The sequence below is a fragment of the Pinus tabuliformis genome, chromosome 9 (assembly GCF_031772625.1).
Source record: "Pinus tabuliformis cultivar Carrire ecotype Pingquan chromosome 9, CPIR1, whole genome shotgun sequence".
Lineage (NCBI taxonomy): Eukaryota > Viridiplantae > Streptophyta > Pinopsida > Pinales > Pinaceae > Pinus > Pinus tabuliformis.
The window spans coordinates 632,697,315-632,769,403 of record NC_142307.1 but is presented as its reverse complement, the minus strand read 5'-3'; the positions used below and the strand labels follow the sequence as shown (position 1 = coordinate 632,769,403).

General features: G+C 36.6%; 1 pseudogene; it reads right to left on the bottom strand.

Moving 5' to 3' along the window:
* Positions 1–47,656: 47,656 nt before the first annotated feature.
* Positions 47,657–50,945, bottom strand: LOC149150225 (transcription termination factor MTERF8, chloroplastic-like; annotated as a pseudogene).
* Between the last annotated feature and the right edge of the window lie 21,144 nt (positions 50,946–72,089).

The window sequence follows — 72,089 nt, the reverse complement described above, 5'->3', positions numbered from 1 at the left end:
CAGCTGACACAGAGCAAACATGGTGAGTAGTGTTGTTGATCGCATGCAAAGGGTCCAGCAGCATGCTTGGCATTGATCGCACGCATGCAATCCAACCCATTCAACACACTCACCAAGGCGAGGACAAGAAGCAAGTCCAACTGGGGTTGAACATGTACTTCAACAAGTTGATGCACATGACCACCAGCACACACTTGGAGGTCAACGCGAACACTATGCATTAGTGTGTTGTCGGTTCAACCATACCCAAGAAGACCATGTGCATGTTAGCAGATGAGTTGGATGAAGGGGTTGAACCAATGCACTGGTTGCAATGGAGGAAAGAGTTCGCTTTAGCAAGATGTCACCATGAGGTGCATGCACATCATCACGAATGACCAAGCTTGGCATCAACTCACCAGCTTCACCATCACAAGCATGTCAAAGAGTTGCTCTCACCACAGCGGACTGAGTGTCAGTGATGTCTTGCAAGGCTTGCTCAAGCCATGTTGTCTTACATGAGTACATGTGCATTGTAATGTTGATTCATGTTAAGTGTAAGTCAAGTGTCAACAGTTGGATATAACAGTCATAGAGTAGGTGAAGAGTCATGAGGGTAGTTGAACTGTCACAAAGGGGAATGTCAAGGTTCACCCCACCCTTTGCTATAAATAGTCCCTCATAACTCATTGTATAGGCTTTTGGTCAGCCAACCTTCTACTAAGACTATCTTGAAGAAGGATTGGACAGTATTGTAACGCGCCTTGGCTTCTCCACTGCATGGAGCTAGTACATCTCTTTGGAGGTGCAGGAAGATGTGGTTGTAATGTTCCATTGATGGGGCTAGCAGGTTTACATGGTGCATTGTATGATTGTGACTTACACTTCTTTATATAATAAAATCCAACACATTTTCATGCATATGTTGTTATTGTAGTTGGACTACTCCGGTTGCCTTAATGATATATGCTGTTTAACTTACGTATTTGTGTATGAACTGATTCACATGCAATTATATGAATCTTGTTGTTAATGTTGTCACCATCCGTGTCGATTGCTCTATTGGACACTAGACATACCTTTCTCTTAACCTTGTTACATAAACCGTCACACTCGTCTCCGACTGATCCGTGAGTGTTGTTCGTGTTATCTTACCTTGTATGTTGGGACTGCCGCATCTATGTCGACTGCTCTGCCGGAAGTTTTGCATGTCCTTTGTGTTGCGTGTTCCTATCCGAGCTGGGACTGATCCCTTTCAACCTGGAACTCACCTTCACCTTCCTCCCCCTTTGAAGTGTTGAAACCTATCATACTCATTCCTTGACACACTACATCAGTCACACCCTTGCTACTGACATAGGTATCTTACTTGCCTTTGTGTGACATCGCGGTCAAGGCTTACCAGGGAGATCCCCTTAACATGTTGACAGGTCCAACACTGTCAATAAAAGTGTAAGAAGTATGGAAACTAAAAAATAATAGAAAATTTAAGAAAATTACTTTTATATATAAAAGTAAGAATAATAGGGTTTTACTAAAACCTATTGTCATACGTTTTTACAATTCAATATCCACATTTATCTTTATAGTATCTAAGTCATATAGTATCTAAGTCATATTAAAGGTGTAGGTGTACATTATAATACAAAATTTTATTTTTCATTTTAGTATGATGTATGATTTATATTTTAATTCAAGATGTATGATTTATATTTTAATATAAATTTGATATTTATATATAGTTTTTTTTCCTATATAATTATTTTTAAATTAATAAAAATAAAGTAAATTTTAGTTTTTAAGATTTTTTTTCATCAGTATTTATTAATAACATAAATTTATTATTGTGATTCGGGGATTTTTTTGGTATTATATAGAAAAATGAGAAAAATAATTTAACGAACAAATTATATTGCAATTTATTTAACTTCTGTTTTAAATGTTTATCTGCTGAGTAAATTAATTGGGATAAAAGGGTGAAGCACACTTGAAATATGAGTATAGTATAATAAGGAAATGTAAGTTTTAAAGGAAGGTATTTTTTAAATTAATTTATGTAAAATGTACGTTATGGAAAGAAATTTATAAATAATATGATGATGAATAACTTTTGAAATATTAAATAAATTAAATAACGTATGCCTCCATAAATTATTAGCTAATTATAATGGTTAGGGAAGTTAGAAGTAGTATATGTTAAAATTGTGTAATTAAGTTAAGATGTTAAGATTTATTTAACTGATTAAAAATAAATAATATGTGTTACTCTAATGAAAATGATAATTTAATGTTAATATGTATTTAGATAATGACAAATTTAGTGTTGATATGAATGATTGAATAGTTGTAGTAGTTATAATTAATGGTGATTGAGTTGAATTTGATTAGAAGATGTTGCTTTTAGAAGAGGAGAAAAATGGTAATATACCAAACTAATCAACTTGACACAAATAATGTCAGTTGGACTTAGATTTATTTTAACACACTTATGCTTATTTTTTTATATTAACAAGCATGAATAAGTTGTTCTATATATTCCACACATATAAGGGTATACAAGAAGGATTGTAATATCCATACCACCATACTTATTAGTTGGACTAGTAAATTATGTAATGCTTTGAGTAACAAATTTAACATATATACATTAAAAAAAATTAAACAATGAAATTTATAACATTTATTGATAACAATTGAGAAAAATTCATGAAAAAATACATAATCTATAAGAGTAATAAGTGGTGAGAACTTATTGGATGAATAAATCTATCTACAATGTCGTGAATGTGGAACCATTGGTCTTCAATCTTTGATTTTGTTAATTGAAACCAACATGTGGGGGATGACCCTTCACTTAACCATGCACTCAATTGTGGCGTATATTTCTCTATAGCTAGCCAACCTCAAGCCCTTAATCATCTACCTATGAATGAAATGATGTCTAATCCTTTCTTCCCCATAATTATTTAAGATAAAAGATGTCTTACATCCTTCTCCTCATCTATTAAATAGAACTCCATTTTAGATTTTAAGCTTCTGTGGTTGTCTTTTAGAGATTTTTGATTCGGATCATCCATAGTAATGTGTGCCTCTTGTTGACATTTCAAATCCCAACGTGGATGCATCTTCAGGACATAAGTGATAGATTGAATGAGGAACTTACCACCCAGAACAAATAAATACCTAATGCATAAAATCAAAAAGCCACCTTATTTTCTAAAGCTAAACCTAAGCCTACATGAAACTGATTACTAGATAAAAATATTTAATTTATTATATAAAATGTATTTGTTTAATTATTAAGTAATATTTAATAATCGTTGCTTTAATTTTTATTACCAAATATCCAATGTTTTAAGTTTATTTCATTTCCTAAAGATTTTTAATTAAAGTGAAATTTACCACCTCAACCTAATTAATTTTATAAACTTTAAATTAGTTTATAAATCAATTAATTTATAAACTAATTTAAAGTTTATAAAATTAATTAGGTTGAGTGGTAAATTTCACTTTAATTAAAAATCTTTAGGAAATAAAATAAACTTAAAACATTGGATATTTGGTAATAAAAATTAAAGCAATGATTATTAAATATTACTTAATAATTAACCAAATACATTTGATATAATAAATTAAATATTTTTATCTAGTAATCAGTCTCACATAGGCTTAGGTTTAGTTTTAGAAAATGAGGCGACTTTTTGTTTTTATACATTAGGTATGTATTTGTTCTAGGTGGTAAGTGCCTCCTTCAATCTATCACTCTCGTCCTGAAGATGGATCCACGTTGGGATTCGAAATGTTGACAAGAGGCACACATTACTGTGGATGATCCGAATAAAAAATCTCTAGAACTCCATTGCCTAAAAATGAATGTAAAAACTTCATGCACATGCTCCACTTTTTATCATCCATTTTTATTTTTATCTTAACATTTTCTTAATTTAACTTTAATTAATTTTTCCCATAAATTATCTTTAGATATTTATTGTTTTTTATCTATTATGATCCTTTAATGTATACAATATTATTATAATATTTAATAATAATATGGGGCATTACATACTCTCATCTTTCAAGGAAATTCCTCCCAAATTTGACTTTGATTTATACTACTTATGGCTTCCTTTTGTTTCCTCCATGTATTTTCCACATCACTCTTTGTTGAACTAGTATAAGGCCACCAATTGCAATAGGAATAGAAAACTCCTAGGAAATGCAAGTATCAACTATTTATTTTCTAATTTTGGAACTAAGATGAAAGAATCTCAGTCTATTAGGGATCTAAGGCACCAAAACTCTCTTAGTGTATTAAGGCTTTGAGGCACCGAACCTCACCCCAGTGTTGACCACACACTTATATTGGGGGGGGAGGGGGGAGGGATGAATCAATATGATACAATTTTTACTTATTTAAACATTCATGAACCATAAAGATATATTTCATTAGTATAAGGAACACAATATTTACATGAAAAACCATTTCAAGATAAAACCAAAAAACTTATATATATGATTCCTTGGAGGCACCAACCTAATTATTACAAATTATTGTAGGCACCAACCTATTGAAGACACCAATACCCTTAGTGGAAAATGCTTGTAGGCACCAACCTACTAGAGACAATTCTCTCTCTATTATCTTCTCTACAAAGAACAATTGTTTCTGTATGGTATGATCTATAACCAATTCTTCAATGGTCAATTGTTTCTCTATGATTTAGTCTATTTTGTAGTTCTATCAAATCAACCCTCTTTGTCTTGTTCTATCCCATATATTCTATCAGAGCTTTCCTCCACTCAACCTTTCAAAAAATACACTTATGTGACCATGAACTATAATGCTTACGAGAATAATGGAACATTAGAATTTCATCAAAAAATATACCTTCATAACACTTTGGTATATTGGCACTTTCTTCCACCCAATCTTTTCAAAATTTGGCACTCATACAACTTAGCACCTTATAAGACACCCTCTAGATGATTTTGAGTATCTTTTGGGTCCTCATAACATGGTGGGATGTTGTAAATGTTCCTTCACTATTTAACTAGTGTAAGAGATTCATCCCATGGAAAACTTCACATTATCATGCACTTGGGAGTCAAAAACTATGAGGTTTCACTTTATATCGAGATAGAAAAGAAAACCTTAAAAATCATTAACAAAGGAAATTGTTGCACAACCAATAACATTTGATCCAACTGATGGAAAAACTTTCCATCAATTTCAGACAAATTATCTGTCTACTGGGCATCGTTAACTGATGTATATTGGTATATCAAGATATCAATAAATCTAGAAAAGCACCACAATAAGGATTTCCGATATGTTCATTGATTTGATATGGTAGTAGGTCAACTGATAAAAACATTCATGTCTACTAGGTCTGTCAACTGATGGGTACTGACATATTGGGGTATCAAAAGAACTAAAAATACTCAATAATGAAAAGTTCTAATATGGATAGGCCAATGCGATGGTATGTTAACTGACAACAATATTCATGTCTATCAAGTCCATTGACTGATGAATATGAGCATATTAGGGTTCTTGAAGAAATAGAAATTCTCGATACTCAAAAGTTATAGTATGGTAGTTCTCTAGTGTGACAGTTTGTTAGTTGACAACAATATTAATGTATTTAGGGTCCATTAACTAATGGATACTGACATATTAATATACTTGAATAACTAGAAATGCTTTATAATGAAAAGTTCTATTATGGCCAAGCTTTAGTGGATGGACTTTAATCGATGAATTTTTTTTGTAAGCGATCACCCATTAACTAATGGAGTGGATCAAATACTTTGAAATTTGTAAGGTTTTCACATTATAGAGGTTTTTGACATGAACTACTCTAGTATAACAAACTTGTCATTTTCTTCCTTTTCGGTATACAAAATCCTTGTTGAGGCTTTGACTAGTTTCCTTCACTTGATATTGTAATCCTAAAACCAGTTCTTGCACCTTGAACTTCATCTTCGCCCTTTATCTTCATCCTCCACTCCTCATGTCATTAAAATGCTTCTCTTGTCCTTTATTTATAGAAGTTTAGTGCTAAAATTCACTGGGTCGACTTCCCTAAACTTGTTATTTTGATTTTACATATCTCCTTATATTGATGGAGAGGGACAATAAGGATGGATAACAATGTATCTCCCCTTAAATTTGACATCAATGACAACAATATTTGCAAAAATATCCCCCTTTTTCATTGATGACAACATTTAGATGAATTTTGCAATAATGTTGTGGAAATCACACTATTTGAAATTTTCTTTATGCGTACAACTTCTCCTTTGTCTGTGTTGATTTTCTAAGTGCAATATAAACTAGCACAATACTTCTGAAATATTGATAATTACTTTTTATGTTGATCTTATTTTAAATTATTCCAATGTATCATTCAACAATTATACTTTAGAAATTCAACCATACAAGAATAGTAGAATAATAGAGATCACAATGCATAAAGAGAAGACAAGATTTACGTTGGGAAAGCCCACCAAGGGGGGAAACCCAACAACCTTTTCAATAGAGAAATTATTTTGTTCAACAAGAGACACACATCTAGAACTACAGTCAAACTTGGTCAACCCCTCTAAGTCAAGCCTCCCAATCTTATCTATAATTTTTCTCTGCTTGATCTGACTCAAAATTCATCCCTCCTGAAGTTGTCAGTTACCCTAGAATTTCGGCCCTTGCAACTGCCTAGAATTTCGCCCCCCTAAAATATAAATCCCTAGAAAAACCACAAACCAGAAGAAGAAGATACTATCCACATGTACGAAGTTTAGAGAGAGATAGAGAGAGAGAGAGAGAGAGATAATTCATCTTCTTTTCTATCCTTCTTATCCTTCTTGATATTCACTGAGATGCCCAGAAATTGTCTTCTTTAGGAAGTTTGAATTGGTGGTGGAAGAATGAGGTCAAGCTACCTTTATATATTGATATCTTGGGTTGAATGGGTGTGTCCTTTACCCTGCGCTAACATGATTTGGAGGGAGGCCAACTTGAAAACTTTGTAGCCAAAATTTTTGAATTAAATTCGAAAATTCAAATTTTCTTCTTTTAAAATTCACAATGGGACTTTGACTCAAAATGTATTTTTATTTTGACTCTAGCATTTAAAATATGCTTTACAATAATCAATAAAAATATATCAAGTGGCCAAATATACATTATGAAGACTAACCATAGTTACAAATTCAACACTCCCTATTAACTAGGGAGGTATTCATAATGACTGTCATAGATGTTCTCAAGTTGGAAAATTTCTCTAAGAAAAGATTATATCAAATCATCATTAGCATCATCATCTACCATGAGCATCCACTAGTGGCATATCCGGGGCAGTACCAAACCCATGGAATATCATCAAAATGTCAAGACTCACTAGGCCTCCCAGACCATTCTCCCTATCGGGAGAATGTCCATCCATGCTGGTATCAAAATAAAATCTCCCTCTCAATGAGAGGGGTAATCTCCAAAAGCTTCAACTTATCTCTAAAGTACATGAACTTCTCCCTGGGAAACAACTTCATCGGAACATCAATTGTTTGTTCATTGATGGAGATGTACTTAAGCATTATCGCTCTCCTATGTACCATGTCACAGATATAGTGGTACTTGATCTCAATATGTGTCAACCTGTCATGAAACATGGGATTCTCTAAAAAGTTCACTTGACTTTGATTATCACAACATATGACAGTCAGTTACAACTCTTGGTCGAACAATCCTGCAAAAAAATTTCAAAGCCACACAACTTATGTACACACTTCATTTGTTGTAATATGTTATTCTTTTGCACTGTTGAGTGTGACAGATCTTTCCTTTCTACTCATCCACGATATCATAGTGGAGCCCAAGCTGAAGCATACCCCTGAAGTTCTCTTCCTACCATCAACGCTACCTTCCTAGTCAGCATCTGTATATCCTTGAAGGTGTACATCCTTGTTTACATCATATCTCAAACCATAGTTTACAGTACCATGTAGATATCTTAAAATGTGCTTTACTGCAATCCAATGCTCATGTCTTGGTTCCACTAGAACTAGCTCAACGTGTTAACAAAAAAGCAAGTGCCTGACATATCATTAACCAAATACATCGATAAGCCAATCAATTGTTGGTACATTGATGGATCTATCAAACTGGACTATGAGCCTCTTAACTTCTTTAAGTTAGTCACCATGGGAGTAGCTATGGATTTATAGACCATCATGCCAAATTTATGAAGGATATCAATAAAATATTTTCCTTGAACAAGGAATATTTCGTCAGGTTTATGTCATACTTCCAGTCCCAAGTAATAATGCATCAAACCCAAATCCTTCATATCAAATTCAGAAGCCAACTGCTTCTTACACTAAATGATAAGAGGCTCGAAACCTGTCAGAAACAAATCATCAACATATAGTAGTAGGATCATAGGTGCATTATTCACCACCTTAAAATGAAGGTTTGGATCAACATCACTCTTGCTAAATCCCAATATCAACAAATAGTTGTCAATACGAGCATACCCCACGCAACAAAAGAAGGTGGATAAGTTCGTGGAAGAATACAGGGACATCTTATCCTCTCCCACAAGGGTACCTTTGCACTATCAAGTCAAACATTCGATCAATCTAACTCTCGAAGCACCTCTACACAATGGGCCAATATACCACAACTCCATTATCAAAAATGAAGAAATCAAGCAGTAGATCCAAGAGTTGTTGCAAAAAGAGCACATCTGACCAAGTTCCTTGCATTGTGGGAGCCCGATTGTACTTGCACAGAAGAAGGATGGAACCTGGAGGTTAGGCATTGATCATCTGGCACTAAACAATATCACGGTTAGGAACAGGTACCCAATCTCGTGGATTGATGACCTTATTGACTAGATCAAGGGGGGAAAGTATTTCAAAAAGATCAATTTGAAGTCTAACTATCACTAGGTTCCAATAGAAACCACAGATGTGTGGAAGACCATCTTCAAATCCAAGAAGGGCTTCTTCGAGTGGTTGATCATGCCTTTCGGGTTGACAAATTCTCCTACAACTTTTATGAGGTTGATGGATGACATCTTACAACCCTTCACCAACTCGTTCGTGGTTGTATATCTGGACGACATCCTCATCTTCAACAGGAGTTGGGAAGAGCACCTGCAACACATTTGACAGGTCCTTCAAACCCCACGACAACACAAAATATGTGCCAACTTGGAGAAATGCACCTTTGGCATGAGACAGGTCTAATATCTAGGCTGCATCATTATTGAGCATGGCGTGCATGTGGTTGCAGCTAAGATCCAAGTCATGCAAGTTTGGCTAGCCCTGACCACTCTAATAGAGCTTTGTATATTTTTGGGCCTCGCCAATTTTTATCAAAGGTTTGTGTTTAAATTCTTTCATATCACTTGGCCTTTGAGTGAGGCTACTAAAGGTGAAGAGAAAAAAAAATTTCCTAGTTTGAGTCCCAACAAAAGGTTTTTGTTGAGATGAAGCACCACATTTTCTTTGCACCTCTACTCTCATTGTTAGACCTGAAAAAACCATTTAAAATTGAGACATGTGCCTTCAACTATGCTATTGGTGCAGTTCTCACCCAGCAAAAGCATCCGATAGCCTATCACAGTGAGACACTTTCTAATACAATTGAGAAATATCCCACCTGTGATAAAGAGATGCATTCTATCGTGCAAGCATGCTAGCAATGGAAACTACACACTTTTGGGAAGGAGATGGTCATCCACATAAATCACCAACCCCTTCAGTTTATACAGATACAAGGGAAGTTGCAGAACGATAGACATCATAAGTGGTTTATATATCAGCAATAATTCCACTTGAACATAAAATACAAGAAGGGTAACACCAATCATGTTGTAAATTTCCTTAGTTGCCCCCCCCAGATGCAGCACTAACTACCTTTCTCGACTCTTGTGGCCATGAGACCTCTAGATGGGCGCAAATGTACATATATGATCCAGAGTTCACCACCACATACCAAATGCTATTGGATGGGAAGCAAGTTCTAGATTTCCACCTCTAGGATGCATTATTATGCTACTGGGGTCGCCTTTGTGTTCCTTCAAGCAAGCATTCCAAGTTGATTTTGTTGGGTGTGTGTTATATTCTTTCCACGACTAGCCTCACGAGAAAAGCCAGGGGGTTAAAGGGGGGATGGCTAACCCCCCCTGTTGGGGGGTTTGAGGGGGGCAATAGCACCCCTCTACGGGGTCCAGGTCAGCACCTCGGGAAAAAACATTTTTGGACCCTATATTACACGGGCGAACCTACCTGTGGTTTTGTGCATGGGCTTTGCACATGGTTTTTGGCACGATGATTTTCTGCCCATGGTATCTTGTAGATCCGGCCAAGGGAATTATGATTATGTTTTAATCCAGCGTTTATGGATTGGGGTTTATGGATGCTTTGAAATGTATATATATGTATTGTAACATTGAAAGGAATATAATGAAAAAACAATCTTGCAATCCTGATTTTGGAATCCAGGGGAAAACGTCTGTGTATATTTGTTTTATGTTTTATGCTCTTGCCATTATTTATTTTCTATTTTTTAAGAACTCGTTTGCAGGTTTCTTTACAGGGTTAAAACCTACATTTGGTATCAGAGTTGTTTCAGCTTCAAGGGGACGCCTTTATTGTTGAGGGGTTTTGTTCGGGCATGTGGTAGACCTTGTTTAGTGGGAGATCCACTGGATAAATTCTTGCAATGAAAGAAGATGGCGAGTAGTGGAAAGATAGAGATCGAGAAATTTAATGGTCAGAGTTTTGAGTTGTGGAAACTCAAGATGGAGGATTCGTTGGTTGATAAAGATCAGTGGATTGCGATAGATCCGGGTACTATACCAACGACAACGTCAGAAGAAGACTAGATGAAGTTGGATCAGAAAGAAAAGAGCACAATATGGTTGTGTATATCATATTCATTATTGTTGAATGCATTAGACAAAGCTACGGCGAAGGCTTTGTGGGAAAAGTTAGGGACTTTGTACTAATCTAAGTATCTGGTGAACAAATTTTTCCTACAAAAAATTTTTATAACCTGAGGATGAAGGATGGAGACTTGGTGACCAAGCATCTGAATGCCTTTAATACCGTGGTAAGTCAGTTGTTATATGTTAATATTAAAATTTTATATGAATATAAGTGCATCAATTTGTTGTGTTCTCTACCATATTTGTGGGATAGTCTGGTTGTTGCAATAGGTAGCAATATAACTACCTTGAATTTTGATAAAATAGTCTCATCCTTGCCATCGGAGGAGATGAGAAGGAAAAATATGGAGGGACATAATGGAGATGCCTTGTTTGTACGAAGACGTTCCCATAACAGAAATAAAAATAAGTCCTCGAGTGGGAGATCTAAATCTCAGGGAAAACTTGTAAATGTGTGCTGAAAATGTGGAAAAGAACGACACTTTAAAAAGGATTGTAGATTTAAAATTCTTGAGAAAGGAAAGGGATCTCATGATGCTCCTTCTGCAGAGGTAAAAAAAAATTCAGATGAAGGTGGGGATGTTTACTTGGCTTTTTCTTCAAGTACACATGTAGATCGTGAGGCATGGTTGATTGACTCAGGTGCATCCTTTCACTTCACTCCCCACAGGGAGTGGTTTTGCGAATATGAGAAATATGATGGTGGTGATGTCTTCTTAGGGGATGACATGAAGCCTAGAATCGTTTGTCGCGGAAAATACAAGTTGAAGTTGCAAGGTGGAAGGATTAGAACACTTCTAGGTGTTTTGCATATTCCTGCATTTGATAGAAATCTGATTTGTGTAAGAAAGATGAATGATGCAGGTGGAAAAACATTTTTCAAGAAAGATACCTACAAGATGGTTTGGGGAGAACTAGTATTGATGCAGGGAGTTCGGATTGGAACTCTGTAAAAGCTTTTGGGTAGCACTGTTATTGATGGGTGCAACAGTTCTGTGGTTCCTGAAAGTGGAGCAGAAAACCTTGTGGTCTCTAGAGAAAAGACCATGTTATGGCATCAAAAGCTTGGACATATTGGAGAGAAGGGCCTTTGAATACTTCATGGTAATGGTATGGTAGAAGGTGTGTCTAATTTCGCTCTGTATTTCAATTTCTATGAACATTGTGTATATGGGAAGCAAAATCGGGTGAGTTTCCCCTCTGATGCTAAGAGGGTGAAAGCGATATTAGAGCTTGTGCACAGTGATGTGCTTGGACCTGTGTCGGTTCCATCACTAGGTACGTCTATGTACTATGTATCATTTATAGATGACTTCTCAAGGAATACATGGATATATTTCCTCGGGAAGAAATCTGAAGTGTTTGATAAGTTAAAGAATTTAAGGCTCTGGTGGAAAACCAGACAGAGAAGAAGATAAAGGTGTTGATGACAGATAATGGTGGAGAGTTATGCAAGAAGGAATTTGAAGAGTTCTATAAGAAGTGTGGTATAGTATGGCAGAAGACTACTCCATACACACCTCAGCAAAACAAAGTTGCAAAAAGAATGAATAGGTCGTTGATGGAAAAGGCAAGAATCTTGCTCAGTGATGCCAGGTTAGGAAAGGAATTCTAGGCAGAGGCGATGGAGACTACATGTTACCTGGTTAATAGATCACCTTCATTAACATTGGAGGATAAGTCTCCACATGAGGTATGGACTGGTAAGAAACCCTCTCTTTCACATCTGAGGGTATTTGGCTGTGATACATATGTAAATGTTCTAAAGGAGAAAAGAACCAAGTTAGATAGTAAATATTAAAGGTGCATCTTTATTGGGTACAAGGATGGATTAAAAGATTATAAACTTTGGAACCAAAAAACAAGGAAGGTTGTGTATAGCCAAGATGTGGTGTTTAGAGAGGTTAAAGATGTTATTAAACATGAATTCCTACCAAAGGAACCTAAGAAGATAGAGTTTGAGTTAAAGGAGGAAGAATCAGACTCTACAACAGAACAAGAATCAGAAGATGAAAAACCACAAACTCCAGCTGTGAGAAGATCAGTTCGAGAAAGAAGGCATCTAGAAAGGTATAGTCCAGTTGCTTTCTATTCAAATTTTTCTTTATCTATTACTAATGATGATCCCATAATTGTCAGGGAGGTAGTAGATTCAAAGGATGGAAAACTCTGGAAAGAGGCCATGGTTGATGAAATGACATCTTTGGACAAAAATGAGGCTTGGGATCTAGTGGAGTTGTCAGATAGAAGGAAACCCATTGGAAGAAAATGGACGTTTAAGAAGAAGATGAATGTAGAAGGCAAGGTGGAGAAATATAAAGATCGGTTGGTAGAAAAAGGTTATTCCCAGGTGTCGGGAATTGATTTTGGTGATATTTTTTCTCCTGTTGCCAAGGTATCTTCTATTAGATTAATTTTATTTGTTGTTGCTACTTTTGATTTTGAGGTAGAACAGATGAATGTGAAGACATCATTTCTTCATGGGGATATGGAAGAAGAGATATAAATGAAGCAACCAGAAGGTTTTGCGATAAAGGGAAAGAAAGAACTTGTAAGCAAGTTAAAAAAGTCTTTCTATGGGTTAAAATAGTCACTAAGGATGTGGTATCAGAAATTTGATACATATATACGAGGAATTGGATTCTCCAGAAGTAAAGTGAATCATTGTGTGTATTTTAAATTAATTGGTGACTGTGTTATCTATCTAGTCTTGTATGTGGATGATATGTTGCTGATTGGAAATGACAAAGAAATTATCTGGGATTTGAAGACCCGATTGTCCTCCAAATTCGATATGAAGGATCTCGGTGCTGCAAACAATATTTTGGTCATGGAAATTAAATGAGATCGGGAAAATATGAAGTTCTAATTAAACTAGAGGAAGCATGTTTAGACAATACTGCAGAGGCTTAATATGCAGGATAGTAAACCGGTGAAGATTCTTATTCCCGTAGGTGTAAAGTTATTTTTTGAACAATGTTCCAAGACACAAGAAGAGGAAGATGACATGTCCTGTGTTCCATACGTAAGTGAAATCGATAGAATGATGTGTGCAATGGTCTATACTAGACCAAAAATTGCACATGTAGTGGGAGTATTGAGCAGGTCTATGTCAAAACCAGGGAAGGAGCATTGGACAACAGTGAAGTGGGTTTTTGGGTCTTTGTCGGGCACTAGTGATTATGGTCTGTCCTACCAAGGAAGACCAGGATTAGATAGGTTTTTGGACATTCGTGGCTTTGTTGATGCATATTGGGATGGAGATCTGGATTAGAGAAGATCTACAAGTGGGTATGTGTTTAACCTATTTGGAGGTGCAGTCAGTTGGATGAGCAAGAGATAGTCTGTAATGGCACTTTCAACTACAAAGGCAGAATACATGGTAGCCACTCATGCAAGTAAGGAAGTAGTTTGGTTGTAGAGATTGTGTTCAACTATGGGGTTAGTACAACGAGCTATAAGGATAGACTGTGACAACCAAATTGCAATTTTCTTGGCAAAGAACCCTGCTTATCATTCAAAGACAAAGCACATTGATGTTCAGTATCACTTTGTGAGGGATATGGTTGAGGACAAAAAGGTGTTGCTGGTAAAGGTTGACACTTTGAAGAATATTGCAGATGCATTGAAAAATTTTGTGAGCACTAAGAAGTTTTCTTGGTGTAGATAAATAATGGGCATTGTAGGGCTGGACCAATGAATAAACCCTCCTGTGACCCCTGTGTGGAAAAGAAAACAACAAGTGGGAGAATTTTGGGTGTGTGTTATAATCTTTCCATGACTAGTCCCACGCACAAAGCCACACGGGGGTTTTCTTCCCATGGTATATTGTAGATCCGGTCAAGGGAACTATGATTATGTTCTAATCCAGGGTTAATGGATTGGGGTTTATGGATGCTTCAACATGTATATATATGTATTGTAACATTGAAAGGAATATAATGAAAAATTAATATGGTAGTCCTGGTTTTGGGATCCAGGTGAAAATCTATTTGTATATATGTTTTATGTTTTATGCTCTCGCCATTGTTTATTTTCTGTTTTTTAAGAATTCGTTTGTAGGTAATTTTTGTACAAGTTTAAAACCTACAGATTTGGGAAGCACACTACAGTCAGGTCGCAAGACACTTTGGTGTGGAGAAAACTATGGTCGTACCACAAAAGTATTTTTATTGGCCAAAACTTCGACAAGACATTGGAAAATATATAATATCTTTCACTGCCTATGCCATCGCCAAGCCAGCCATCAAGAAGCAAGGTTTATGCAATCCTATGCCTACTATATAGCCCTGGGAATCCATCTCCATGAACTATATGTCGGGCCTCCCTTATATCAAGCATGGTAATCACTGTGTATTTGTGGTCATGGACAAATTTTCCAATATGACTATATTGGTGACTTGCAAGCAGAGTATCACAACATATGACACTACTAAACTCTTATTTGAATGAGTGTGGGTGCATTTTGGGATCCCGCAGACCATTATATTAAATTGGGATAGCATGTTCTTGAGCACATTTTCGTTGAGCCTATAGACATTGTTGAACACCAAGCTCACCAAATTGACTATGTTACATCCCCATACTGATTTCCAGACAAAGATCATCAATAGGATGATAGTGAACATACTATGCATGTAAAAATCCAAGCATCCACTAACTTGGGATAAGATCCTTCTATACATGCAACACAGTTATAACAGAGCTCTCCATAGATCAAATAGTTGCAGTCCCTTTCAAGTGGGTCTAGGATTTCAACCATTGTGTCTAATTAATGTTTCCATGCCTCATGTGACTATGCAGACCAAATCCGCACATGTACATTCCAAGGTTGATAAAGTGACTAGGTTTATTGAATGCATCCAGCACATCTTCCAGCAAGTTCATGGCATCTTGGATAAGTCCAATGCCAAGTACAAGCAATGACATGATCAACATCGAGTGCCACATAAGTTTCAGGTGGGTGACAAAGATTGGTTGTATTTGCAGAAATAATGCCTTGCCAGATACATTAGAGAAATTTTGAGGTCTAAAATGGTCCTCCTAAGGAATACTATCAAATAATATTGGAAATAATAAAATAATCTTAGATTACATCATCAAATTTTAGAGGGAAAAATGAAAAACCTACTTTTTCAATTCGTATTTTCAACTTATCTCCATACGATTTTACTCAAATTTTGATCAGGGTCACTCATTGGATGCAGAATTTAATTCCTCATCCAAGGAGTACCCATGTTGCATAATTTCGATGGACCTTGCTACACGAAAATGAGAAATACATGAAAAATAATATTGCAATCACACTTTTCATGTATTTCTCATTTTTCGTGTAGAAAGCTCCATCAAAATTATGCAACATCGGTATTCTTCAGATGATGAATTGAATTATGCATCCAATGAGTTCTCTCGATTGAATTTGAGTAAAATTGTGGGGAGATAAGTTGAAAATATGAAAGTATTTTTTTAATTTTTTTATTTTTTAATATTTTTACTTTTTTACTCCAAAAATGGTGAATCATCCCCCATGGTTGACATCATCATCTTGAATCCTATTGGCTCTTATAAAGTTGGTTTTGGTTGTACATTTTTCTTTTGAGGCCCATTTTAGACCTCAAAATTTCTTTAATGTCATAAGAAGATCTAACCACTTCGATACGGTCCTTACACCATCACCAAGGTCGTGGGGTACAATTCTTTCGAGCTCAACGTTACCCCATTCTCCGTTCTGCAACCAATGTTCAATATGGATCGTCGTAGGTCATAATTTCCACCAATACTGGACACATCAGATATTGTAGAACAACACCAACAAAGCTCAACCCAGATTGTATGGAACAAGCCACAACTGATCGGATCATGGACACACAGATCAAGAACAACCTCCAATACAAGATCCAACTATATTAGGTTGAAAAAGTTGGCCAACTCTTGCACCAAGGCAAGTGGCTCACCAGGGACCAAGTTCAACAAAAGTTTCCCCATCTCATGGAGGTGTCAACGCAATGGGGACCATTTCTTCCTAAGGGGGGAGCACTGATCCAGGTGGATATTTGAGAATCCATTGTGTTTGTGTGCATATTTAATCTTCCTTCCCCTTCACATAACCCTTATATAATTATGTTCCTATGAGTGATTAAGTGTAGAAAAAAGTGGATTCTTTTAAAACCAAAACAAAACAACCGAGAATTAGTTTTTCATGTTTACAGGAATCCTTCAGTTGATAGAAATAGGGGAGATAGAAGTTACCACTATTAAACAGTTGTCATCTAGAACAATTCTTTTCCCAGGGGTTTTTACCGAATGGAGGATGGTCAACAGGTCAGTACATATTTATAAAGTTCAGAACAAACTTTCTGGAGTGGAACATAATTGTAGTGGATGAAAAATATTTTCATCTCAGGAGTTGTGAAGGAAGATCAACCCAACCTAATTTGACCTTGTTTATTGTTCAAAATGTTTGTATAGTTAGTTGACTCCCATTTAGTTATGAAGATTTCGATGAAAACTAGTGCTAAATTTATGTATAGTTGGCCCAATCTGCCCCGACCAGATGGCCTGATTAGCATTTGTAAAAGAGGTTATGACTATTTAGGAGTTTAAAGGGAATTCTGAGATTGTGGTTATATGACTCTTTGCTAAGGAAGCTCAAGCACTTAAGTGTAAAACATTTATATATGGGAGCTAATGTAAACAAAGGTGAGTTTGGCATTTAACGTAGAGATTCTTGTCTCAAATTTTTTTTTTTGGGAGTTTTATGAGTGGGAAAACTGCCCTCAATGCAAAATCATTGATCTGACGTTATTATGGTGGTTACGAGTGTGTCCACATAGCCTTTATTATAAGTGTTGGTACTAATACATTTAAAGGTCAAAATAGTCGAGACTAAATATAGATTGGCATGGAATAGTAAAAAAACCAAACCCAACAAAGCAAGAGCCCGGAATGATGGTTTAATTATATCTAAAGGTATTCCTTCCTTTCCCTTTGGATTTTATATTATAACCTCCACCTATTGTAGGAACTCCACTCAATGGGGATAAAGGAGGGATATCCATTTTGGGGTTAACTTCACATCGGGTCTACACCACACACACATACATATATTGAATGAGAAATATTGGGCTTGCATCACTCAGAGATATGTGGATGCCCTTAAAAGGAAGATTTGGTAAGGATGAAAGGGTGATTAAGCCTAAAGAAAAGTTGAGAGGTAACAACTATGTCAATACAAAAGCACCTCAACATAGTTTTGTTCACCCTCAATCCAATAGGAGAAATATGAATAGATCTACACGAACTCAACAAATGCACTACCTTAGGTACCCACAGTTATTTTATGGTAATTTCTATATGTGTCATAGCTTTGGTTATAAATATATTGATTGTAGAGCGATTAAAGCTGAAAGAGATGAATGTTATAATTCTAATCACTTCCATCTTTGTAGATCTAAAAGTTTCCCTGTTGCACATAGAAATTCATTCTTCCCTTTTATGAATGAGATTGAATGTTACATATTTCATAACTATGGTCACAAGGCTAATGAATCTAGAAAAAAATTGTTTAAGCCTATTGAACAACATAAGTCTAAGCAGTCAGATCCTTAGAAGAATGAAAATAGATGGAGACAAAAAGAAGAAGAAACAATGGAATGTGGTGTTGTGTTGTATGCTCATGATCAGGAAGGGAAGTGGTATGTGGAAAGTGGTTTCTCAAAGCACATGACTGGAGACAAGAGTAAGTTCCTATTTCTGAAAGAAAATGGAAACAATAGCATTAATTTTGGAAACAATGCCCCAACAGAAATTAAAGGAAAGGAAACTGTTAGTCTAGATAAGGAGACTAAGGATAAAAATGTTCTTTATGTGGACAACCTCAAACAAAATTATCAACATCAATTAAATCTATGATAATGGTTACATTGTCATTTTTCGATCACAATATTGTGAGATCAGAAGGGAAGAGAATGGAAAACTAGTTGGAAAAGCAATCAAACTTTTTAACGATGTTTATGTCTTTGACGATTCCATGGAAAAGTGTTATATGAGAAAATATGATGAGACATGGATTTGGAATAGAATTATGGGTCATGTTAATTTTGATAGTCTAGTGAAAGTCAACAAAACAGAGGCAATAATGGGTTTACCAAAACTATCAAAACTAGATAGTTCAATATGTTGGAAATAATACTGAGAAGGGGGGGGGGGGGGGGTGAATCAGTATTATCATGTCAATAAGACTTTTCAAATTTCATGCTCAGAAACATATACGCAACTTCAGTTAAGTGATCCTGCGTGTACATGCTACTGTGTCTAAAGCAACTAGCGTATATCCAGAAATCTTATGACTCAGTTAGCTTATCTTCAGTAAATGCATCAGAACATTATTAACCACATTAACAGTAAACAGGTGCAGTATAACAGAACAGATCATCACATAAAAGCCACACACATGAACACCATGATATAAGGTGGAAACCCAATGTGGGTGAAAACCACCTGCTGCAATTCGTCTCTTTCTTCTTTAATAAGAAACTTCTTTTACAATGTACTGGTGCAGTCCTTTACCAGCACGCAGGCTACAACCTGCAGAGGGCTACAACCCTCATAGCTCTTGTACTAGCCGATCCATTTACTAGTACGTAGGTGCCAACCATACAGAATGCTCCAACCTTTACTCGTTTTCCAGCTACTACTGGAAGGGAGCTACAACCCCATGGTTCTTGTACTGGCTGATATATTTACCAGTACGTAGGTGCCAGCCTACGATCTTTCCGGGACCACGTTTCATACATTTTCATACTGGATCCATAAAACAATCACTATTGTAGTACAACCTGCATCATCAATCTCTGAATCACCCAATACTGAATCACTGAAACCCTGTCAACAACAACCAGACAACATAACAACAACCAGATCCAACTCCATCTTCAAATATCATACTTCACATTGTATACGCTACTTCGATGAACCCAACCTGCGTGTATACGCGCTTTTACCAAAACCAACCCGCGTACAGATCTGCAAATTCAGACTTAAAACTCCGCAGCTATATCAGACATCAAAACTTACCCAGATCATAACAATAAACATGCGTCAATAGATCTAGTCTATACACAGTCAAACCATAAGAAGATAATCATTCCAAGCCTTGAGATCTCGTTCCATCATTCATCATCCTCCACATGAGTGAAACCTTGGTTCAGATCACCAACCCATAATCAACATTTGGATCTCACACTTCCTCAGATCTTCATCACTCACACACACTCACACCTTGCTTTCCCCCTTTGCCTAATGATCTTCTCCTTATATAGCCTTAGGCCCTTTACAATACCACGGTCCAAAACCATAGTAACACAATACCATCAACTTCAAAACTAGGGATCAACACGTCCGTCGAGACACCATGGTCCAAAACCATAGGCACAACTTCCAAGGAATAACTGCCACGGACCAAAGATAAGTTTTCCACATGTACGCTCTTTTACTGAAGCCATCCTGCGTGTACACGCCGATTTGTCTTAATGAACCTGCGTATATCTCTTTCTGTCCTGCTGTACTAAGATCTGTCCTCTGATTAAGTTGCCATCACCTGTACCTGTCTCTGAGTGAGTTTCCATCAAGGACAACACTTGTATCATAATGCCAACAATCTCCTCCTTTGGACTTGATGGCAACCACCACACCAAGTCACTCTCCACCTTTGACATCAAGGGCAAAGGGCGGACCAAGATATTCTCCTCTTTGGTATACCTTTTGTTGTACATACTCCCCCTGAGTACCTGCTGAAATCTCCAAATGTGCTCCCCCTTTGTATATGCCAAAGTGTATCGATCTGTCCATGCTTCCCTTGAGTACATGCTAAAGTTTCTGATTTGGATCCTCTTTGTATCAATCCATCCATGCTCCCCCTGAGCAGATGCAGGTTCTAAGACCAGCAATTCATTCAAGACCATGACTATTATATGATCTGTACCATACGCATAAGCCTGCAATACCATTCCTTTGATCAAACAACAAGATGTATCATTTAGTTTCATCAGCAACTTCTAATCATAATGCCAACAATGAATCATTTGAAGTATATGCTCCCCCTGAGCCTGAGCCAACCATGACTGAACCATTTCCTGGGTCTGTTCTGCTGCCCTTTCTTCTGATCTCTATATACGCGACTTTGCAGCCTGTAACTCGCGTATATACGCGGATTCCCTTCATTAAACTTGCGTATGAGAATTAGAACACTGAAGTTTTACACCTTTAGCTCCCCCTGAGTCTGTTATGTCTGTGCTGTGCTGAGTACCCTGTGCTGTGCCACATCTTTCTGACTGAACTTCCTTCTTCTTCCATATCTTCAAGCATGTTGATGATTTCTTCTTATCATGAGCTTTGTTCCCGCAATCTCTTGCTTTATGTCCAAACTTGTTACATGCATAGCATCTTACATGTTTCATATTCCTCTTATAGCAATCAGCAGCTTTGTGGCCAAATATATTGCAAGAAAAGCAATATTCATTAAAGTACCTTGAATGTGATGATCTTTCTGCATGATGGTCTTGAAACCTTCTTCTTCTACATATGGCTGCAACATGTCCAAGATTATGACATACATGGCATTCAACATTATTCATGGGAGGAGTAAAAGATTTTCTTTGAGGAGTCTCTTTCCTTGATTGTTGATGGGGTTGTCCTTTCATCTCCTTGTTGAGCCTTTCAGATTTTGCATTAGAGTTTCTTGTCTTACTTTGTGAACCAGATTCACCTTCAATAGACTCATGAAAACCAAGACCAGTTTTGATAGCAAGGGGACCTTTGACTACTAAGAATATCATCCAAGACTTTAGAGCTATCTTGAAATCGTAAAAGCTTATCCTTTTCTTCTAATTTACTTTTCAAGATATTTACCTCAACTTGATGTTGTTCTTCTTTTTCCAGACATTGTTTCTTCAAGGTCTCTTCAGCTTTCCTTCCTTCATCCAACTGATGCCTTAGTTTGAGGATCTCGTTTTCTTGCTCTTTATTCAGTGCTAGCAGCATTTGTCGAATTCTGGAGGCACATTCCAACTGATCTTCTAATCTGATGATTTCTTCTTTGAGGGCATTCTCCCTTTTGCTAGGTAGATCTTGCTGATCTATGATTTGATCTGATGCTTCATTTGCTTGTCCATCTTCAATCTGAGGTGCTTCAGGATCTGAATACTTGTTTCCACTCAACGGCAGGTTGTCATTGTTCCTTTGAGCTATCTTCTTCTTCTGACGCACTTTCTTCCCCATTGTTCTACGAATCTCCTTCAAGCGATCAAGCTTCTTTGAAGGACCGGCTCTGATACCAATTGTTGGAAATAATACTGAGAGGGGGGGGTGAATCAGTATTATCAGGTCAATAAGACTTTTCAAATTTCATGCTCAGAAACATATACGCAACTTCAGTTAAGTGATCCTGCGTGTACACGCTACTGTGTCTAAAGCAACTAGCGTATATCCAGAAATCTTATGACTCAGTTAGCTTATCTTCAGTAAATGCATCAGAACATTATTAACCACATTAACAGTAAACAGGTGCAGTATAACAGAATAGATCATCACATAAAAGCCACACACATGAACACCATGATATAAGGTGGAAACCCAATGTGGGTGAAAACCACCTGCTGCAATTCGTCTCTTTCTTCTTTAATAAGGAACTTCTTTTACAATGTACTGGTGCAGTCCTTTACCAGCACGCAGGCTACAACCTGCAGAGGGCTACAACCCTCATAGCTCTTGTACTAGCCGATCCATTTACTAGTACGTAGGTGCCAACCCTACAAAATGCTCCAACCTTTACTCGTTTTCCAGCTGCTACTGGAAGGGAGCTACAACCCCCTGGTTCTTGTACTGGCTGACATATTTACCAGTACATAGGTGCCGGCCTACGATCTTTCCAGGACCACGTTTCATACATTTTCATACTGGATCCATAAAACAATCACTATTGTAGTACAACTTGCATCATCAATCTCTGAATCACCCAATACTGAATCACTGAAACCCTGTCAACAACAACCAGACAACATAACAACAACCAGATCCAACTCCATCTTCAAATATCATACTTCACATTGTATACGCTACTTCGACGAACCCAACCTGCGTCTATGCGCGCTTTTACCAAAACCAACCCGCATACAGATCTGCAAATTCAGACTTAAAACTCCGCAGTTATATCAGACATCAAAACTTACCCAGATCATAACAATAAACATGCGTCAATAGATCTAGTCTATCCATAGTCAAACCATAAGAAGATAATCATTCCAAGCCTTGAGATCTCGTTCCATCATTCATCATCCTCCACATGAGTGAAACCTTGGTTCAGATCACCAACCCATAATCAGCATTTGGATCTCACACTTCCTCAGATCTTCATCACTCACACACACTCACACCTTGCTTTCCCCCTTTGCCTAATGATCTTCTCCTTATATAGCCTTAGGCCCTTTACAATACCACGATCCAAAACCATAGTAACACAATACCATCAACTTCAAAACTAGGGATCAACACGTCCGTCGAGACACCATGGTCCAAAACCATAGGCACAACTTCCAAGGAATAACCGCCACGGACCAAAGATAAGTTTTCCACATGTACACTCTTTTACTGAAGCCATCCTGCGTGTACACGCCGATTTGCCTTAATGAACCTGCGTATATCTCTTTCTGTCCTGCTGTACTAAGATCTGTCCTCTGATTAAGTTTCCATCACCTGTACCTGTCTCTGAGTGAGTTGCCATCAAGGACAACACTTGTATCATAATGCCAACACAATATGTAAGTCATGTCAATGTGGAAAATATACAAGGGTACAATTCAAGACGAAGGAGTATTCGACAACTAGACCACTGGAACTAGTTCATACAGACATCTATGGCTCCACAAGAACACAAAGTCTGAGAGGTGAGAAGTACTTTATTTTGTTTATTGATGACTTCACTACATACACATTTTTCACTATCGACCAATCCATGATTGCTTTTACCTTCTCAGGATATATTGAGATCCCTTCACCAGATATAATGTGACCTAGGTAATGAATATTCTTCTGAAAGAAGGAACGCTTGGATAACTTTCCATATAATTGGCGCTCCCTAAGGCAAGATAATACTATCTGCAAATGTTCTTCATGATCCTTCTCATTTTTGAAGTAGATGAGAATATCATCTGAGAAGACTTGTACAAAGTGGTCGAGGTAGTTACGAAAAACATTATTCATAAGATTTATGAATATTGTTGGTGCATTGGTAAACCCAAATGGTACCACCGTGAACTTGTAATTCCTGAAGCGTGTTCAGTATTAGAAATATAGTTTTCCTTAATTCTTAATAGATGATAACCTAACCGTAGATTTATTTTTGAAAAGATAGAAGCCCCTTTCATTTGGTCAAAGAGGTCACCAATTCAGGGCATTGGATACCTACTCCTTACTGTAGCTCAATTTATGTCTTGATAGTCTATGCATAGCCACAAGGAACCATCCTTCTTCTTGACAAAAAATATAGGTGTACCCCAAGGTGAAATACTAGGTCGAATGTGTCCTATATCTAATAGTTCCTTCAACTGTATTTGTAGCTCTTAAAGTTCCAAATCCATCATTCTATAGGGTGTTTTAGAAATTGGTTATGTACCATATTTTAATTCTATTATGAGAAAAAGCTCCCTTTCATGAGGTAATCCTGGTAGTTCCTTTTGAAAAATGTTTGGAAATTTGGATAACATAGGATATTTTTCTAGGGATGGACCTTTTTCCTTGCTTACTTCCTTTACTGCATATACCTGAAAACCTTTTCTTAAGAAACACTTCAATTGTATTGTTGAGTTGAAGCATGAAGATACATTCCTCTTAATACCCTAGATTTAATGGATCAACTTTCCTTCATTATTTATGTAGAGAATTATTTTTCCATAATAGTCCACCCAAGATTGATGATCTTCCAACCAATTCATCCCTATGAAGAGGTCATAAGTTCCTAGGCTTGTGATATATGATTTTAACTTAGTCGATAGACCCCTAGATCAATTATGCATTTTTTAACAGTTGACTCTACGAGCTGAAGTTCCCCTAAATCCATTTCTACGTGTCTAAAATCATTTTTCTTGCATGCTTACAGCCCACATTAAATATAATGCATATGAAGAAATGAAATTATCGGTGGCACCATAATCAAATAGGATTTTGATTTTTATGTTGTTAATAGTACCTAATGACTCCATTACATTGGATTGATGTTATGTCTGGTTGTTGTTGACTTTGGCATGGATTTTATGATTGCCTTTGATATTTAAAGATGACTCTTTTCCTTCCCTATGCATAACACTTAACTAATCCTCTAGGTGATCATGCTGAAAATGAGGTCCCCCACACCCCAGTATTCACTTAAGTGTTCGGCCATATTCACTTAAGAAATAACTCCAGTACTCTCGGACCTTGTACTATGATTGTTTACCTTGGTTTTCTTTAGATGTGTGTGTGTGTGTGTGTGTGTGCACATGACTTCATAGGTATATATACTATATATATGTAACCTGACTCAGGAAATCTTCATAGATTTGATTTTTTTTTTGTTACACCTTTCATCCTTGTGCTTGCTAAGTTTAGGGCTCAGCGTATTTTGTTTACTCTACAAACCCTAGCACGAAAGCACACAGGAACAGATAAGCCAAAGTATTGGATGAAGGTTTTGATTGGACACCTTGCGAAAATAATATTTCCCTCAACATGTTCTTAATTGTACTCTGAATCTTTTAGTTCATAACAACTTGGAATCCATATCATGGTTCAGATCACATGGTGATATTATTGTTTGTTATTGTTATGATGCCATGTGTAGAGAGTAAATTTACCAACAACACGTTGATCAAAATTTAACCTAAAATTTATCTATTTAATTACAAATACTTACTTGGAAATCCCATTTGAAATCGATTCTGGTTATCGTTTCTCCTTATATGATCTTTCTATCAAATCAACCATTTCCTCCCAACATATTTGGGATCAACCTATCAGTTCCCAAATCCATAAGAATTTTAAATTTAGGTCTTTTGACCCCCATGCAAAAAACCCCAAGAACAGTGCTCAAATCTCGATTTCACAGTTAATTTCACTTCTTTCACTGTGGCTCTTCCTCTCTTTCATTCCCCTCCACTTCATCGTAAAATTTACCCTTTCAAGATTCAAAATTTCCCCTCCCTCTTCCAAAATCATTTGTCGGTCCCCTTATATTCCCAAGGTTCCTTCCCCCTTTAACAATATCTCCACTGCCCTTCCTTACTTCATTGTGTTGTCATCAAACTTTTTCTGAAATTCTCAGGCAATGACTGCCTTCTAAAATGGTAGGTTCATGGTTGGAGGTCTTCGCCTTCATTTTTACAATAGGTCTTCTATGATTTATATTCCTCTTTTAAGTTATTTATATTGTATTCCCTTGATTGTATCACATATATATATTTTAATCCCTTTTAATATATTATATTATACAATTAAAAATAAATTATAATGTATATATATTATATTAGAAGGGACTATAATATATATGTGATACAATCAAGGGAATGAATTATAGATAACTTAAAAGAGGAATATAAATCATAGAAGACTTGTCGTAAAAATGAAGGTGACAACCTCCAACCATGAACCTACCGTGTCAAAAGGCGGTTACCACTTGAGAATTTCGGAAAAAGTTTAATGACAACAAGGTGAAGTAAGGGAGGGAAATGGAGAGATTTCTAGAGTGGGAAGGAACCTTAGGAATATAAGGCCATCAAAAGAGGACTTTGGAAGTGGGAGGAGAAATTTAAGGTGAGGGAAAATTCTAAATCTTGAAAGGGGAAATTTTTTGGTGAAGCAAAGGGGAATGAAAGAGAGGAAGAGCCACAGTGAAAGAAGTGAAATTAATTATGAAATCGAGATTTGAGCATTTTTATTGGGGTTTTGGGCGTGGGGACTAGAAGACCTCAATTTCAAAGTCTTCTGGATCTGGGAATCATATAGGTTGATCCCAGATAGGTTGGGAGGAAAAAATCGGTTTGGTAGCAGGAGTAGAGATTTCCTTCTACAATCATCAAACATAGGTCAACGGGCTTACTCTGGGTGAACGATTCGGGTTCACTCTCGAATATATGGGTGAGTGACTTTGAGGTATATTTGGTTCTGAAACAATTAATGAGAATCAGATGGAATTAACATAAAAAATTGCCTTCCTTTTTTATTTCAAACCAAAATTTGACCTCATTAAGGGAATTTTGAGGTCTAAGATGGGCCTCCTAATAAAAATGTACAACCAAAATAAACTTTATAAGAACCAATAGGATTCAATATGATGATGTCAACCATGGAGGATGATTCACCATTTTTGGAGTAAAAAATAAAAAGATTAAAAAGTAATAAAATAATAAAACTACTTTTTCAACTTGTCTTTTTAACTTATCTCCCAAAGGTTTTACTCAAGTTTCGAGTGGGAGTACTCGTTAGATGCAAAATTTAATTCTCATCCAAGTAGTACCCATGTTGCATACTTTCTATGGACCCTACTACACGAAAATCGAGAAATACATGAAAACAATGTGATTGCAATCATGTTTTTCATGTATTTCTCATTTTTCGTGTAGCAAAGTCCATCAAAAGTATGCAACATGGGTACTTCTTGGATGAAGAATCAAATTCTCCATCCAATGAGTGTTTCCGCTCGAAATTTGAGTAAACCCATAAGGAGATAAGTTGAAAATACGAGTTAAAAAATAGTTTTTTCTTTTTCTCTCTAAAATTTGATGATGTAATCTAATCTTATTTTATTATTTCCATTATTATTTTATAATTTCATTAGGAGGCCCATTTTAGACCTCAAAACTCCCCTAATGAAAATTTATCAATTTAATTGCAAATACTTACTTGGAAATCCTGTTTGAATTTGATTTCAGTTGTTGTTTCTCTCAATTTTATCTTACTACCAAATTGATTGTTTCCTCCTAGCCTATTTGGGATCAACCTATCTGATTCCCAGATCTAGAAGACTTCAAAATTGAGGTCTTCTGGCCCCTGTTCCGAAAACCCAAAGAAAAGTACTCAAAGTTTGATTTCATAGTTAATTTCACTTCTTTCGCCGTGGCTCTTCCCCTCTACTTCACCAGAAAATTTTCCATCGCCCTAAATTTCTCCTCCCCCTTCCAAAGTCCTTTGTCAATCCCCTTATATTCTGAAGGTTCCTTACCCCTCTCACAATCTCTCCACCGCCATCCCTTACTTCACTGCCCTGTCATTAAACTTTTTCTGAAATTCTTAGGCAGTGACCGCCTTCTAACAAGGTAGGTTCATGGTTGGAATTCGTCTCCTTCATTTTTATGACATGTCTTCTGTGATTTATATTCATATTTTAGGTTATTTATATTGTATTCCCTTGATTGTATCAGATATATATTATAGTCCCCTTTAATATTATACATATATATATATATATATACACATTATAATTTATTTTTAATTGTATAATATTTTATATTAAAAGACAATATAATATTATAATATTATAATACATTGTTCATTGATAATGATGTTAAGAGAAAAATCTGACACATTAAGAAAATTTAAGGTATTCAAGGCTTAGGTTGAGAATGAGAAAGATTTGGAGATCAAGGTCTACGATTAGATAGGGGAGGAGAGTTCACTTCAATGATATTCAAAGAATTATATGAACATCACGACATCAAAAAGAAATATTTGGTTTCAAGAACTCCTTAACGAAACTGAGTGGTAGAACGAAAGAACATAATTATTCAAGAGATGGTCAGGGCCATGAAGGAAATGTGGCACACATCTTTTTGGGAGAAGAAACCCAATTCCTTGTCTATTTTATCAATAAGACTAAACTCAAAACGAATAGTGATAAGACTCCCTATGAACCATGGAAAGGGAAACGAGCATCAGTGAAGCATCTCAAAGTGTTCAGTAGCAAGTGTTATATCAAGAGAAATGAAAAAAGGTTTGGTAAGTTCAATTCTTGTGCAGATATAGGCATTTTCTTTGGTATGCAAACAAAATAAAAGGATACAAGTTTTATAACAAAATAACTAAGAATATTAAAGAATGCATAGATGTCAGATGCTTATGAAAAAGAGTCATAATGCCCAAAGGAATTAGGTAGAGAAAACACATCGAAGTACATGTCAAATCAATGAGAATATGTGTGAAATGATGAATAATCACCCTAGTAACTCGTGATTGTTATAGGCATGATATTGATAGGAAAAATAACAAAGTATAGGGAAATTAAAAGAAAAACATAGGGAAAATGGGTCGAAAAGGGTGCTTGAGAGGTACCCTTAACGGGTCAAAGTTGAGACTCATCATCTATCTTAATGAATTGACCTAGGGCATTACCATTTTCTGCTAAAATATCTAGGTGCATCGAGTGAAGTGGCAAATTAAGGAACCGGACCCTAACTGGAGTGGCCAAAGATGGCATAGTTAGGGAGTTAAAATATACAAACCATGGTTGAATAGAAAGCCCCAATTAGGCCCAAAACCATGGTCCAATCTCAAGGACCCCTTGTCAATCCCTCAGGTTCTTGAATTATAATATAAAGTATCCTTTTGAGAAAAATAGCATATCAATGTTCTTAAATTAGGTCTTAGCCACCCAATCCCGAAGTGCAAATGTTGAAAGCTAGAATCCATTGAATCGAAAAATTAGAGCATGCTCGATGCAATCAACATTGATTGAACTTTTTGCATGTCAATTGATGGGATTTTTTCAATCTAATCCACAACAAATGTTGGCCATGAGAGCTCCTTAGGAGGTTGGTTCACGATCCCTAGCTTTAAGGCTTCTTTACAAGATCTGGACTGAGTGGAAGAGGGCCCATCCCTTCCTTGAGCTCTTCCTCGCAATCTAGAAACTAGATTTAATATGGAATCCTTTACGATGACATGTTCACTTAGCCTATTCATGTCCTGAAGGTGTTGGCCCTCATAAAAGAGATGTCTAAAGGAAGAGGGGATTCTATTCCATTCTTGAATCTTTGTCGCAAGGGAGGAAACTAGATCAACAATTTTCACATGCAAACATAATATCCCCCTTAGAGGAACCTCACAAGAACCAAGAAAATCAGAAGAATTGAATCCTTGATTGCAACTTGGGGGAAGGGTGAACCTAGTTGCATACAACTCCCCCAAACTGTCTATCACTCACGATAATGAGAGAGAGGGATCCCATTAAAAGAGGGCCCTTGATTTCTATAACGACATTAGGACGATAGTCATAGGTCGAGCCAATATATATTGCACCACATCCAACCTGAGCAATGACTATCTCATCTGAATTATGAGTCAAAGTTTTGTAACCGAGCCCATTGTAATGTCCATGTCACATTGAAACATAAAATCTGTGAAGTTAAAACAAAAATACTTATATTTTTATTTTGATAATAAATTAATGCTATTTAGTTTATTTTTTTAATTCAAAAATATTATTATTATTAATATAATTAATTTGTATGGTTTTGATCAAGAATGTGTTTTACAATTTTGAAATATTGAAAAATTAATCCACTTATTAGATGACATTTATTGAATAAATACTTAGTAATGAATTTTTAAATGCTAACCACAACTATCCGAACTCCTATAATGAAAGTTATTTAGAGCTATTTATGATGAAGTAGGGGAGTCAACCAAATCCCCATAAAGGGATTGAACCTTTATAACTTTTTGCTTAGATTTAAAAAATTTATAATGAGAGTTATTTATGATAAAGTAGGGGAGTCAACCAAATCCCTATCCGAATTCCTATAATGAAAGTTATTTAGAGTTATTTATGATGAAGTAGGGGAGTCAACCAAATCCCCATAAAGAGATTGAATCTTTATAACTTCTTGCTCAGATTTAAAAAATCTATAATGAGTTATTTATGATAAAGTAGGGGAGTCAACCAAATCCCTTATAACTTTTTGCTTAGATTAAAAAAAAATTATATCCCTAAAGGGATTGAACCTTTATAACTTTTACCTTAAATTACAAAAATCTATATCCCACAAACATCTAAAATTTTCATTTGATCTTAACTACAAATACTAAAATAAACAACTTACAAGGGAAATAAATGTTATTGAGAACACTTCAAATGTGGTGAAATCTTTAACCACTTCTCACTTTCCTTTACGAGGAAAGCTCCCATTGATATCCACATTCACCATCCTTCATGAGCAATGCAAACATTTTTTTTTATTGCATACACTTTTATGTTAAAGGCATATTTTATCTAATAATATTTATGAGGATTTTTTTTTGTTATTGCATACACTTTTATGTTAAAGGCATATTTTATCTAATAATATTTATGAGGTCTATGTTTTGTATGTATTTTGTTATTATATATTATTATTATTTGAATTATGCATTTATTATATTGTTAATTAAAGTTATTTTGAGTGGTTGGGAGGAAGGAATATGATTATCTGTTCTGGTTCAATTTTCGCAAGTGACATGACGAATGTTGACATTATTGACTATATATATATATATATATATATATATCCTCACATAAAATATACTAGCGTAGATCCATTTTAAATCTGAATCTACTAAGAGCTTAGAGGGAACAAAAGATTTGATTCCTCTTGGTAGACCTGAAATCAAGATGGACCTGAAATTAATTATAATTATAATTATAATTATGTATTTTATTTTATTTTATTTTTGTGTAATTTTGCCTAGTTAAAATGTGTACATGACATGACAACATCCCTTTCATACTAGACTAGAAAGCGCTTCTTGAAGCAACAACATTGTGATATGTATATATATAGAGAGAGAGAGAGACAAAATTGAAATTATTGGAAGATAATATATTTGGTATATATAACTTTCATTTATAAAAAGAAGTATTTAAATTGTTAATAGATGGATAAAAATAAATAATCCCCATTTTTAATTTTATTTGGAGTAAATCTAAATAAAAGCAATAGTTGAACTTATAATATTAAAAAGTGTGGCCTGGAGTATACCCTAAAACTGCTTCTAGATGGCTAAGAGCTCATCTTCCTAGGACATAAGGAAATGTCACAAGATGTAGAGGCCTCTGGCAAGAGTGAAAGCATACCCCCTTACAGACCACCAACATGGTTTTCATGAATAATGGTGATGATTCAACGTGCATTGTAGATAGAAGCCAGATATGGTCATCCTCACTGTTGGTTTGACAACTGAGTTATGATAGGTTTTCCCACCTTGTAAAAAAATATTAAAAAGTGAATATCTTTATTGTGTTGAGAGGAACTTTACAACTTAGTATGGGGAAGATGCTGTCGTGTTCCTAAATGTTGTTGTGTTTGTAAACATTGAAATGTAGAAATCAATAAATAATAATTGCGTAAGTGAATATCTTTATTGTGTTGAGAGAAACTTTACAACTTAGTATGGGGAAGATGTTGTCATGTTCGTAAATGTTGTTATGTTCTTAAATGAGTGTAAACATTGAAATGTAAAAATAAAAAAATAATAATTGTGTAGCTCTCAGCCCAATATGAAGAGATGTTGTAATGTTATGTAAACATTTTGACTCTGTCAAATTACATAAAAATAAAAACAAATAAATAAATAAATAAAATTGCCATTGGTAGTTTTTGGTTCCACATTTTGACAAGCCATGAGATCAAATCTCTAAAGGTGCAAACCTCTTTTTTGAGTGAAAAGTTTGAGAAAAGTTTTTCACCTTGAAAGTTTTGATACTTCTCAGCACTTGGTAGATCCCAAGTTAAGATGGATCTAGGTTGATAATAAAAGATAATGTATAGTAAATTAAAAAGACACTTGGTAGATCCCAAGTTAAAAGATCTAGGCTGATAATAAAAGATAATGTATAGTAAATTAAAAAAAACACTTGGTATATCCCAAGTTAAAATGGATCTAGGTGAGAATAAAAGATAATGTATAGTAAATTAAAAAAGTAATAAAAATAATACGTTTGTTATATTGTTAAAAAAGTAATAAAAATAATACATCCTTTATATTGTAATTTTAGTGAAAAACTTGAGAAAAGGTTTTTCACTTAGAGAGGTTTGATCTCTATGGGCCCTTATAAACCTAGAGTTAAAATGAATCTATTGTTAAAAAAGTAATAAAAATAATACATCCTTTATATTGTAATTTTAGTGAAAAACTTGAGAAAAGGTTTTTCACTTAGAGAGGTTTGATCTCTATGGACCCTTATAAACCTAGAGTTAAAATGAATCTAGGATGGTAATAAAACATGACGTCCACTAAATTAAAAAAGTAATAAAAATAGTAATTTTATTTTTATAATAATAATACAAATAATTTTTTTACAGAAATCATAATATGCATGTCACATTAAATTAAATTTAAATAATAATGATTTATCTTCGTAATTATTATTTTTCTATGTGGTTCATGTCACATTAAATTAAATTTAAATAATAATGATTTACCTTCGTAATTATTATTTTTCTATGTGGTTCATGCACTTGGAAGACGGTGACCACTACATCCATGGAATATTTGTACCAGGTAGATCCACCCAAAGGGAACCCTCGAGGCTTATTTATATTCCTAATCATAATATTTGAGAACATATAATTATTAAAGATATAGAAATTAATAATATTTTAATAAACTTATAGTTAAAAACAAATATATTTCAAAATATAAAAATGTTAAATATATATAATATAAATAATAGTTATAAACTAAGATTCATTTAACCATATAAATTATAATTATAATTTATATTAGTAATCATCATATTTCAAAACTTTATAGAGTAAACATTTTTTCTAAGTTATCTATCTATCTATATATATCATAAATACTATGGATATCACATAAAAAATTAAAAGAAAACACACACACACATATGTCAAAAAACATTGCTCCATATATATAACTATATCTATTATCAGGGTTTTAATAAAATTAAAAATAGATTATTTTGTGTATAGGGATGTGAAACTTATATAAATGTAAATAATATTATTAAGAACCTGCATAGATCTATCTTAACTCTATATCTATGAAGTGCTAAGACGAATCAAATCTTTCAAGGTGCAAACTTTTCATTAAGTTTAACACACAAAAATTTATTTACATCTTGAGAGAGGTGATTCCTTTAAATTTTCATATATAAAAAATTAATGTGAATATATGTTGGTTTATATATTATGAATTCAAGTTCACCACTATGTTTTCCTAAAATTGGTGTGAAATATAACATACTAAAACTTATCCATGTGTTTCTTTTTTTTTTTGTAAGTCAGATATGTATATTATAGAACAAAATATGTTACAAAAAAGTCTGCCGAAGCAGAACGAACCTTAGATGGACCATTTAAAACGTGCTGACAGCCAGCCCTGAGCTTTCAAAACTAAGCTGCACACCACGCAGGGCGGCTTACTCTTAAAACTGTTACTTATCGCCACGACACTATCAAAACTTGGACAGAAAACATAGTAACATATCTATCTTGCATAAGGCCGAAGCCATGACAGAAACAGAGTAATAGAGTAGCATAACTATCTAGCATAAAGCCGAAGCCAAGACAGAAGACATAAGACAACCATAAAGAAGAAACTAAGGAAACCCGCCAGTACGAGGAAAACCGCCAATTCGACTGACTGTGTCTAAGCCCACGTCCAGAACATGCTTGTCAACTCTGGCCTGCATATCTTGCATGGATTGGAATTCCTGTGCTTCCTTCATCTTTTGCTCCTGCATCAAGGGGTCCGGGCTCAGAGTTTGCCGAAGAAGCCTAATGAGCAGAGTCAATTTCTTGTTGACAGTTTCCACAGCATCATGCACCGTGGAGATTCTTCGATCCAGCGATTCATGGATTTCATGAAATTTTGCTAACTGATCCTCCGAAGTGGAGTTCCCCTTCCCAAATTGCTGCTTCCCTTCTTCCTTTGAATCCAGGGCTTTCGCAAGGAGAGTTTTGATTCTCCAGCTCTCCGCTTTAGTCCGAACATATTGAGTAGCTCTTTTGGAAGGAGTGCCCGGGTCATGTAACCAGTCAACCTCCTCCGCAATGATCCCCTCCGGTCGCTGCGCTTCTTCCTCTTTCACAGAAGCTTCCAGTTCCGCGATCTTGTGTTTGCTCCTGGCTGCTGCTCTGGTCTCATACATGTTCTGCACTGTTCGTAGTTCATGGTGGGCCGCCGAACACCTGCAGCTCCCCGCCTCCATACTATACCCTCTAAACTTATCGCTGTGATCACTTCTGCAGACAGAAAAGTGGTGGTCTCTCGCAGTGCTATGAACTGAGGTGAAAGAACCAGAGCTACGACTCTCCGTTAAATAGCTGTTTTCCATGGAGTTTCCCATAATGCGCTCTCCCCTTCGCTGCAGAGTGGAGGTACTTTCGTTATTAATTCGAAAGATATCCGCACAAATCACACATCTCCTCCCTGACCTAACATAAATGTAGCTGAATGCCTTCCCATCAAGGTTGAGCCAGTTGTCCCTTCCTCACAAGCGGACTCTACGGAATCTCTCGTGGCATGAACCATATTGATAGTTTCCATACTTGGCCTTCTCTTGCCATAATGACCACCGCCGCATCTGTCTAGTCGTCCAGCTCCCGTGATGAAATCCCAAGCTGTTACCGGTAACTCCGGGTATGCGATCCCGGAAACAGAAACCGTTGCCGGTCAAGCCCGGTCGGTTTCTTGTAGATCTTGCTGTGCCAGCTGTAAACATCTCGCCTTCAGGTTCGGGCAGTCCACTTCCTCCCAACAACTGTCCCACCCCCTGTCCTGATTGTCCACGCCACAATTCGCTAGGTAGTCCGCCAGCCCATTCGCCTTACGCCTTACCGCATGAAAGACTAAACCTTTCATTCCAGCCATTAGTTCTGCTATATTCTCCGTCACCTTGGCGAGCCGCCAGTGTTTTGTGGCTTTGTTCGCCTTAGTGCCTCCCTGAATTCTCTTAGCTGTTGATATAACCAGTGATGAATCCCCTTCCACAATTACATTGCAAATTCGTAGGGATTTTAAAATTCTCAGACCATGCTCAAGCGCTGCAAATTCCATCTCATTATTTGTGCTTTCCCCAAGCGCTCTGTAATATATATGCAGAATTTCTCCATGCTGGTTACGTAATGCACCTCCAATTCCTACCATGCCAGGATTGCCTCTCGAGGCCCCATCAAAATTCAGCTTCAATCCACCTTCCGGCGGACGCTGCCATTTGTCGATCTGTGAGGATGGTTGCGTTCTGTGTCTCGAAGCTGTGATGCTGCTGGTGGCTTCCAGACGAAAGCAATTCAAAATGCGTAAGTCTTGAGCTGAAGGTTTCTCATTACATTCCTCTCTGCATTTCGTTTGAATTAACTGTTGAATGTTAGTTAATATATTGTCTTTAGAGAATTCTATGTTCCTGTGTTCGTCTTGAAATATTCTACGGTTACGTTCCTTCCAAATTGACCACAGTAAGAAGCCTAGAACAGACTTCCATATGCTGTTGACTCTTAGTATGTTGGAGAAGTCTTTTCTCCAGTTCAGTATGGTTCTGTGAATGGATTCTCTATCTCGGTCAGAACTACTGAGAATTCCTTCCATCCAGCTCCATAACTGATTTGCCCATTCACAAGCATTAAACAGGTGGTTTATAGATTCCTCTTCGACGAGGCACATAGGGCATCTTGAGGGTCCCCTGAAACCTTTCTTGCACAAGTTGTCCCAAGTTAAAGTCTTGTTTCTCATTAAAAGCCAAAGGAAGGTCCTGATTTTCGGCCAGAATAGGTTGTCCCAAACTTTGCTACACCAGGGCACGGCTTCTACTTGTTCTTCCTTTTCTATTATATCCCTAGCTTCTTTTAATGAGAAATTACCATTACCTTTTAAACCCCATCTTAGCTTATCATCCTCTTCATTTTTCCGAATCTTTCTTTTGAGGATTCTCTCATTGAGTTGCTGAAAGCTTTCGTTGTTCTCCTCTGTGCTCCCAGGATTTAAATTAATCCAGTCCCTCCAGATCGGATCCCTACTACTTTGAATCCAATATTGATTAACTCTGTATCTACCCTCGTTTTGACTTATTCTCTTGAGGGTAGAAAGCTCTGGGGTATCCAGTTTAGGGAATTGCTGCCATGCATCTTCCCAGAACATGGCAAGCCTTCCATTGCGAATCTCCCAAAAGCTGTGCTCCTGTACTAAGCTCCTGTTATTCCTGGCATGGTTCCATATTGACGATCCTTCCGGGACTTCCTGTAGTCTTATGAGGTCCTGAGTATCATAGTCTGGAGTGTATTTTTCCCTCCAATGCCTCGCCCAAGGTAAATTGGGTTCTTTAATCCATTTCCACCATATCTTAGCTCCACATGTTCTATTGACCACTGAAGGATCTACTAAGTTCAGCCCCCCCATAGATTTTGGCTGGCATAGCTTATTCCACGCCACCAACGCCCATTTCTTCTTATCCCCATTCCCATTCCATAAAAAGGATCTCTGTATGTTTCTCATTTGTTGCAGAATGCCCTTGGGAGCTGGAAGCATAGAAAGTAAATATTGCGGAATTGCCTGCAGAACAGCCTTGGTTAAGATAAGTCTACCCGCCAGGTTTAGGGCTCTGTGCGTCCAGTGCTTGCACTTTTTCTCCATGTTGGCTAGAACCTTCTCCCAGTGAGTTTTCTGCCAAGGTTTCAGAGTCAGGGGAGCCCCTAGATATTTCGAAGGCAGGGAACCAATCCTGAATCCAAGAAGCTGGGACAAGTGAGCTTGAACTGCCGGATGAGTGTTGAAAAAGAAAATTGTGGACTTAGAAAAATTAATCTCCATGCCAGAGGCTCGGCTAAAGAGATCAAGGATACCCCTATAAGCCACAGCCTCCTTCACAGTGGGGGTACCATGTAACATGGTATCATCCACGAACTGTTGATGTGTTGTGGCTGGTAACGATCTTATCGGTTGTAGACCTTTTATAGATCCTTCTGCTTTCTTCTTGGCTATGATTCTGCTTAGTCCTTCCATTAGGATTACGAATAGGAAAGGGGATAGGGGATCCCCCTGTCTTATTCCCCGCGAAGGAGTAAAAGGAGCTGAGGGAGCACCATTGACAAGGATTGAATATCTTGGAGATTTGATGAGAGCAAGTATCCATTTGATCCAGGTCCTGCAGAAACCGAATGCATCCAAAACAGCTTCAAGGTATCTCCAGCTTACTTTGTCATAAGCTTTTGATAAATCTAATTGCATTAGCATTCCTGCTTCTTTTCTCGAATGAAGTGAGTGAATCATCTCCTGCGCTAACAAGATGTTATCTAGAATTTGTCTACCCTCAACGTAGCCCGATTGCTCTTCCGAAATGATACCAGGAAGAATCAACTTTAGTCTGTTAGCTATGACTTTTGAAATAATTTTATAGATAACATTACATAGGGCAATAGGTCTGAATTTATCAGGTGTCTTTGCTTCTTCAACCTTAGGAATGAGCGCTAAAAAGGTGGAGTTGATGGATTTTAGAATAGTTCCTGAGCGTCTGGAATCCTCAACTACCTCCCAGACCTCCTGCTTAACAGTGTTCCAACAAGCCTTGTAGAAGTTGATGGTGAATCCATCTGGACCTAGTGCTTTATCATTAGGCATACCCCTGATTGCCTCCTCCACCTCCTCCAGAGAGATTTCTCTGCAAAGGGCCCAATTCTGATCTGAGGTAATGGATTTAGGAATGGCTGTTGTAAGTTCCTTGATGGCCTCCTCTCTGTTTGTAGGCGGTTCATGTGCAATTGAGCTGAAGTGATCCGAGAGCAGAGCAGATATATCATTGTGATTCTTTAATATCTCCCCTGCATTGTTTTTCAACTCAAGAATCCTGTTAGCACTTCTATGGTCTAGAGCCGACCTGTGAAAAAATTTTGTATTCTGCTCCCCCTCTTTTAGCCACTGGACTCTAGATTTCTGTTTCCAAAGTATCTCTTCTTATATACATCTTCTGTGCCATTGCTGAGAAAGAACTTTTTCCTGCTCAAACGCTTCGACACTGTGGTTGCCTGCTGCTCCATCTCTGTGAATCTGTTCCAGTTTGTTCTCTAGAATGGCTTTCTCCTGGAATATATTTCCAAATACCGTTTTGTTCCATTCTTTTATCTTTTCTTTAGTTGCTTTCAGCCTCTTTTGTAGATTAAACATTTTGGAGCCTCTTGCCTCCAAAGGTTCAGACCACCATTTCTCAACCATCTTGAGGAAGTTAGGGTGGTCTAACCAAAATTTTTCAAATCTGAATGGTTTATTCTTTGGAGTACCATGAACTTCAACAATAAGCGAGATCGGCCAATGATCTGACCCACCACTGGGAAGGATATCTGATTCTGTTGTTATACCATCCATTATAATGCTTTTTGAGATTAAAAATCTATCCAGGCGAGAAGCTATCAACCTTTCTCCCCCCCTTCTGTTGTTCCAGGTAAACATGCCACTCTTGGGGTATATGTCTACCATTTTGACAGTTTCAATGAAACTTGTAAAGGCTTCCGCGTCCCTATTAAGTTTCCTAAGACCCCCTTTTTTTTCCAGAAGGGTGGTTATCATATTGAAATCACCCCCCAATATACACTTAGACCTTGGATATCTTTCAATAAGTTTGGTTATTAAATTCAAAAAATTTATTTTATCTTCTAATTTCTGAGGACCATAAATGTTGATGCAAAGGAAAGACCCAGAGTTACCTGTCGGTTGAAAATCCACCGCTATGAAGTGTTTGTTCGCCTCAGCTGATAAAATCTGGATTTCCCTTGTATCCCAAATAGTTGCAAGGCCTCCTTCTCGTCCCTGGCTCTCAATCTCTAAAACTTATAAATTTCTCCCAAGCTTCCTACAAAGACTGTTGATACTAGAGCTGCTGCATTTAGTTTCTTGTAAGAACATAATTTCCGGTCTGTATTTCTAGATTTTCCACTTTAAGATCCTGTGTTTTGCCTAACTGTTAAGCCCTCTTGCATTCCACGAGATGATCTACATGTTTAACTAATTTTCATTGGAAGGACTGGAAGGCGCTAAGTGCCTTCATCTTCCCTGAGTTTATCATTATCATGCCTAACTCCTATAGAACTTCACCACTAGTTCCACGGCCTCTTCTTTTCTTCTGCTTTGAGCTGGATGATTTCCATAAAAGACTTTTCGAATGGAAGCTATTGCCTTTTACTATACCTAGCTTCCTATTCTGCTTTTCTAATTCTGCTTTTTGCCTTGCTATGAACAGGTCGTTTACCTTCCTGATTTCTTCTTCCGGTGCATTCTCTATTCCTCGGGCCTTCCAGTTCTCAGCAATTACTGGTAGGTTCATCCCCTCCCTGGCTAGCGCCTCTTCCCATTCTTGATCCTCACTTCCGCCATCACTGGTGAGCATGTCAGTTTCTTCTTCTGTTTCCTCTGTTCTCTCCTGCATTTGAACTTCATTGTTGAGGTCCCCTTCATCCGTTCCTTCCCTGGTTGGTTCTTCCTTTTCATCATGCCCTGCATCTGATGTTAGGGTTTTGTGCTTGTCCTCCGAATCTGTTTCAAGATCTAAGATCACAAAAGAGTTGTTGTGGTTGTTTTTGTCTGTATTACCTTTATTATTCTTCCTTCTATTAGCTCCCTGTCTAGACTTAGGTTTTATGAAGGTTTCTTTGTCTTTGTTGGCTTGTGCTGTTTCGATCTCTACTTCCTTCCTAATCAGAGGGCAATCTCTCATCAAATGCCCATGTTCATGACATTTGCGGCACCGGAAGGGAATCTGCTCATAATCTATGGCCTGAAAGTAGTCCTCGTCCCTGTATTCCAGCCAGAGCCCCTCATGCAGTGCCCCAGAAACGTCCATTTCAACACATATTCTGGCGTAAGATGTATATCTCTTTTGTAATGTTGCTTCCGAGGCCTTGATAAATGTTCCCAACTGGTCACCAATTTGTTTCAAGGCATTCAGACCCCAATAATCTATTGGGAGAGAGAACAAACGAATCCAGACTAGGACTTGGGTGAAAGATTCTTTTTCTGGGGCGAAGTTTGGTTTCCATGGTCGCATGTACAGACCAGCTGAAGCCAAAAAGTATGGACCACCCTCAAAAATTCTATCCTTGTCTTCTAGGTTGGAGAATACAACTGTGAAGAAACCCTTGGCTCCCAAATGAAGCTTAACATCCCCCCTCGGCTTCCATTGTTGTCTGATCCAATGACAAAGAGTCCTTTCAGATGGCCAAATGCCCATAAATTTGCAAATGACAGCATGTTCTGCCATGTGCTCTCTGTATGCCTGAATCTCTGGGTCAGTTATTACTACCCTGAGGTTATTGGTCTTTTTTGGTTTGCAGACCCCATTTGATGAAGAGTATTTATTGGGTCTTGTGCTTGTCTCCCCCTCCTTTTCCGGCTTTCCTTGCCTATTATCTGTTTGCTCCATGTCTTCTTCAGCTTGTCGTTCCTCGTTTTCTGATGATTTAATTATTGAGGTGATTTTGTCTTTAGTTCCTGTCAGGCTTTCACCCACTGTGCCTTTGCCTTCCGTTGTGCTGTCTGGCTTGTCAGTTTCCCCTTGTATTTTCTCCTTATTCCTCCTGTCGTTCTGCTTGTTATTGTCAAGCCCAGAAATCCTGACCCCTTCCTTCTTATTTTGCCTCTGCTTCTGCATGATTATCTGTTTGAAAGTAGGGGTCCCACTGGACCCCTCTGCCCCCATTCGGTCGGTCGGCTCTTGACCTTTGCGATACAGTGTTGCGAAACGAGAGATTACCACTTCCAACCCTGCAATGGTATCAGCACATTGGAAACCCTATTTTCGCCCTCGGCTCTCGCTTCTGTTTGTGATGATTTCTGAGCTATCTCATTATCCATGTGTTTCTTATCTTGTCACTTAAAAAACATAATAATTTTTTAGATGTATTTTTTCTTTCCATTAATGATAAAATATTTACTGGAAAATAAGAATTAAGGCTAATAACTTGTTTTTCCACTAAACCATTAAAAATAGCCAAATAACAAGCTCATTATAACCAAGTGTTGCAAGGCAGCGTAGTCACACCATTTAGATGAAAAATTTGCCAATTCATATATAAAGTAGAATATTTAATTGCCTAACAACAAATTATTCAAAATTATAGTAGATATAATTTTGAAATTATTTAGTAATTTGAAAATTAAAATAAATATATCAATACAGGATTAAAACATTTTAAAATTGAGAAAAATGAGAAATTCTAACCTTGGGAAAATGCCATGAAAGATAAATCAATAGTCAAGAAAAGACCCCATGGCATGTTTGAGACAGGGAAGGAAGTCATCGTCAAATAACATGCCAGAAATGTTCCATTCAAGCCTTGTTAAAGACACCATTCAAAGTTTTGAGGTCCTCAAATCCCACTCCCTTTTGAGAAATGTTCCATTCAAAACTTGTTAAAGATACCATTCAAAGTTTTGAGATCCTCAAATCCCACTCCCCTTTAAGAAAAATAAGTGACAAATATATTTACTTTTCCATATAATAAAATAATCATACAAACATAGCTAATAGCATTCAGGACTCTTTTCCTGATTGTTTGAAATAGAAAATGTATGCTTGAAATGAAATGAATGATTTTAATGATGTCCACGAGGCTGAGTAGACTAAGGGACCAAGAGAATGACAACCTTAACTCATCTTCATATTCATTTTGATGTCAGATCTTGTGAGGACCCAACTATAGGTCATCTAACTACTAATACACTCATTCAAATAAATTTCGTTAATTTTCATAACAAGGAAAATTTCAAGTTTCAAAACATCATAAGCATGAACATAAATTAATTTAATCTACGACATGTATAACTTGTAACAATTTATGTGCAGCATATATAACTTGTAATAATTTACATAACTAAAATAAATGACTGATAATACATGTTCCAATAGCTTAGTTGAGATACTCCTGAGCTCCATGCTCTTCTTGACTACTCGACTGGATTTACCTCCCAGCCAACTAGGAATGATTTCCTAGCCCAGGGAACCTCCACAAGTCCCCTAGCCCTCTGAGCCCAAGTCCAACCAGTTGTAGTGTATCCAAGTCTAACAAACACTCACCAGATCCAAATTTGATCTCCCTCCTCTTTCTCCACATCCCTCCTCCAAAACAAAACCAAACCAAAACTAAGACCAAGGATCCCCCTCTCCTCTCATCATCCTTCCCCTTTTATATCTCTTCCTCCCATCCACCTCAACCACCTATCATTAATGTCATGACTACTCCCTCATCCCTTCATTTGATTTTTCTTACCATATCTTCTCCCAAGTAAATTTGAGAGGACATTTTGGGGATAATATATGGATATTTAATTTGGAAATTAATTGGGGAAGACCATATCTTCTCCCAAGTGAATTTGGGAGGAAATTTTGGAGATAAGATATGGAAATTTAATTTTGAAATTAATTGGGGAAGACCATATCTTCTCCCAAGTAAATTTGAGAGGACATTTTGGGGATAACATATGGATATTAAATTTGGAGATTAATTGGGGAAGACCATATTTTCTCCCAAGTAGATTTGAGAGGACATTTTGGGGATATGGATATTTAAATTGGAATAAAGAAGGAGACCATATCCTATCCAAGGTTAAATTTGAGAAGACAAGTTGGGAATTGAATAATAACAATAATAAATTTTATATCAGTAAATAAAAATTACAGTTTCCCAAATATAGGTATTTATTAATATTTCTTGATAAATATAAGTCAATATTTTCAGGTAATTTAAACACTAATAAAATTTGCATGATAAGATTAAGTGGGGTATTACATACACCCCTCCTTCAGAAAAATTTGTCCTGAAGTTAGAGTGAAAAAGATACAAGGAGTTTGAAAGCAGTTTGACAATAAGGCATAACAAAATAGAGAGAGAGTTATAGTAGTAAAATTTGATAAGTCAGACAATGACACCACTTCCCATCAAGAGTCTCTGACTAATCTATATCCTCCTATTCTTCCTAACCTACTTCTGTTCCCACCCTATCCATCCTCTGCTGCTATATACTATGGCATTGGCTATACCAATATAACCACTGATAAAACCAATATAGAGGAAACATCGACTATATCGACCTAACTTCCCCAGCAGGCAACTGGCAATCGTCATCACACGTCTAGGGGAGCATGTCCATTACTTACCTCCCACGAATCCAGGTTTGGAGGTTACACGGTGGTAAATACCTCCACCCCTCCTTACAAATAGGGTCAACACCAACTGGAAATCATCATCACACGTCTAGGGGAGCGTGTCCATCACTGCCCTCCCACGATTCCAGGTTTGAAGGTTACACAGTGGGAAATACCTCCACCCCTCCTTACAACTAGGGTTAACACCCTAATATGGACCACAATAGAGCATTGGTTGGATACTTGTCATTGAGTAATCCACTCAGGTATTCTTGCCACCTGTCATTTACATTTTACCCATGTCGTAAGAGTGCATATCAAGTAGATACCAAATGTAATAGAACAATGTACATCATACATTTCCTCATTGGATGTCTCGACCTTCCCCAATGGAAGAGTAGATCTTGGTTATCATATAGTTCTTTCCAATCTACGGGTTAGTTCTCATCCATGCATATATATAACAACAAAATAGATATAGATATGTGATCTTAAACATCATATTGTTAAGTCTAGTATCCACATATCAATTTTGTAGTTCATATTGGAAATAAACCTTACATTAGATAAATCATAATTTCACGAAGTCATTCATGAGATAAATCATATTCACTTAAGCCATACATGGAACAACAATAACTCTGATAAGTCATGCACTAGATAAATCATAACCAAGTAAGTCATACATTAGGTCATACATCGAACATTTCAATCATCAATACCTAATCCATCTAATGATTTACATAAGTAGTTTCACTTATCCAACTAAATGCATCAATATTACATAGCGTTCATGAATAAATAGCATGGAACTGCAATAGAGCCTTAGCATAGGTAGCTATCTAAGTCAAAATGGACATCATAAATGGTCAAAAGTGAGGGGTAATTGCGACATATAGTCTTTGTGTCCTCCCGGGTAGCAGATCTTGGGTTAGACTTGTCCCATTGTATCTTAACTTGGTCCACCAAGTGATGCCTGAGCTATCAAACCCTATGGTATAATATGCATATAGGTTTGATCATTATGGTTCCCACGTCTGAGACCTATAATTCCCTCCAGTCGAGTTTGTGGGATTCATTAGAAACATAATGTTATAGGACAGATACATAAAAACATCATGAGTTTTATGCAAGTGGGGTGGTAGTACAAGACAATAGGACACTGGTCTAATTTTCTCTTTGATTCTAAAAGGTCCTATAAATCGAGGTGGTAACTTCATACCTTTCTCAAACTGAATAGTGTTAGGAATAACTAAAAAAATAAAAGCTCGATCCCCCACTTTAAAACTTCGATCAGTACTATGTGCATCAACATAACTTTTCTTCCTATTTGGTGCTTCCTTTAAACTTCGTTGAATCTATCTTACCTATTCCTCCATATTGAAACAATCCTATCGTGACTATTACTATGTCTTCCATCCTTTCGTCAACTCAATGGTATCCTGCATGGCCTCCCATAGAGAGCTTGATAAGGAGGCATCCTAATTGAATCGTGGTAATTGTTATTATAGGAAAACTCTACCAATGGTAAGTACTCTTCTCACTGAGTCTAATTATCCATGACATACATTATAAGCATATATTCTATAGCCTGGTTTTCTCTTTCAGTCTTTCCATTTATTTATAGACGATATGCAGTGCTAAGGTTTAACTAAGTCCCCAACACTAACCACAAACTTGTCCAAACGTATATGTAAAGTGAGAGTCCCTATCAAAATGATCTTTGTGGGTAACCCATGTAGCTAGATAACTTCACCTATAAATACTCATGCCAAAATGGAAGCAGTCTCCTAAACAAGGTAGTTAGTCGCCTAGAGATACCAAATATATGGCAAAATAAAATATGTTAAGGTTGTTTATCCAAGAAGAGAGCAACTCATCCTTCAAGAGTAGTCCATAAAAAAATATATTTACAAATAATGGTCATCACCACCTTTTCAAGTGGAATGACTTCAAAGAATATGCCAAGGTAATTAGAGTCTTGTAGACAAACAACGTAACTGCTCCAAATGGGAATAGTTTAAAGATGTTAGGGAATTATCTCCCATGATCAATCAAATTGGCCATAAATAGTAATCCCATAGAAACATGTGCCACAATTGTCCATAAAGTTGTTATAACCTCCTCAATGAAGTGGGGTGTCCTCATTCAATGTGCCAAAGTGGTTAAATGCACATGTACCAACACCTCTCCTCCAAGGGATATGATAAATAGTTCACCCTAAGAGATTGTGTAATGAGGTTAGGACACTCTCCAATATAGTAATAAAGAAGCTTCCCAAACCAAGAGAAACTATATGATACAATGTGAAAATAACGTACCAAGTGACCAAAACCATGGTTGTCAATATAAAAAACCACCCAAGCAAGGTCTGAATGCCTCCAAATGCATGAGAAGATGCCAAATAAGGGGAGTCATTTCATCTACCAAGAAAATAACTACTCACAACATGCCACATCATAGCCAAACTATAAATATCCTTTGGCATTCTTCTAACAAACCACAACCACTTTTCCATGTCATCAAGACATCCACCCAAAAGGGGCATCAATTATGCAACAAAGGGTGGGTGTACTACTTCAAGGTTCGTCAATCAAAATCGTGAAACAATAATCCAGGTGAAACCCTATGAACACATGAAAACATGTTTACAAAACCAATGTTGTTAGAGAAACTATAGTGGTGTTTGGCTTCTCTTGGCATGTTGGAAGGGTTTGGGCAAGGTATCAGGTAAACGGTTGTCGAAGTGGAAATTGTTAGAGTGGGACAACCACTGATTAAAGTAAAAGGTAAAAACTAAAATTTACTGAATTAAATATTTGGTAATTTATTTAATGATATTGATTTACAAAACCAGTCACAATTTATGTAACACACATAATGATGTGTACTTCAATATATCTATGAAACCCAAAAGATTGAGGAGGTTGTAAGTCTGATTGTAATTATTCATCTTGGGTAATAAAATACTTTACCTGGCCCATGAATATTTCCTTGATACACTATCATCGTTTTACCACATTTGGTGTATTATTCTCAATGGTCATTATTTCTCTGCTAGTTATATTTATTATTCAAGTTTTCTAATACCAACAAGGTTTTGATTTATACACTTCTTTAACTATAAGGTTGTTTGGGAAAAAACTTTTAACTTTCAAATAAGAGGCAACCCGGTAACCATCCCAGAAGCAAATCTTGTAGTCAAAAGCAACATGTGCATAGTATAGATGCAACCATTAAAGTCTTATATGGTTTCATTCATGAAGACCGTTGGTCAAATTGGTTTCAATGCAAATTTAAGCACAAGGAAAAGTTTGAAAAGTTGGCATCCATAAAGCCAAGGAAATTAAGCTTACCAGAGTATTCCTAGTGATAGTAAAGGAGTTATAATCAAACTATTCATCTAACGACATGAAGAAAATCCCTGTTCAAGATACTCTTCAATGAAATGAGTTGATAACTTGGTTTATTTTTGTACAGATTGGGTCTTTGCTGAAAAGGCATGTTTGCAAAGGCAGACCCAACTCTGTTAAGTAAAACAGTAACATGAAATGACAAAGAAATTACCAAAAACCAGTAAGAAATAAGAGCATTGTCCTATATCAAAAGGCATATATCAATACAGACAATCATCTGCCCATCAAACAACTAAAGCGGGCATGGTAGATTACAACTAGACTACTCATCTAACACAATGATTAAATCCCTGTTCTCGATGTTCTTCACTGAAATGAGTGGATAACTTGGATTGTTTCTTCAAAGATCATGTTTTTGTGAAAAGGCAAGTGTGTCTTCAAAGGCAGCCTCAACACTGTTAAATAAAATAGCAAGTTGCCTATATAAATGCTTCAAGGGTAGAGAAAAGAAGATGTTGTGCCAACAACAAATCAATGTAATATATATTTCTTGTGCTAGTACAAGAAATATGATTACACATTCAGAGGCAATGGACAACATGAAGAAGCAGATCAGGGACGGAACACGTGATACCTGGGCATGAAACGAAACAATATTGTCACATGGCTCCTATTTTTGGCAGCTGCATGACTTTGATGTTGCAAGCACTTTTGGGACTTCTTGTCCAAAGCAGGGCATAGAACCATTACAAAAAGAAGCATTCATGTATATCACTTCAATGCAAACCTCCTTTACTGGGGATCCTCTAGGAAAATAAAACAACATTAGAAGGAAAAATAGTGCACAGAAAAAATCATATTGAAGCAGTTGACGAGCTCCCACATCTGTCCCTAATCATTTTCATTGAAACACACTCACTCGTAGTTTCCTTAACAATGGCTAACCTTCCAGATTTCTCTCTGTTGTAAATATCCTGCAAAACTAAGGAGGACTCTGCATTTGAATTAACATATTCTTCCAAGAAACATTTTCTAACAGATGAAAAAAATAATTTGAATTCTAAGTCTTCTTTTCAACTTTTAACTTGCATGGATTTCAATGCCTCCAGAGCTCTATAGTGAGGAATTAACCATGTATCCAAGATGTATGCAAATAGTTTTGGATACTTCACAAGGTCAGCCGATGGAAGCCCCAAAATTTTAAGTAGAAAATCTAAATTACGCTTTATTTTTTTCTCTGAAAGGTCAAGAATCAATGTCCTTTTCCTTAATAATTCCGAAATTTGTTTTTCAGAGAAAGCTAAACTGCTCAAAAATCGTTGTTTTCGACCTAAGTTTTCTTTTCCTGTTATCAAAATTGAACGCAAGCCCCATGAAAACATTTTTGATCCCTTCTTTAACCTGATATCCTCAGCACGTTTAAATGATTTCACAACCTTTTCCTCTGACACGATGATCAAGCCAGGCTGCCTTGCCAATAAGTGTGAAAATGCTTCGCCCTCAAAGCCCAATTTTTGCAACAGAGAAATTCCAGATTTCATCCTCCCCTCGCTGGCATTGAAAGTCCTTGCACAAGTTTGAACAAGTTTGATGATATCCTTTTCCTTCATGAAATTCTTCAAAAGACTGAGATTAGACTTCAAGTTTCTTTCAAAGTTATAATAGAGAAAGGTAGGGTTGGAAAGGACCACCTTCCGAAACTGGGTCAGGGTTGTCAAACCACAGCCATTTAACAACTCCAGAACTTCATCCATATTCTGGACCGATGTTCGATGAAGAAAATACTTGTAATTCCTGAAGGATTTTGTAATTTCTTCGTTGGTTAGATCGCATTTGTTGATTAAAAATTCTCTGGCAACGCCCTCATTAGGTGGAGGTAAGGAAGGGGTTGTTGCTTCTGTGTAGAAATAGGCAGATCTTATGTGGGATTTTCCCTTGAATGGAGGAATCCGAAAACAAAAAACCTAGCCAATAACAATCGGGCATCGTTATTTTTGAGTCGTTTCCACATTATTTGGATAGACATGGTCTGTGCAACAGAAAAGGGAAAAATATAACTCTGCTCTGTGTAAAATCAGAAAGAGAAATAACAAATACCTGGAGTATGCGGGATTGAAAATATGGACAGTTTCAGTGGTTACGTGTTCAATTCACTTGTTGAAGTGAGTGTTGCTGCCATTGGATGTGTACACTAAGAGTAAAACAAGAATTAGACCCCACGAAACTTACTCATGTTCTGGTCCTCGATTGAGGGCGTGGGTTCAAATCCCACTTCTCACACTGTTTCTCTGGTTTGAGTACTGACAGCGTTGCAGAAGTAGGCTATCCAGGAGCTGCGTCACTAGGTGATGCAGTTTGTGGAATAGCCGCAGTCAGAATTACCTCTAAAGACTTCTTATTTTGGTTCAGGTCTCACACAGTGAAAGAATAAAATGGGGAGGTGCTAAACATGATCCCAATGATAAAGAGGATGGTAGGAGAATTCACCCTCGGTCATCATTCAAAGCATTCCTGGAAGTTTAAAAGGTGAAGTCTTCCTTGGGAGGATGTCGAGATGGATGCCATCCATTCGTTGCAGCTGATTCTGAGGGATTCCTTTCAAGATATTGATGACAGTGACAACAAAACCATGATACATTCACGGCTAAATGACTTGAGGCTTCAAGGAATAGATGAACTAAGTGCAATGACAAATGAGATGGTAAGGTTAATTGAAACTGCAACTGTGCCAATTTGGCAATCGATTCTAATGGACTCATAAATGGATGGAATACTAAAGCAGCTGAACTCACAGGATTGTTGGCCGATGAAGTTATAGGGGGGCCTTTAATTGATCTTGTTCAGCATGACTCGGTTGAAACCGTGAAAAAAATGCTCTACTTGGCTTTGCAAGGAGGAGAAGGGGCCTGAATGTCCACAGAACTGTACTCTAACGGATACACCATCTATGCAGAAAGACAACATTTCTGGGTCAAAATCTATGCAGAACTATAGTAATGCAGCTGAGTCGAAGACTTTACAAAACACAATACCAAGAACTAGGCATAACGACACTACATAGGGTTCTAAATCTGGACAAATGTCATATTTTGAGGGAATAAATTTGCATATGGGTTGCCAAACTTCTGAGAATACGTTCCTTTTATCGTGTTCTCGAAGCTAGGAATTACTTGATGACATCTATTTTCTAAAGGACCGAATTCACTCCATTACGAGGGTCGAATTCATGGTATAGAGGGGGTTAAATTTCCTGTGTTAAATCAGTCATTATCCATTAATACATGCAGGCGGAATTAATCACTCAGTGGGGACGAGCTGCCTCAGTTTCTAGTGGAGAAATTTCATTATCAGAGGAGATCAAGTTGTCGTTCTCAGAAATCCCAATCATTTCTCCAAATGGACTATGTTTCCCAATCGAATTTACTATAGCAGAGGGCAGTATTGTTGGGCAGATCTTTAGTTTTCAATTAATCTGATATATTGCATTTGTACTCTTCAACCAAGTTAGTAAAATTTTGCTTGTGCCCCTGAATGTCTATTTCCACTATCAATGTTATTTCTTGTTTGCAAAAGGTTCGAAGAAATGATAGTTTGCAAGATGTTTGATGAAATATGTCAAAGAAAATTTTGATTTTGGCCTACTTTAGCAAGGTACATTATAGTTAAGATTTGTTATTCATCATCAATATCCTAAGGTCCGAGATGCCTCTCTGTTGGGCCAAAATTCATTGAGGAAACCTATACTAATTGGAGGCTGAGTTTTCCCAGTTTGAAGGAGCCAAATCTCGATGCAAGAAAACCAGTCTAGGCTATTGCCACAGGAAGGCCAAATTTATTGTTCCAAAATGGCAGAGTTATCCCACTTTGCTGAGGTGCAAGTATACTGTCAAGGAGGACGAGTCTGCTACTATTTTGTGGTCCAGATCATTGTCTAGTTTTGTTGTAGCAAAGGTTGTACCGCTAAGATAATATTTAGTTTCCAGAGAAGGATATTTTCCATGCCAAAGAGGAATAATTTATGGATTTCTCCTGGATTTTGCAGAATTGATAACTATTGTCTTTCATGAGCTAGAAGGGAATATTTTTGTATTTTGTAGGTGGGAATGCATATAGATATGTATGAAATATCACGAATGCAACAGATAAACAAACCAAGATATTCCCTTGCTGTAGCATGAGAATCTTATTCTTTATCAGACAAAGTCTTGTAAAGTTTCTGCTCTGTTGTCAATATAATAATAACTCAGGATTTCAATCTCGCTATCTGTAGTAAAATACAAACAATATAAATGACTGTTTACGAGAACCCACCTACAGAGCTTCATACATACAGAAAGCGTATAGAAAATAACATGGCTTTGTATCCCACATACAGAGATTTTTTTTGTGGGTGTTTAAGCTGCGTTATATTACAGCATGAATCATGGGATCTTGGTTTAAAACTATAGAATATTATCGGATCCAATGTTAAATCACTGAATTGATATTGTGAAGGCATGCCTGCACCTCAAGGAATGCTCGAGGGAGTATAAAATGGTGTCTGCCTACAGAAATATTCGTTATATCCACCGAGACTTTACGAGCGATAGGGACATTCAGCTTCTAATTCTTTGGTTGCACCATGTGAGAAAATGAAGGGCTACACCCCTTGATAAGGTAGATTCAGGCAAAGTCAAATGGATCAAGTGGAAGATTGGGAAAGTGCAGCGCTTGGCATAGAGAAGAAAGAAGCAAAGGCCCATGCAACGGATATGTCAAAGTTATGTGGCAGCTAGCTGTTAAGATCAAGAGTGATGCAGTTAAGGATACACAACGTTGTTAAGGATACATAGGGCAGTGATAAAATAAGTTCTAAATCGCTGGTAAAATGGAGAAAAATCATTAAATTAGTCTTAAATGAAATCATTTCCACATAATTTTTATAAAAAGATGCTTACAAATAATTATGAGGGTTATAACTCTTTTAGCGGAGATTTGGGTCTAGTGGGTTTTTGGTCCAGATTTTGAATTTGAGCTCTGATACCACATGTGAGGACCCAACTATAGGTTCTCTAACTACTACTACACTCATTCAAATAAATTTCGTTAATTTTCATAGTAAGGAAAATTTCAGGTTTATAAAACATCATAAGCATGAACATAAATTAATTTAATCTATGACATGTATAACTTGTAATAATTTACATAACTAAAATAAATCACTGATAATACCTATTCCAATAGCTTAATTGAGATGTTCCTGAGCTCCATGCTCCTCTTGACTACCTGGCTGAATTTATCTCCCATCCAACTAGGAATGATTTCCTAGCCCAGGGAACCTCCACAGGTTCCCTAGCCGTCCGAGCTCGAGTCCAACCAGATGTAGTGTGTCCAAGTTTAACAAACACTTTTCAAATCCAAATTTGATCACCCTCCTCTTTCTCCACATCCCTTCTCCAAAACAAAACAAAACCAAAACCAAGACCAAGGATCCCCTTCTCCTCTCATCATCTTTCCCCTTTTATGCATCTTTCTCCCATTCACTTCAACCACCTATCATTAATATCATGAGTACCGTCTCATCCTTTCATTTGACTTTTCTTACCATATCTTCTCCCAAGTAAATTTGAGAGGACACTTTGGGGATAAGATATGGATATTTAATTTGGAAATTAATTGGGGAAGACCATATATTCTCCCAAGTAAATTTTAGAGGACATTTTGGGGATAAGATATGGATATTAAATTTGGAAATTAATTGGGAAAGACCATATCTTCTCCCAAATAAATTTGAGAGGACATTTTGGGGATAACATATGGATATTAAATTTGGAGATTAATTGGGGAAGACCATATCTTCTCCCAAGTAGATTTGAAAGGACATTTTGGGGATATGGATATTTAAATTGGAATAATGAAAGAAGACCATATCCTATCCAAGATTAGATTTCAGAAGACAAGTTGGGCATTGAATAATAACAATAATAAATTTTATACGAGTAAATAAAAAATTACAGTTTCCCAAATGTAGGTATTTACCAATATTTCTTGATAACTATAAGTCAATATTTTCAGGTAATTTAAACACTAATAAAATTTGCATGATAAGATTAAGTGGGGTATTACAGATCTTATGCTATGAGTCTTGACTAGAAGGCTAGCAATCTGATTGATCTTATCTTTGTCAAATAGATGGTGCATGTTGTCAAACTTTAGATTGTTTTCGTACTAAATGCGGATACCCTTATATGTTGCACACTCCATGACAAAGCTCCATTCCGTCTCCACCACACCATTATCGCAGAAAATGCAAGTTATCTCTTCCCAAACTTCCTTGGAGATCTTCCACCTACAAGTCTCACATCTAAGGTGATGTGACCATGTCCTCAACTATGCCACTAGCACCCTTGCTTTTCCTTTAATAGCTGCTCCTAAATATGTTTTCTCACCATGGTCACAAGTTGGGTTGAACTCTTTGATGTAGTACGCTTGGTGATGTGGCCCTGTCTTCAACTGTGCCACTAGAACCCTTGCTTTTCCTTTAATAGTTGCTCCTAAATATGTTTTCTCACCATGGTCACAATTTGGGTTGAACTCTTTGATGTAGTATACTTTTTCATGACCATTGTGATTGGTCCACATGGCAGTCCTAAATTTTTCCATCACAATTTTTTTTATTTCTTCATTGGTGCTAGGGAATTCATGTAGCTTGATATTCCACTTACTCAACCACTTTTTTTTTTGCTTCATCCAAGTTTTCTTCCTATGATATAATCCCTCTTCCATAGCTATCTCAGGCCAACGCTGATTATCCATGTTTCTAGCCTTATTTAAATAGCTTATTAACCTGATTATTGTTGTTACCTCCAATGGAAAAGTACCTGCTTCAGCCAAAAGATTTTGTATGGGACTGTGGCTTTAACTTTGAGATTGCTAGTAATTAGTTGTTTTGTATTCTTTTTAACTGCCTCCATCTACCATTTTGCATGCTACTTCCCCATACTTCAAAACCATAGAGAATAATCAGGGTAACCAACAAACCAAAAGGGGTTTTCTTGGTTTTTCAATCCCAAAATTCATCTTTTCTGCGTGTTATGAAACCAGCTCAAGAAAAGATAGAAAAGATAAATCAACGCCTTAGAATTCAGTCTCTTCGAGGGGGCAACCTCCTTTACTTCACATAAATGAACAATTCTTGGATGATTCAAAGAACAAAACCTCCTTTCTATATATAGGAGTCTAAGGAGTCACAATATAACCCAGCCGACCTAACAATAATAATATAAAGCCACAAAAATAACAATAGAGGGATTCTATGGGGCACAATAATTACAATATGGGGATAATAGCGGCACAACAATATTAATAAGGGGTACAACTACAATAGTAATGGGGTAATCACTAGTATTATAGGGACCCAACATGCCCTTCTCCTTCAAAAAAAGTGTTGTCCTCAACGCTTGAGAAGTTCTGGATGGTTATGTATAAAATTCTCATCCTCCCATATGGAATCTTCAGCGGATAAGTTCTTCCACTTGACAAGATACTCCGAAATTGATTGATTTCCTAGCTGTCAAGTTCTTGTTTATGTGACTGCTTCCGGTTCCAATATAATTTTTCCTTCCTCGTCAAGTTCTGGCAATATTGTTTGAACTGGGAACTTGTTGCCTATAACCTTCTTTAAACATTAAACATGGAAAACTGGGTGCAATCGAGAAGCTACAGGAAGCTCCAATTTGTATGCCATAGTACCAATCTTTTGCAACACCTTGTATGGACCATAATACTTTGGTGATAATTTATTATCCTTCTTAGCTTGCTTGAGGGACATTTGCTTATATGGTTGTAGCCGTAGGAATACCCAATCACCTACATCAAAACTTCTTTCGCTGCGATGTTGATCTGCCTGTTGTTTCATTCTATTTTGTGCCAACACGAGGTTATCCTTTAAGAGTTGGAGGACTTGTTGTTGATGTTCGATGTGATGTTCCACTGCTTGAACCTTAGAATTTTCTCTTAAATATGATGTGATGGATGGTGGTTGATACCCATAAAGTGCCATAAATGGGGTCATTTTTGTTGCTATATGGAAGGAAGTGTTATACCACCATTCAGCCAGAGGCAACCATTTGACCCATTGTGTCTGTTTATCAGATACAAAGCAACGAAGATATCCTTCCAAACATTTGTTTACTATCTCATTTTGCCCATCAGATTGAGGATGATAAGATGAGCTATGAGCTAACTGAGTACCAAGACAAGAAAATAATTTTGTCCAAAAATTTCTAGTGAAAATGGGATCTCTGTCACTTACAATAATCTTTGGGTTTCCATGTAGCTTTTGAATTGTTTCCATAAATGCAGTAGAAACTGTATTGGCTTTAAATGGATGTGATAATGCACAAAAGTGCATACTTGGTAAGTCTGTCAACTACCACCATGATGACACTCTTTCCCTCAGACTTGGATAAACCTGTGATAAAATCCATTGAAACCTCCTCCCAACGTTGGCTTAGAATGGATAAAGGTTGTAATAGACCCAGTGTCTTAATTGTTTCAACTTTATTTTGTTGGCAAACCAAACATTCTGCCACAAAATTTTGAATATCTAATTGAAGGCCATCCCAAAAAAATTCTTTTTTAACCCTGTGGTAAGTTTTTAAAAATCCTAAGTGCCCTCCTAAGGGAGAAGTGTGCAATTCCATAAGAATATTTTGTTTTAGCTGGGAATTCTTACAGAGGTATAAGCGATCTTTGTACCATAACGAATCATTTTGTCAGTTAAATGTATCAGACATACTGGAATCTTGTTGTAACTCTCGAATAAGTGCCCACACTTCTTCGTCATTCTTCCATTCCTCCATTGCTTCATTTATCCAATCTGGTTGGATAATAGAAATGGCGTACAACAATGCTTCCACATCCTCATCCTTTCTTGAGAGTGCATCTGCCACCACATTTTGCTTCCCTTTTTTGTAGATGATTTCAAAGTCATAACCCAACATCTTTGTGACCCACTTTTGTTGCTCTTCAGAGGATAATCTTTGTTCTAAAAAGTATTTAAGGCTATCATGATCCGTTTTTACCTTGAAGTGTCTTCCCATTAGGTAGGGTCACCGTTTCTTAAGTGCATGGAGTATTGCCAACATTTCCTTCTCATAAATAGCTTTGTGTAAAAACTTTCCCTTGATTGGACGACTTTCAAAAGCAATGGGTTTTTCATCTTGCATTAAAACAGCACCAATTCCATTTCCTGAAGCATCACATTCCACAATAAAGGTTTTTGTGAAGTCTGGTGTAGCTAAGACCGGTGCTTGGCACATTGCCTCTTTAAGATGTTCGAATGCCTTTGTTGCTTCTGGAGTCCATGAAAATGCATCTTTCTTCAATAATGTTGTTAGAGGTGCTGCTATTCTCCCATAATTCTTAACAAACTTGCGCTAATACCCTGTCAACCCGAGAAATACTCGCAGATGCTTTATGGATGTGGGAATTTTCCATTTCTTAATGGCTTTAATTTTGCTAGGGTCTACCTTAACTCCTTCATGAGATACAATATGACCCAGATATTCCACCTCTTGTACTCCAAAGAAACATTTGCATCTTTTTTCATATAATTGTTTCTCCTCCAATAGTTGTAGCACCCTGTCAACATGTTCAACATGATCCTTCCAAGACTTGCTGTAGATTAGTATATCATCAAAAAATACTAACACAAATTTTCTAAGGAATGGTTTGAAAATTGAATTCATCAAACCTTGAAATGTTGAAGGTGCATTGGTAAGGCCAAAAGGCATGACCAAAAATTCATAATGACCCTCATGAGTTCTAAATGTTGTTTTCGGAATGTCTTCAGTCTTCATTCTGATTTGATGATATCCTGAACGAAGATCCAACTTGGTGAAGTAAATTGATCCATGCAATTCATCCAGTAATTCATCAATGACAGGAATGAGAAACTTATCTTTAATTGTGAGCTTGTTGAGCTCCCTATAATCCAGACACATGTGCCATGATCCATCCTTCTTGTGCACTAATACTACTGGAGCAGAGAAAGAACTTTGACTCGGTTGAATTATACCAGCCTCTTGCATTTCTGCAACCATACGTTCAATTTCACTCTTTTGGGCATAGGGATATCTGTATGGCCTGATGTTTGGAGGAACACTTCCTGGAATCAGATGAATAGCATGATCATGATCACGAATAGGTGGGAGACCTTTGGGAGTCTCAAATACCTTGGAATGATTGTCCAAGACTTTTTGTAGATCTGGAGAAATAGATGATTCCAATATGGGAACATCTAGTGAACATAATTGTGCAATTACACCTCTTTGTTCCTTTTTTAGAAGCTTTGTCATACCGTTAGAGCTGATTATCTTTCCCGGTTTCCCTGTAATACCCCTTAATTCCACTTCTTTTCCTTCCACAAAAAATTTCATGAAAAGTTTTTGAAAATTAAAAGCTATTGTACCTAAGGATTGTAACCATTGGACTCCTAGTACAACATCAGCACCTCCCGTTGGAATGGAAAGCATTGGGCTAGTCAGTACATATTTTCCCATGGATAGCTTGATATTATGGCACTTTCCAGAGCAATTTATTGTTCCTCCATTTGCAACCATCACTTGACACTCTGGTGTTGGATATAAGAAGCAATTCAATTCTTTTGCTACCTTACAATGAATAAAATTGTGGGTACTTCCTGAATCAATCAACACTATTACATTTTTCTTCTTGATTTGTCCTTCTATCTTGATGGTTTGAGGAGTGGTAATTCCCGCCAATGCATTACAGGATATGGTTGGACTCATTTCTTCTTTATCTAGGCTTTGTTCCTAGAGTATATCCTCTTCTTTTGACCTTTCTTGCTCTTTTTCTTCTTCCTCTTCACAATCTATGTAGAATAATTTCTTCTCAGCACACTTATGACCTTTAGTGTATTTGTTATCACAACTGTAGCAAATGGTGTCAACCTTATAGGTTGTGGAAGACTAGAGGCAACAACACTTCCATCTTTATAGTTGTGAGTGGTATGCTTCCTGGTTGCCATAATTTTGCTTTCCATTTTTCTGGCTAACCTGAATGCCTTCTCTAATGAATCAGGTTCTCAAAGGCGAACATCATGTTGGATAATATCCTTTAAAGTCCCTATGAACACATCAATCTTATGCTCCTTTGGAATATTTTTTACCCTTATGTTTAATTTTTGGAACTCCTCAATGTACTCCATTATTGAACCCTTTTGTTTGAGGCTTATCAATTGGCTAAAAAAAGTGTTGCTTTTTGTATCCTCATAATGTGTTTTCAATTCTTCCGTAAAAATTTCCCAAGTGATAATTTGTTTACGAGAGCAAAGCCATTGATACCATACAAACTGATTTGGTTCCAAATATAAATTTGTAATACGTACCTTTTGTGTGTTTTGCACATTATTGAGATTGAAAAATTGTTCCATTTGTAATACCCATGTTGCGGGATCCTTGCCATCAAACTTCCTCATATTGATTTTTGGAATATGGTGGATCTTCGATCCAACATTAGGGTCTATGGAATCATGATTAACATTTCTTTTGTTCTCATCATGAGTTTCCTTTACTACCCTTTCACCATTAGTGACCATTTCTTGTAGCAACTTATTCATATTTATCTTCAATTCTTCCATGTCTGTCTTCAAATCTATCTTCCAATCGTCCATCTTAGCTTCCATGCCATTCATCTTAGCTTCCACATCCTTTATCTTAGATTCCATGCCATTTATTTTAACTTCTGTTAGCTTTTGTGAGCGTGACATTTGTTGCACTTGTTCTTGTAATTTTGATATATCATGTAGCATTTCTTCCTCTTCTTCATGAGTCATGCTAGGGCTTTCAGGTTCCTTACTAGGTGTTTGCATTTTCTTTCTTCGGGGCATCCGTTACCGATAATAATGTTCTACTATGCCCTTTGAATTCCTTCAAAATAATTTTTCAAACCAATCTTAAGCAAAAATTTAAAAGAATCTACACACCTTTTTTCACGTTGTAGGAGCTCGATATTGCCTCTGATGTATCTCTGTACTTTCAAATCATTCAATTCTAAAATTGTGACCTACAGTAGCCCTCTGTGTCCTCTTTCCAATGCCGCCAATCTGATCCAAATTGGATTCTCCAAGGAAGAGTTATACAAAATCTCCCACAGTGACCTGATTATAGACTAGTTCAGTAGAGCGAACTTGTACGACATGCCACGAGTCACTGTTTTGACCTTTGGCTCTAAAAAATATATACAAGAAACTACAGTCCGTCCTCTTTATGTACCTTCTTACGAAATTTCAATCAGATGCTCAGAGAGAAAGTTATGACGATTTTCCCCAGGTCACCTGTATGGAATGAAATTTAGGAATCTGCAAGAAGACCAACTTCCTCAGATCATATCTCCGCAAATATAGCGCGAACAGCTCTGAAATTCGGACCCGATATTCAGCGCGATTTCTTCTCAAATGGGTTTTTTTTTTTAGCTTCTAAAACTTCGCAGAAAAAAGTTATAGCGAAAATGCCACGATGACCTATTTGGAGCAGCAAAACCCTAGAATCCAAAGCTCTGATACCAAATGTTATGAAACCAACTCAAGAAAAGATAGATCAACGCCTTAGAATTCAACCTCTTCGAGGGGGAAACCTCCTTTACATTACATAAATGAACAATTCTTGGATGATTCAAATGACAAAACCTCCTTTCTATATATAGGAGTCTAAGAAGTCACAATATAACCCAGCCGACCTAACAATAATAATATAAAGCCACAAAAATAACAATAGAGGGATTCTATGGGGCACAGTAATAACAATATGGGGATAATAGGGGCACAACAATATTAATAAGGGGTACAACTACAATAGTAATGGAGTAATCACTAGTATTATAGGGACCCAACACTGCACCAATTTTGGAGTAAGTATGAGCCTCTCCATCCTCCCTGAATTCTTTTCATCCTACACGTATCCCAATTGAGCTTCTGGTGGAACTCAATCCCAAGATATTTTTATTCTTTCACTATCTCTAGAGGACTACCTTCGAAAAGAAAAGTGCTTGGTTTTTCTTTTCTACTTGAAGAGAAAATCATGATTTTGGTCTTGTTAATGTTCACTTGCATCCCAACCTCCTGAGAAAAGTGTTCTAAGGCCTTTAAGTGTTCTATTAATCCATGCACTATTTTTGATATTAGGATAAGATCATCTGTGTATAGAAGCAACTTTACCACATAGCTTGCTTGATGAACCCCTTCTCCATTTGCTTTGCTTAACCAAGCTTCTAGTTTATCAATATATAAACTGAACAAAGTGGGGGATAGATGAAATATGTGTTTAACACCAATATCGCTACTAAAACATTCATACATTCCTTCAATTGTTTTGCTTTTAGCTCTAACCTTCTCATAAAGTCTATGGATTGTTACTCGATACTCATCTAGGATACCCAAATCTTCCATATTGTTCCATAGTTTGTCTCTAGGCACTGTCTGAAAGGCTTTCTTAAATCCACAAAACAACAATAGGTTGTTTCACCTTGCTTGTCCCAAAATTTCTTTATCAAATGTCTAGGGGTCACATAGTGGTCAATGGTAGAGAGTCTAGGCCTAAATCCTGCTTGTCCTTTTTCCCTTTTTCCCTTCCTTTCTGCCCAACTTTGATTTTTCGCTTTATCATGCTCCCAAAAATCTTGCCCATGAGGGGGTTGACCATAATAGTTGGGTAGTTAGAGGGGTTATTGATATCTACATCATTAAATAAAAGCATGACCACACTAGTAGTCCACTCTCCCGAGAAGCCATCCTAGATGATCCCACTGAAAATTCCTTTTAAATGAGGATCAAGGAGCTCAACTCCCCATTTTAGGAATTCAAATTTAAGTCCATCTATGTCCTTTGCTTTACCACTTGCTAAATTCTTTATTCCCTGCTTGATATCATCCTCTGTGAATAATTCCACTGAAGTGTTCAATGTGGGGGGAGTATCTTTCTTGTGCCCCTGCTCATAGAGGAGCCTCGCATACTCCAACCATTGGCCACCTGTAATATTGTTTTCAGTATGCTTTCTCCTTTGTTGTAGCTCTTTCCAAAATCCCTTGGGGTTGTGCTTTCCAAGAGAGATTAACTCCTTTCTTCTTCCATTTACATATTCTTTTTTTATTGTATTAATTTTTCATATTTCTTCTTGTTTTATTTGCTCCACTTTCTCTCTTTTAGGGATCACTTAGCTGTCTTGCATTCTTCATCATACCATGTATTTGACAGAAAAATATTTGCAGTTCCCTTCTTGGGGTTGGACCTTTTGCATGCACTTAAGGCTCTCTGAATTGTTGGGATAAAAAAACTGCAATAGACATGGCAACCCACCTCATTGGTTGTCTTATCTGTCACACCATCATCTGCAGTCTGAAATTGTTGCTTAAGGGCAACACTGAACCTTTCTCTGTTTTCCCAATTTATGAGTATTTTCCCTTTGTAAAGAGATTTCTTTTGTATTCCAAGAGTTTTCCTATTGTGTGGACTGTTATGGGCAAAATCTAGCTTAACCAATAGAAGGGCATGGTCAAATTTCATTTCGATAGGACAGTCCCCAATATCGAACTTCAATAGTCTAGAGGTGAAACTTTGAGAGCATATTACATAATCTACCATACTTAGACCATTGTAAGTTTTGCATGTGATACCTCCTGAAGTCGGGCACCTTTTCATTCCATTGCAAATAACCATGTCAAACAAACTATAGAACCCCAATAGTTCTTCCCCAAAGTGCGTCACACCCCCATTTTCATCTTGTGAATCCCTTTCCCAAGGTTGACCACCCCCCTCTTCCAACCATAGGGGATTGTTTTCTCCTCTTTCTTCATTTCTCAACAAGAGGGATTAATTGTTGTTGTTCTTGCATTAAATTCATCTACTAACAATATTTCCCTAAGAGGGTTGAATAAAGATATATCTCTTGCTTCAATGAGGCATACGGGTCTTCGTTGTCCAAATTTCTTCTTTTATATATCTTTGAGTTTTTTGGGGCAAAGTAACAAGCCACCAAACTGAAAGTAACCTCCTCTGTTATTTGCAGCGAAATGTATTGTTTATTTGGATCCCTTTTTTTCTTATTTTACAATTCCACTCCATTTTTCACTTATTAGCATTATGACTCCCCCGTGTCCTTTTCCTTTCTCATTCCCTTTCTTCCAAACTAAAATATTAATGTAACCCTCGAAATCTGGAACCTTCCATCCATCGTGCTCATGTGTTTCTACCATAATGATAATATCCTTCCCCTCTGCTATGGGCCCCAACCCCAAACCTCTTCTCCATGGATACCCTCTGCAATTCCAACTTACTACCTGTAAGTAGTCCAGTGGGGCCCCTATTTCCTATTTCTTATTTGGGAACCGGTCATTGATTTGAGCTTTCTCATTCTTCAACCATGCCCATTTTACATCATTTCTTGTTGCTTTCACTTTTCCCACTTCTTTCTTTGTTGATCTTGTTGAGCAAGAGTCAAGTCTTCATCTAGGTAGATGTGTGCGCCTCTAAGAAATCCTCTATTTCTAAGGATCATATTCTTATCATCTATACTCGTCAAGATAATTCTTAAATGGCTATCTCTTCCTCCCTCTACCTTCTTTTCAATCCTTCTTGCTTGATGAATACACCATGTCCACTTCAATTGATTTTTAAGGAAGTCCCTTGCTAATATTTCGGTCTTTTCATTTTCCCGTAGTCCCTCAAACCTTTGATAATGATATTTGTAGCCTTGCCTTGCTTGTATTGTTCTTCTTTTATTTGAATTTTGATTTTCTTCTCAATGATTCCTTTTTTATTTTTTGATTACCATTTACAACTAGTGACCGTGATTTAACCTCTTCTATTTGATCTTTTAGTTGATTTTGTTTAGTTTCCAGTTCAGCTAATGCTAACTAAATCTCCTTTATTTGTGTTGTGTCCTCTTCTTTCACCAATTCTGACTTCTCAAGGCCAGTTACCCTTATCCGCTCTAATTCTTGTTTCAAGGCAACCACTTCTTGCTGCCATTTTCCAAGTTTACCTTGCATGTTTGTGATTTGTTCCTTAAAAACTTTATTTTATCTCTTTAATCTGCCCTTGAACTTCACAATTTCATTTAGTTTGTTGTCTTCATGCCACCTTTACGCTTCTAAGAGTTCGAGCTCATTTTCATGCTCATGAGCTCTTCCACATGCCTCATTGACCACATTAATGGTGTTGATGTGGGGCTATATAGGCCTTTGTTTTCATGCTCATCTACTTTTTTATCTTCTTTGTTTGCTACAAAGCCCTCTGTTTTGTTCATACTTGATTTGAGACCTTTAATATCTTCTCTTTTCCCTACACTGGTTTGAGAGGCCTTGTTAGATATGTTGTTTACTTTCAACATGATCATTGCGAATTTTTTCTCACGTGTTTGCCTTAGTTTTCAGATCTTCCTACGCCTTAAAATCCCCTTATATTGTTTTGTGTTTACAAAAACCAATCTCTCATATGTGTTATAAGTGCCATTTTGAAGACAATCTGCCATAGAAGAACCCCATGATCCTACTGAATCCTCCACTGTTATGGCAGGGTGAGGAAATGAAGGTCCATTAATGAGCTAAAGGTTGTGTTTCCAATAAGAGCTCCCACCTAGTACTTGATGCACAAGTTTTAGCAATGGAATCAAACCCTTCACTTGAGATTGCAGACCACCACTATACCCTACTCCTTCCAAAATAATAGAATAGTTTGCAAATTTGTTTCTTGCTTTGTTAAGGAGTGGTACTCGTGTCTCCTCTATGTTGGACTCCTCTCTCAACAGTGACAACATTTCCTTTGGGTCCTCCAAATTTACCATTATATTTGTTTTATTGTTTTTTACTTCAATTTTATATTGATCACACTTAATTTGTGCCAGTTTAAATGAGATAAACACAACTTAAATCATAAGAGATGGAAAAGAAAAAGGAGAAAACATCCCTTGCAGTTCTTTGGTACCATTTTCTATCATATTTGTTTTATTGTTTTTTACTTCAATTTTATATTAGTCACACTTAATTTGTGCCAGTTTAAATGAGATAAACACATCTTAAATCATAAGAGATGGAAAAGCAAAAGGAGAAAACCTCCCCCACAGTTCTTTGGTACCATTTTATGTTTGTTGTCTTACGCTTGTTACCTATTATCTCTGTCCCTGTCTATTTTCTTACCTACTTCCCCTGTTCCTGCATATTTTTGTAGTGGACCCACAAAGCACTCTTACCGTTGTCCCCGCTCAAACTTCTCTGCTGAGATGCCTTACTCGGTAACCTTGTCATTTTAAACCACTCTCCTCGAGTCACTGCAAAACTCTTGCTAACCCTCGCTTACCTCTCGCAAACTGTCTCACAAATCTTACCCTAGATCCGCTGCAAACCCTCACAAGCTCCCTCGTAGACCTCTCGCAAACCTTTCACAAACCTCTCACAAACCCCTCACAAACCACTAACTCGCAGACCTAGACTCGCTGTAGACTCTCGCAAGCTCCCTCGCAGACCTCTCAAACCCCTCACAGACCTCTCACGAACCCCTCACAAACCACTGACTCGTAGACCTAGACTCGTTGCAGACTCTCGCTTCTACAGATATTCCAAGCATGTGAACAAGGAAGGTCAGATCCTACGAGCTGGCTTTTCCATGGAAGGTCCTTGCTGGTGATGAAGTACAACGATCACATTTTTTATGTTGATCAAGACAAACAATGTGTATCTTTTAGGTTGTCAGATCAGTTGCTGACATGAAAGTAACTAGGAAATTGAAGCATTTAGATTAAAATATAAATCTAGTCATTTGGCTTACCTTGTAGAATGCTCCACAACGTTCTCCACCTTTGAATAAAACAATGCTTACATCATCTACTATTGTTCTCAATTCCTTTTATCACTTGATTTACACGGTCACCATACTCACAGGCCCTACCTACATTGCGATAAGAGTTACTAGAATTCAATAAAAATTAACGAACACAAATGAACACAAATGAAGTATGTGGAGTGGTATAAGTAAAAATTCACAATACACTATGACTTCCATTAACACAGTGCCATACTAAGTGGCTATACCAAGGTGCCCTTCCATGTAATCCTTATTAAGCTCCGTGTATTCCAAACCCAACATTGCCTTCTCGCGCAAAAACAACAACAACAACGCAAAATGCAGTTAATGTTTTATATACCTAATAAATAATGTTTGTTCAATGTATTTGAAGGGATTTTTATTAGATATCTGTTTCATTTCTTAATCTAACGTAATTGTAATAGGTTAGCCAAAGCATTGTTTTATTTTAAGGATGAAACTATGATAGAATTGTGTTGAACAAAATGTTGTCGTTATGAGTGAACTATAAGCACCATTATAATAATATATGCATTGCCCAGTGATAGTTATTTTTTTCTTAATCTCATCATATTGTTTAGTTTTTTTAGTTTTTTCCTTTCAACTCTTTAGTAATCTTATATTAATTTATACTTACATTTTTTTGAATTTGGTGATATAATTTTAAGTGAAAATTAAAATTGCCAAACTTTTATGATATAAATTTGGAATTTCAATAAATCCTTATCAAACTTAATATATAATTATATGTATTGCTCTCGAATTTTATAATTCATAATTCCAAAATAGGTTTATAATTCACATATATAGTTTTTATTTTTGAATTTGGTGATATAATTTTAAGTGAAAATTTTTGAAAATAAAAATTTGAAATTTTTATGATATAAATCTAGAATTTCAATAAATCTTTATCAACTTTAATGTAAAATACTTTAGAATTTTAGAATTTTAATTCTAAAATAGGTTTATAGCTATTTTTCGTACAAACTCATCATATTGTTTAGGTTTTTCTTTTCAACTCTTGTAATCTTACATTAACTTATATATACAATTTTTTTTTGAATTTGGTGATATAATTTTAAGTGAAAATTTTTGAAAATTAAAATTGTGAAACTTTTATCTATTGAGTCTTGGATAGAGGATGATATGTATGCTCTGTTAAGACACTCTTTGATGTAAAGTCCCCCCAATTGGGGTGACATAACATGATGGTAATGTAGTCCACCCAAATTTACAAAAAAAAATTGTGAAACTTTTATGATATAAATTTAAGATTTCAATGAATCCTTATCAATTTTTTGTTTGTTTGTTAAGTTGTTGTGATCCTCCAGGGTTAATATGTGGCTTGAGGAGCCTGACCCAGGGTATCTAAGCCGTCAAAGTCACCCTGGATCGCACCTGGCTTGGTCCACACCAACCCTTAGCTTACTGAATTTTTTAGCATGTCTCCTCCCTGTAGCACATGACACAATCACCCCTCGTGAGGTTTGATCATGGGTTGCCTTGTGACGAAGCCCATCCTCAAACAGATATAGTAGTAAGACTTGACAAATATTTATCAAATTTAATGTGAAATTAATTTGAAATATATTTAAAAAATCAAAACTCAGAAATTTTATAATAATATTACTTTTAGTTACTTTTAATATAATTCAATATTATATGTTTTTCCCTTTCTTAAATATATATTTTTTCAATTTTAGTTAAAACTTTGTATTAATTATAAATTTAATTTTTAAAATATTAAATTTATTAAATTGGAAACCCACTTGGCAGCTAAGAAAAACAAAAGTACTAGATGCCAATTTACAGCCGCATATAGATATCCAGCATCTTGTACCCGAAAGAAAAGTGTATCCAAAAGGCAGCAAATGGATACATGGTATGATATATGAACATGCAAAAAGATAAGCCAGATATGCAGAAGTAGCTTTACAGCAAGATTTCCATGATATATCTGGCATCTGATATCATGGAGGAGCGCATAGCGGAATATATGAGAAATATTTTTGCATACATCGTACCAAAAATTTATCATGGTCTTGGCCTACCCACAATGTCGTTACATGGCCAAAAGGAGATCCAAAGACTATTTTTCCTGACACTGTTTATGATTTTGTAGGATATAAAAAGCTGTGGTGGAGTTTTCTCAATGTAGATGACAGAGAAGAGACGCATTATACTAAACTTAAGTTTAGTACGATTGCATCTTTCCAGAGAAACCAACAAGCTTATTGATTTCAACAGTGGTGGATTGATTATGGGGTCAACAGAATAGCCATGGGCCCAATTTATCATGAAAACTATTGTCAAAGGCATTGTGACATATGCTTTGAACAAAATATTGTAGAATGTTTTCACACTCTGTATAAAACTATTAAAGAAATGATTGTTGGAGAATGGACACCATTCCATGATATAAATAATTCCCTAAAAGAATATATGAGCGGTCATTATGAATGGTTAATCTTAACCAAGATTAAACACCAAATAATATTGAGAAAACCTATGATTGTCCGGTGAATCTTTACTAAAGCTTGGGACGAATTAATATATAAGAGAGATAGATTCCCAGAAATTAAAGTATTTTGATGGTTCTCATGGGATTATCCATAAAAGTATCCATAGTGTAATCATGTTGTCCAGTCACAAGGACTTAATTGTGGCCAGTTTTTCCCGTGAGCTTTGTTGTACAAAAAGCAGCCACATTGTAGATTTCAACTAATAATTTCTCGTGGGTTTTCTCACATGAAAGCATCCACTTTGTAAATACTCATAGACATCATATTTTTCGTAAGATTTACTTTTCCAGACTGGAATCTTTGTGTGGATGTCACCTCAGTGTTACTCGAAAGCAATGATTCCATCCAGCTGTTTGATGCATTACAGAAATGTTTGTCCCCTCTCATTTGTTATAAATTGAGGGTAAGGTTCATTTTTGGGGCATTCAGAGTTGAAGTGTTTTAGAGTCTTAGAGAGTCTTAGAGATCTGAGAAGCATGTGTATCAGTGTGCTCAGCACTGGTAAGAACCTAAAGTGGCCAGATCTATTAGCAGTCAGTCAAGTCTGTATATGAGTTGTGTCTGTATATTCTGAGGCAGAGTCTATCTGTTGCCAGGTAGCCTTCGGTATTGCTTGTTCCTCTGTGGACAGCATAAAGTCTGATAAATGAAATGATAGTCAATCTCTGATAAAGAATACTCTCTGTAATACACAGTTTGTAATCCATCTCTATTTCTAAAGTAATAATATGAGTATACAATTCCGCATATGAATACCTCTACGCATTTTTATTGTCTGTTGTGGTAGTAGTTGTCTTGCAATATTCATTCGAAGTTCACAGGAAGTTCATTAGGAGTTGGCCAAAGAATTGAAGGGACACCAGACCGTTGTTAGGTGAGGTAGCCTTTTGTTGAGGTCGCAGAGCGTGGAAGATTTGAGTAGGTTCACACTGAGTTCACCACTGGTTCACCAGAAGTTGCTTTGCAAAGACAATCGAAGAGACACAGCAAGGCCAAGAGTCAGAGCAAGCTTGTGACAGAAGCCCCTATTGTAAAATTGGTATTAGAGCCAATAACGTCTGGTTCAAAAGGTCAGTATTCTAAACTAATACTCATATAAATATGGATTCATTCAGGAAGTCTGTTTCCTTCCGAGAACTAGAAGACAGAGAGTCATTTACAGAAGAAAATCCCCTTAGGGATATGTTTGCGTCAAGTTCCAGTAGAGTTTTAAACCAAGCCGAACTTGAGTATGAAGAACCCAAGCCCTCTGCTCGCTGGCAGTCACCTACAATTTCTGCATCAGAAGTCTATAGTGATTTATCTATGTTTCATTTAAAGGCTGTTACTAGAATAAGTATTAAAGAATCCACTAGTCAGATCCAAGAAAATGCTGATTATATCCAGTCCATCCCTTTACTAGATCCCAAAGCCCTACAGGTCGAGGCTAAAAGATTGAATACCCAATATTTACACCTGGGATGTATTAGAATTGGAATCAACCCTTTAACTCATCGAGGGTTAAATACTTTTGTGTTAGCTACTGTCCGAGATCTTACTCACAATAAGTATATTGATTCCTTAATTGGAGGGATTGTTGCTCCTCTGTTGCATGGCCCTATCAAATTTGACTGTTATCCAAATTTTTTTGTTTATGTCTTTGATGAGACTATTAGTGATATCTTACAATTACAAATTCAGACCTTAGGGTTTGAAATGAAACAAAAAAGACATAACGTTGCAATACAGTTCAAAGGATGCTTCAGACATACAAATACCCTATGGCCAGCCATAAAACATGCTCCCAACCGTCATTCAAAATCTAGTGTTGTTATTCTTACAGATCTGAAGAATCAAAAAATAGAACACCAGACTATCATGTGGGAAGACCTTAACTTCCCTGAGCACTGGATAGTAGCTAATCCCAAGCCTCATATTCCAAAAAGAATAACCTCTGTAGACATAACAGAAAATCAGTCTTCTGCAATTTTGTCATTCCCCAGAAGATCTACCATTGATTATAGAGGTATTGAAAAAGCCTGTAAGAGTTCCAAATATTATAGAGACCCTTCCATTGTTGATACTGCATCTTCTAGCTCCACTTCTTGTAAACATATCTCATTGTTTGAGTTTGCCCAGATAGTTAATTTCCATTCTTTAGAATTAACATGTCCAGAATGTAAAGCTGCTGTAAATCTATCATCGCTTGCTGAGTCTGTCATTCATATAAACCACCATCCAGAACTGGTGAAGCTCCTCCTTCCACTTCTATTAATCCATGCCCTAATCCAAAATGTGTTGATATCCCTTTCCCACATGAGTCAGACTCTGACCATGTCCTTATAATGCATGAGATCATAACTCTTGAAGGAGAAGATCCTAGACTGACAGAAATGATGAGTCTAATGAGACCTGCTAAACCGAGGTATGGTTTAGGATATCTTGAGCAAGCAAAAGGTGTTATTCCAGCTTATAGATTTGGTCCTATTCCGAATGACTGTAAGAAACCTTCAGTCATGGAAATGCATAAATTCTTCGCTCTTATGTCTGGATGTTTAAAATCAGAAGTACCTGCCAAATGGATGAGAGCCACGATAAACTAAGATTTATTTACAAACCCATAAGTATAACAGTTTGATCAAAGCTATACTCCTGAAGAAAAGAAAAAGTTGGCTGAAAATTGGAAACATTATATGGAAATCAATAATTCATGGATTTCTTTTTATGAATGGAAAAATAATGTTTCCCCTGTGCATGTATTAACTAGTACATCTCCTTCATTTGTCAAAACATGCATGGATTGCTCTAGATGGCAGTAGAATAGAAACCCCATCAACTTTTCCTCCATACAAAGGAATTATCATTGGGGAAAATCAGAATGCCACCAAAGCTATTCCTTTAGTGCAAAAGGATGAAAATGCTTTAGGCATTGATGGGAGAATCCAGAAGGCAAGTGAACAACTTAACTGGACCAATATAGCTATTAAAGGCCTGGAAATAAATGTTGCAAAATCTGCAGAAATCAAAGAACTGTTTGATACTGTTCAAGTGTCAATAAATGAGGTCAATAGAAACCTTAATGATGTACAGTATGCCTCCTCAGTAGTTCATTCATATGCTAAAGAATCTTTATCTAAGATAGAAGGAGTAGAAGATAAATTAGTAGATCATCTTGATACTACTAAAACACTCATATCTGGTTTAACTGAGAAAGTTGAAAAAATCAGTTTGTCAAAAATAGAAAAACCAGTTCCTACTTCTTTTTTGTACAAAAGAAATATAAAGATTCAGGATCCTGTTAAGCCAGTAAACAGGTTTCCAGCACTATTCCCAAAAGAAGTAGCCACATCTTCAGAATCAGAGGCTACAGAAAAGATCACTATTGCTTCCTTGTTTAAGGAAGGAGAAGAAGAAAAAGAGAAAGAGTCTGATTCTCAGGCTTTTCCCATATATGAACCTCTTGAGAGTAGGTTCAATGCATATCCTGCACGTGATATTGCAGGAAAAGGAAAACTCCCAGAAGCACACACTTTCTTCCCAGAATCACATAGAGAATGGAACATTGATAATCTGAGCGTAGGCCAGATTAGACAATTGATTGATATGATGTATACAGAATACAAGCTTATGTGTTTAAGGGGAAAAAGTGAAGTTGAAGCCTGCAAAACCATTATCCAATGTTTTACAGGAACTTTGCTCAGATGGTGGGAGACAGAATCATCTCCAAAGCTGATAGCAAAAATGGAAGAAGAGGTTCTTAAAGATGAAAATGGAGATGTAATACATAATCCAGATGGTTCAACCATCAGTAACATGATAGGTGCTTTGACATCTATGATTTTAGAACATTGGTGTGGCAGCGAGACTGAAATTGCTGATAAGAATGAGGTCATTCTTATGAATTTAAAATGTCACAAAATGTCTCAGTATGAAGATTTCCATAGAGATTGGATGCAACGGATATATGAAGTAAAGGATTCAAAGAATCTGCTATGGAAACAAGTTTATCTTGCAACCCTTCCATCCAGGTTTGTGGACTACATCAGACTGCAAGAAATCTTTCAATTACCATTCAAATCTTACACATGGGGTGAGATTTATGCACATATTACCAAGACTCTAGTAAGTCTTTGCACAAGTTCCAAAGTTAACAAATCTTTGGAAAAGCTTTTAAGATTCCTAGATAAAAAGTCCATGTGTAGTAGATATGGACTTACAATCGACAACCCCTTGGTCAAACGGAGGAAAGCAAAGAAAAAAACCAAGAAAGAGTATAAGCAGAAATTCAAAAGCTAT